This window comes from Brachionichthys hirsutus, chromosome 3 (genome assembly GCF_040956055.1).
Source record: "Brachionichthys hirsutus isolate HB-005 chromosome 3, CSIRO-AGI_Bhir_v1, whole genome shotgun sequence".
In the NCBI taxonomy this organism is placed as follows: domain Eukaryota; kingdom Metazoa; phylum Chordata; class Actinopteri; order Lophiiformes; family Brachionichthyidae; genus Brachionichthys; species Brachionichthys hirsutus.
Window position 1 is genome coordinate 8,021,495 of NC_090899.1, and position 72,089 is coordinate 8,093,583.

The window sequence follows — 72,089 nt, forward strand, 5'->3', positions numbered from 1 at the left end:
GGATCCTTACATGAGCTGCCAATCAACTTGTCATTATGTTAAAGATAAATATGTTGTAGGTACAGGTTTCATTACAATTGTTTAATCAAAGTAAGTTTTCTTTAAAATATATATGATTGTGTGCTACTATGTAAAGTGGAAAAAACCCATGTTGTGTTGGGTAATTATAAGTCAATTTCGATCACTGAACAGCAGCATGTGTAATTTGATGTAACCAAATAATATTATCTTTTCAGATTGGGCCAGGCAAAAAAGTGATAAGAACACAAGCATGACTTATCTCGAAAGTTACCCAACAGGCTCGAAGAAAAAAAGGCTAATTTGATAATAAAACATTTTGAGGAATGTAAAAACATATATATATAAAATGTTTGTCATATTGCTATCATTGTCGTTATTGTTATCACATGAATCTTTCAAGTCTTTTGGAACTCTTTACTGATGTACATTTTATAATTCACCGGTACTGAAAACAAAATGATGTAACAACAGTCAGTGGAATCCAAAATCATCAATCCCTTGTAGGCTGGATTCAAAATCAAGGTCATACATCCAAATCACATCCTGAGCCACAATTGTCTGGACACACTCCCGTTGAGCACCGGTGGGGATCTTCTCCCAGACCTGGATCACGGCATCAGTGAGGTCCTGGACAGCCTGGTCAGAAACCTGCACACCTCCTGTTCCTCATTGCACAAGTGGGAGCAGATACCAGTCATGCTGCTGAGTTGATGTACTTCTCTGGCCCGGTCCAGCTCTCCTCGTGTAACTCCTGGTGTTGTGTTGTGCCTCCATGCTCTGCTGGGAGTCACAACAAACAACAACCACACATAATGGATATACCATCCCAGAGGAGCTAGACTACCTGCACAAAATAAATTCACTGTATGTCTATCAGAAGGCACAACAAACAAGTAGTTTATTATTTTCTTGTTTGATTATGATTATAATGACTAATAGTATTTTGATTATGCTGTGAAAGTTTTTAATAAAATATGTTTCCGGCCAGTGAGAGGGAAGTCTGGGCTTCCCGGCTTAGGCTGCTGTCCCCGGATAAGCGGTTGAAGATGGATTGATGTATGTATGGGGCCTTTCTCTGAGAACTTCCATGTTCTCCCGGTGTCTGCATGGGTTGTATCCTGGTTAAACGGCTTCCTTCCACCTCCAAAAAACATGCAACTTGGGCTATTTGGTTATGCTAAATTGTCCGTAGGTGTGAGTGTGTGTGTGAATGATTGTCCCTCCGTGTGTGGTCCTGTGATGAACTGGCAGTTGGTCCAGGGTGTACCCCTCCTCTCACCTGTAGGCTGCTGGGAAAGGCTCCAGTATACATCTTGTGACCCGGATTTCGGATTAAACGGTTAAGAAAATGGATGAATGTTTTTTTTTTAAAGGGCATCATTGGACTTCCAACAGGAGGTTGTTAAGCCTCTCGTCACGCTTCTCTCTCATAGCAACCACATCCTTGGTATGGTGAGGCGATTGTGCTGTTTGTATTCCTTTGTTTTTGGAAAATCTTGAGTTGTTTTTGTTAATAATTAAATATTGGTTTGGCATCAAAGCATGGTTTGTCTCCCTTTCATTGTCACATGCCTTGTGCCGGGTTTGTGACAAGCGGGACCTCGTCTGGGAATCCAACAGAGAGGGAGGGTCGTAGCAATAGAGAGCATAATTCTGATCCTAATCCTTTCTTTTAAGTTATGTGTTGCAATATGTAAAGTATTAATGCTAAATAAATCTATTTTCTCTTGTAATAATTAGCATATTTGGTATTGAGTTAAGTCAATACCAAACATTGTGTCCTTTAAAATTGTAAAATTGTTGTAAAATTGATGCATCAAACATGTACAGTTTGTATAATGGGTGGGTGCTCACAATGGTGCTGAATGATCAGGTCCTAACTAAAATGACATTCTAACAATACTGACTGGCAGCTGTTTGGTTAAAAGGGTGGTTTCTTGGGTACACCCAAGTACAAATGTGTTGAAGCGCAGGGTTGCAGAAATCACTTGCGACAGAAAGTAAATACAACTTGACCCAGGTGTGTAATAATAATACAAAAAATAAAAAACAAATAAAAAATATTTAATAAGATTAATTTTCAAAGAGGCCAAAGGCATCTGGGCAGGGCAACAGTAAGCCTGGTGGAGTTACTCTAAGTACACCGCGGATCCAGATGAAAGGTGTCCTTATTTTTATCTGGAAATTTTCTCCTTCTTCAGATGAAGACAGGTTTTGTAAACATTCTTCTCGCCAGCAATATGTTTTTTGTCCAGAACAGAACAGTGTGAATTCCCGATGTCCGAACCATTTCAACGTGAAGGAGCGGGGACTCCATTTATTTAACACTTATTAGCAGAGTGTGCATTGCTTTAGACAATGCTGACATTGCATAGGTACAAGGCCATTACAGTTTGCTGGTTAGGACAGTCCAAGGCCACTGAGGTCTCCACTGGTCACAGTGGTTATTCTTAGCATATTAAATAGTTAAGAGGAGAAAGGGTAAACAAGTCTTACATAAGCTCAATAAACTACTTAATGTGTTTAGGATCATATCTGAAGCCATTACAAGAGGCTGGATTATTTGTTTATCACCTTGTCTGGGTAGAAAATTAGCTCTGATTTTCAAATCCAAAGTAAATATTTGACGCATGAAACAAACCAACAAATCTACCACAAATAAAAACTATAATATGACATACCTATCACACCCAAAATTAGTCTCTCTCTCAAGCATGATCACAAAGTGCAGAGGCAAAGAACGACTGGAGAGAGCGCGTCTTAAGCCGGCTGGCTCAATCAGCTGATCCAATACAGCTGCAAATAACAAATCTCAATTTCTTGTAAAAAAAATAAAAATAACCTGCATGCTGCACACCTTGTTTTCGAACCGAGGACCTTCTGGCTGGGCGTCAAGTGCGCTACACACCACACCACCTAGACCTATACGACAAACGGACAGTAGCATTGTTGACTTTAAGCCAGAGGCACTGGTTTCGATTCCAGTACGACATATGAAAAACACAAGCGGATTTAAACAAAATCCACTCCACATAACACATAAGGAAAAAGCACAACACAGTACACCATAGCAACATGCTAATGACTGTGGTCTGAGACCAACTTATTATTTGACAGGTATGACTTTGTTAATGCCTCAAGTTTCCTCACCAGCACGGTGGTGTGTTGGTAGCATCATACACTTTCAAGTTGTGTCGCTGGGATCAAGTCCCGCTGTAGGAGTGGGGTAGCAGGGGAAGCAGGGTGGGCCTGGGGCCTTACCTGGGCTGGACCGGTCCACTCCACTTTGCCCAGGTGTCCACCGAGCCCAAAACCACCACTGGGAGAAGGACAGAGATAGAGAGACATCAGTCTCATATGTGACAAGAATATTCTGTTAGGGTTGAGCAGTGATGCGTTAGTACCATCTAGTGGTCGAAGAACACTTGAAAGGTTACGGCTTCAACAACATCTTGGATGAGTCAGGTCACACTCCACTCAACGTGTTCTAACTCAGAATTTTATTTCAGTAAATACACAAGAGAACAAACCCAAAGGCACATATTAGATTTCTATGCAAATAATCTATTTTTCTCATATTACATGATCAATAGCAATTTGAACATGGAATGACATCTACAAACACTACATATTTCATTCGTGGCACAATGAGGCTTAACTCGAAAACAGAACAATAACGATTGCGGGAGATAATTATTTTTATTGACTCACACAACAGAGCTGGGAGCACATCAACACTCACCGCAGAAGATTCCACCAGCCATGAAGCGCAGTCTTGTGGGAAAGGCAGGTTGGAGTATAAAATGCCAGGAAAGTGACCCAGTGAGGGCTGGAGACCTCGATGAAGACACAGATCACTGATGCGATACTTGTTAAAGCTGGAGGGGTGCACTTTGCCATGACAGTGTCTGAATGGTCCATTAACTTCCAGAATCTTCATGCATGCCTTTGGGTCAGAGAAGTGGATGCTCAGAAGAACAATCTGGACATTTTCTTCCTAGACAACCCTTCACACACCAAAGTGTATATATGCCCACTTCTCCAGACCTTTTCAAAATTCACAGGTCTGAGGCGCTCACGAGTGTTACCTCCATCAAGGAGGCCATATTTTTGTCACCGTTTGTCTGTCTGTTAGCAACATAACTCAAAGTTACTGACGGATCTCGATGAATGTTTTTGGAAATGTTGGGAATGTTACCAGGAACAGATTATTACATTTTGCTAATGATCCTGGATTCGGGCTCACTTTGAAATTTTTGTTAACATTTCAGTCAATGGAGATTCAAAATATTTTCCTCAATATCTCAGTTGATTACTGACGGAAGTTTATGGAATTTGACACATTCATGCAGGGTGGGGACCTCTATCTGACCACCGAATTTCATATGGATCAGATCCGGATGGCTGATATCATTGAGACTTGAATCTTCTAACAAGCATCGTCTTATAGCTGAGTCAACGGATTTGTTCTACCTTTAAACAGATCCAGTTGAAATTGGAGTACATTTTCACAACAAAACAATTTTATTTTTGGACACTTTCAATAATATCTCTCTTATCACCTCCACAAATGAGGTTCTGTTTTTTGACACTGTGGAATTAGTAGTGGGAAAACAGATTTGTTCTATATTCAAAAGCTACGGATCTAGATCCAGAATAATCCACCATTACTGAAAATTTGCTTTTTGTGAATAAATTCTAAACTAATAATGATATCAATGTTAATCCAGATGTTTGTTTTCGTGGTTAAGGAATCTAAAAAGATAGCTAAAATAAACGTAGGAGCATTATTTTTGGTGTAAATTACAATCTAGGCCGGGGGACAAAGGTGCTTGGTGGAGGTCTGCATGTGCTCTCCGAGCGCTTTTTAGTTTGCAATGAGATCATCAGCAAGATCAGAGTTGAAGTTAACACAAAGATCCATAAGTAGCATAAGCATATTCAAAGGAAAGTCTGTTAATTTAACCGCTTGTCGTGAGTCCATGTCTGTGCAGACTGTGAGTGTGCAATATAAGATTGAAGTGTTCCTCCTGACATCATCAGCCTGTAGGGGGTGCCATAGTTATATCTGAAAGGCAGCGTGGGACCTTATATTTAAAAGTAATTTTGTAAAGTCTTGTCCATTTGTTAAATGAAAAGATGAAAATTACTGTCCAACGTCAAGTTTAGGTTACGGTATAAGAATCTAACTCACTCCTGGTCCATGGGTATGAGAGTCACAATCATATTGCTCAGGGAGAGAAGCTGTGGTTTCTATGGTAACAGCAGCCATTGTGAGTGTGGCCACACCGAAAGTGGCGGACACAGGTGCCACAACGGGAGAAATCCTAGGTCACACTGGCAGGTCTCCACATAACCAGTGTGCGTGATCACGGTGTGAACTGGCTGCTCCACAGGACCTGCAATGGCTATTTAGTGGGCGGGACATGGCTGTCAGCGAAGTGATCAATATTATAGAGAAACACTGCTCAAACGTACTTCATGCATCATACATTTCACTGGGAATGGGCTTATTTAAATGCTTTGAGATATTTAATGAGGGAATAGTCATGTGTACAAGCACATCTTCATCTAGCACTGAAAAAAAAAGTTTGTGTATCCAAATAATCATGCCTTTTTTGTAATTTAAATCAAAAGTATTCAGTTGATGAAATGTAAATGTCAGATTATCTGGATCTGGATTCATTCGTAATTGGGGTTTTCAATGTAAAATGTCATGGTGACTATATGCGCTCAAGCAGGGGATCCAGACTGGCTACACTGTTCTCCTGTGGCTCAGCAGAACCGCGTGGGCGACTGGGCGTGCATCTCAACAATGTGCTGTACATTGCGTCTCCTCATGAAGTATTCTCCCACAGAAGCAGGTGGAATCCGGAGGTCGACTCCTTTGAAGCCAATATTATTTCCATACATATCATTGCCTTCTGTTGTATGAGGGAGGAGGTTAGTGGCAATATCAGGCTAATCACTTAGCTTAGATGCCAAGATGAGTATCCACAACCATAAATGTGATATGATCCAAACTGTGGAGTTACACATTTTAAACTCTTTCTCATCTTTTATCTGTGAAGAGGGCACAATATTTTGTATAAATTAGTTTAAAACACATTATTAAGGGGTTTCTGTCAACCTCCAAGGTTAAATGCACTTACATTAAAAAAAGAAAGCGCTGTCTTTTTAAAAGCAAGACTAATCAGTTACAGCTGACAGACAATCCATCATATAATTACATTTAAATCGCACATTGAAAGTAAGGACAGGATGCATGACTGCTTCCATCTCCAAATTCTAACTGTTTGAAGGTCCTGCTGTTCTGTAACCTGACACTAAACATAGATTCTCTTTCAACGAGGCGAACGGTTCTCGGTAGATTCCTAAGTATTCAAACAGCTCATGAAGAAGTAGGTACCTCCAAATAACCCACCATCAGGTTGACTCTGGACACTGCAGGCCTCTCGATCCTCACAATTTATACAATCATTATCAGCTGAAAAATTAAAGGGCAGTTAAGATAGTACATGCAGACTTTCAATCAACTTTTATAATAAAACTGTGTAACATACATACAAAGATAACCCTCAGAAAAAAAACAACACCTTTTCTGTCTGGGTTGTATGTTGAAATCATGTACACCACAGAGTCAAATAAAATGTAACCATTGAGTGTTGGATGGTGCAGCTGAATGAATGACACCATATAAGCAAATGTTATCCAAACCAGCAAAACCAGCTAGACCTACCTTTCCTTGCTCAGCCCCAGGTATTGTTAAGGGTGCAGTCCACTCCTTCGGGCCAATATGCCGGCTCGCAGCACACGGTGGCAGCCGCAGAGCACTTTCACCGCTTGGAGAATTCTTCGGCTCACGATATCCCGCTAATATACAGAGAACAGTGAGTCACTGTTTGCACACATTTCCCAACTGCTCTCCAAGGAAAACAATACAGCAAAAACAGAAGGCTTATTTTCTGATTACTCATTTCACATGAGGCATATGTTTGTTTTTCAAAGACGTTAATGAGTCATGCAAATGGGACAATGAAGGTAGGTCACTAGTTGAGCTTGATTGTTGGGAGTACAGTTTAAGACCTGATCCTCCGGTGGGGTCGGATGTAAAGTTGTTGTCAAAATGAATGTCCAGAGTGACAGTGATTAAACCTGTGAGTCATTCAGAAACCAGACTGAGATACAATCGTTATGTCAGTTCAAATGCTCGGATCTCCCTAGACGAAGAAAAAAGCAAACATTTATTTCCACGATTAAAGGACAGTGTACACTCAATTAAACGTACTGTACATACTCAACTCGTATTAGCACCAATGGTATAAATATCCACCTTCCTCAGCTTTGACACAGCAATTTCCACTCTGCGTATATCCAGTCACATTCACTTCCTTCAGAACAGGCCCATGGGCAGCGGCTAGCTGATGAACTACCACAGAACTCAGGGTGTGCACTGATCCATATGGTACTAAAAGTGTTGAGAGCATAAGAGTGCTGAGGAGAGGGGGAAAAAAATTGTAAACTGTACAGAATCAAACTAGCTTTAGAAAAATGTGTGTACAGACCTGTGTGATATACATGCACCAGTACACCATATAATACTAATGAAACACGTCACCGCGAATAACAGAATTACTCAGATATCTCTTCCACCAAATGGCTAGTAGTATAAGTACCCTGTGCAGGGTGTATTTTATTTTACAGAGACCAGGTTGGTTTGATACTTTCATGAAAGCTGAAAATGAAACAGAACAAAATAATAATTATACGGTATATCCGTCCTTAATTTTGATATACTAGATATAGGCATTCACAGTGCCCGACCATTAATACAATCATTCTAATACATTTTCTCAAACATTGCTGGATACAGATGTTTAAAGGGCTCAGATAGTGTCACATTGTTTTATCGGGGCCACTGAGCAACTTGCTCACACCAACCAATTAAACATAGCCACAATCTAAAGGCCATCAACAGATAGCAGCCCTGTGTTTACCAATAGGGAGGGATAATGCATCAAAAACTTGTGAGACACTAGTTTCAATATAATGAATTTAACAAATTGTGTGTTCGGAGCACACAAAGCCAACCTCAACACCTACAGCTCCATTCGTGTTTCGCTCCAGATGGAGTTGCTCCAGTTTAAAAACACAACTTCTGGGGTTGATTTAACCTTTCAAGTAAATTTCCCCTGAGAGGATCTGATCTCAACTGATGCCATGTGGTTTGGAAATTTTGATCACCTCATTGCCGATGACAGTATAATTAAGGAAGTAAAGGTACAGCATTGGGACCCGTAGGAGGACACATCATGGAACAGCCTGTGGTTGCAAGCAGCACATGCACACAAAGAGGTGAGGACAGTAATAGGCCTTGTTGACTTCATACTCAGGAGGGAGGAGGCGTGTTCACCTTGACTTGCTTGGAGCGATGGTCTGTTGTATACAGATACTTACCAGAACCTCTACAGTGGCTGAGGTCCAAATAGCAGTGACTTCGATGGTGCACATTTTATGAGGGGGAAACCTCATCAGGCACTTCCTTCCAGAGCAGAATATAAAATTGTGTTCCCACGCCACAACTACAGGAAGTGCACATCAACAGTACACAAATGCACAATTTCCATAGCTAGACGGATTCCTCTGACAGCAGTTGATGACTTTACAAAATTATGACAGCAAATATCTCACTTGTAATGACGTGATAAGATCTATATTCACTGTGAGCACTGAGCAACATTCCCGGAGTGCACAGAAAGTCCACTTGTGCAACAGAGATATGGCCGTTGGTGTCAGGTTTCAGCAGGTTCAGCAGCCAATGAAGAGCATAGTTCCTAGTTCCTGACTGAGCACACCTGTATGAACGTGCACCTTCGCTCCGGCAGTTTCCATGAGAACAAGGATCTTGACGTGGGAGCAACAATATAACAGCGGCGTATAGAGGCAACCCTGAACAGCATCTTATTTAAAAGTAAGTTCCCCTTTCTGACATTGTCTTAAATGAATAATACAGCTTTGTTTGCAATGTGTTAATTACCTTCTAAAGCAAACTCTTGTATCAACTCTGTAGTAAAAGTTGATATGAAACAAAAGAGGTTGTATAAAAGTTGTGGTGTTATTAATTTTTACATATAGTGGAAACGTCTGATCACATTTCAGCAGCAAACTAATTACCGACCATAATTATGTTGAACAGCGGACATATTACTGTATTCTGCGGTGCCATAGGCAGGCACATCACCCCACCCGACGCACCACTGAGAACTAAACATAGACTCTCTCAAGGTACACAACGGAACTGTTCAGACATGCGTGTTGCAGGTTAAAGAGGAATGCCTTGATGAAGCTGTGCTGCAAATGAGCTGAGGAAGGGTGACAGTAAAATGGACCAAGGTGAACAGAATTTTAAGTTCAATACGACTCTGGTTGTACTTTGACTTTGACGCACATGACCTTGGAATAGTCATTTTAATTTCTTACAAATATAAAACATTCCACTTGAGAAGACAACAGGGATGAATGGAGCAGAGAAGTCCGTCCTGCTTTATCAGTAGCATTAAATAGTGATCACTTTTACAACTTTCTATCGTCAAAACAAGACTAAAATAGAATCAGCACCTTAAATCAAATTTGTGTCAAACTACCTTTATTTCAGCCATTACATGTGGGGTGAGTTACTCACGGTCAAAGACAATGTTAAACTAGATCTCTTGAAACTGTCGAAGCAGCGGTTCTGGCGCACCGTGTAATTTCCACAGTAGCAAAGACATGACATACGTGGAGCAGAAATGAGACACGCTGTGAATCCCCTTCCAGCACGTGGAAATCAAGTTGCAAATTCGGCGGCACAGCTGCAAACTGTTCTTCCTGTCAATGTGTCGGTTCGGCTGTTACTAAAAGTGAAGATATAATTTTAAAGCTTTAATTTCCCCAAACGCATGCTTGCTGTATATTTTTGCTTTAGAGCTGTCGTTCATCTGTAGTTTATTTTTTTTTCTCATTTGAAAGGTTCGTACTCTGATACTCCATGTAACGCGGAATGAGTTGAGTTAACTCTTTCGTATGCCTGTAGCACCTGCTTCTGCCCTGCTGTGTTGCTCTGCGTTTTTCACCCCTTCCCTGCTCTTCTCTTCATCAAATATCAGCAAACGACCGGTTTGCTGACACAGAAGTGTGAGGTGAATCAGGGCCACCAAATCAAATGCTTTTAAACCTGTTACATGTTTGTGAAAGTCAGTATATACTGAGTTTGTGCCTGCCTGGGGTAGATCTGTGAGAAAGTTACACTCGACGACCATCTGATCAAAGAAGAGCCTGAGATACACGAGAGCCTTGTCCTAAATCTGTTCTTTTATGTTTTGCAGAGGTTAAAACTTTGTAGAATCATATCTTGGTAATATGTATGTGTGTTCACAGATTTTGCACACACACACTGACACACACACACACACACACAGAGAGAGAGACAGGAAGGTGAATACAGGATATGCGTCTGCACGCTGCATAATTCGACACACTCTCATGTCTTCTTAGTTGTTTCACTATTAGCCTTGTTGACCCAATGCTCAGTATCAAGTCTATTGGAAATATCTGCTCATAGTTTAGACTCACTGTGGTTTGATGGTGCATCAACTGAGGTATTGTACATTCTGCTTAATTTATTTCTATGACTTCTGACAAGGAGGCAATGTTTTTTGCCATCCTTATCCAAAAAGTTTTAAATGGATTTGATTTAATCTTTGACCAGGAAGAAATGTATTTGATTGTGATGGTAATCTGGATCATCATATGAGTCCAGAATCCTAATTCCATCATTTCTTCATAATCAATGCTTGGGTAAGAATTACACACTGCCATCCACATTAGATCTGCAACATGGTAAATTTGAGTGGTATTCCAGATCTGGAGCTCCAGAGTGTTCACATAGTTAATGAAGCTATAGACTTGTAAAGTGTGTCTACAATGAGATTCATATTCAGGATTTCCTGAACTACATCATGAAGAAAACCACTAAAGGTGAAATCGTTGTTTTTCGCAAAAACTAACAATCGGTTCTTCAGGTAGTTTTTCATGATGGAGTACTCCTGTTCTGTGGGCCAAACTATGATGGGACTGTTCTCGTTGTAATGAAGAAGTAACTGGCAACCTGTGCTACCTGTCTTACTCGTTTCTTGTTTTGCAGCTCATTCTTTTCTTTTTGGTTTTCAGTTTTAGCTGTGATTCTTCTCTGTCTTCCCTGTTTTACGCCTTTAATTTTTCTTATTTGCATTTCTTTCTGCATGAACACTCTCAGCCACAGTCTCCGTATGACCTTTTGCGCATTGGTGATTATTATCTGTTGTGTTAGTGATGCATTACGGTCGAGAGTAGTTATCACCGAGAGCAGATAAGTAGCCTCTGCAGGGTCTGTTTGTGCACATGTAGTGCATGTGTGTGTTTTGTTGGTAATAGCGGGTAGGTTGGAAGGAAAGGGATCATCATTCAAAATTAAACCTGGTAAACAAAATGTGGGTATTCTTTAGACTGCCCTGGCTGGGCAGGTGTGAGAGTCAGGATTAATGCTGTCAGTGAAAAAATGTACTGAACACATTCAGCCTCCAGCAATGGGCCAGTATACCTGCGAATGCAGTCTGGGCTCCAAACCTGTACAGTTCTGCATTTAATATATATGATCCTTGCATAGCTAGCTTGACGACTGCTGAAGCATTCCTTTATAAGCTACTGGTTGTTCAAAATTGCTATTAAAGAGTAAATTTGTGCGGCATTCAAATACATACGAGAATAAATTGTCCGATCTGAAACATAATGCAGGCTTGCTGGAGCCATTTTGACACAGAGGCAGTGGACTGATAAATATTTCCAAATTGGATCATCTTCTTATTTCACCCAAAGCGACTCTGAAAAGTAAATTGGATACAGAGGGAGATTTTATTTGCAGCTTCTTGGCTTGTTTGTGTTCAGAGATTTACTGCAGCCATTCAGCAGGCCAGAACAGCCCACACAGCACTCCTTCTCAAATCACCCTCCGCTGTGTGATTAATATCTTTTTCCAGTATAGTCAACCGAAACGGTTGTTAATGCCGCTTTGCTAATGCATGAAGATGATCTTATTGTGAACTGGGCTGTACTTTTTCCTTGCAGCCCTACTGGGTGGATACAAGTCTCACATGATTTCTAGATATTAACTACTAAATTGAGAATATTTGGGCATACTATCTTGAGCTTTTTAATAAAGCTGTAGAAATTATTATCTGGTGTTTACAGGTCTATATATGCCTTTCCACTTCCATTTGCCATATATGGTCATGTGAATCCATTTGCCATATGGTGGACACAATCTACTTCCTTATATTGTAGTCATGAGGAGGATACAGTCAGTTGGTAACTCCTGTGTGTGTGTGTGCGTGTGTAGGTATGTGTGTGTGGGGAGGGCGGGGTTGAGGGTGTGTTTTTAAAAGGTTTACTCCTGTTCCTCAGAGTCCTGTCTTATAATTTAAACCTAACAACGCAGGTCATTCCAGTTCTTTCCACATAGTCATTGACCAAAAAGGAAACAAGCACACAACCGGCAGAGCTAACAATGAAGAGCCCTCTACAATAGAACGTGTGGCACAAAGGTCAGTGGGAGAGTTCCCTCTGTGTACAGTATCGCTCCTTTCGTAAATGACCATTAGTTCCTGATCTCAAGCCAACCTGAGGCTTCATCCGGGATTTCAACTGGAAAAGAGCCCATTGCTACGTGTTCCCACTTAAAAATAACCCCATTCATACTGTGCTGGATACAGCTGGGGCTTTGTTTGGAAGACGAGGCACATCTGCATTTCTCATCTACGGAGCGGTGGTAATGAGGAACGGAGGTGGCGTTTGTTTAGAGCGCCATGCCATGAGGAAGCTGTGAGATTTTTCCTTCAGATTTACAATGCACACGTACAAAAAAGGAATCGCAGCCAATTTGAGTCTATCACACGGAATAAGATCCAGTGCACGCTGGCTGAAATTTCGCTGATACTCTTTACTCTCGCAGGATGCAATAAGCATGAACATCATTGCTTCCAATCTGTCAGGGCCGTGGAAGTCACTGATCACTCCTTTTGCTGTTAAACACCTGGCATGGCACCCAGACTTTGCATCGGAAGGGGAAAATGTTGAATAGGCACTTGTTTGCCAGTTGACCCTGAGAGAATCCTTGGTATAGGTTTTCTGCTGAGCACTATGGGAAAAAAGGTTGTCATTCCCTGACCTTTTTGCTGCCCCCCCCTACCTCAGATTACAATCTCTATCTGCATGGATGCTTTTGAACGAGTCAAAACAGCACAAGAAAGTGTTTGCTTGGAGCTTTCCCACTGACTAGCAGGATGTGATTCTGAAACTCTAACTATACCTTTTCCCCAGTAATAGGCAAAATAGCAGATATATCAATAGCAGATTTGTAACTTTTCCTTCCCCCCCACAGCGTTTTACAATGATTCGATTGCTGCTCCTGTGCCTGCTGCTGCTTCCAGCCACCACTGGTATGTTCTCATCGCCGTGACACTTTCAGGTGATAAGCATCTAATCACGGTCTATGCATTGCAGAGGCAGCATGTTTCTCTCACAGACCTGTGCACGAACTCTCTCTGGCAGATTACGCTTCAGTTATACAAGCGTTAGCACTGAAGAGAAACTTGTTAGGATTCACGAGAACATTCCCATTGCTGTTCTTTGATTTTGTTTAGACATAATATACTAGAATAGATTATAGACGCCACTAAATAGCCATAGTACAAGTGCAGCTTTAATACACATACAGTGTGTATAGTGTGTGCCTTACGGTCCCTGTTAGCATCCTGTGTACATGATAATGCTTTTCACCAGGGATGTGTATACAATTATTGTTTTAGAACTGTGTTAATATGATCTAAGTCAAATCCTGTTTATTGCAGCTGTTTCAAAGGATATTGAAGGATCAGCTGATGGAGGTAAATATCAAAAGAACACAAACATGTTAAAAACGATGCTCAGTAAGACCCATTGCCACTTGATCCACCGTTATCGGATGAAGCGGCTGCATAGGAGACGATTGAGGTCGTATCGCATTGCAGAAGTTCAAAACAATGCCATATTCATTCATGTGTTTGCTCCCACTCTTTATTTACGGGTTATTTACTGGTGATTTATTCTGTGGTATTTTTTTTGTTTGATATTTGTTTGTTTTTGTTTGCACAGATCAGGACGATGAAGATTTAATCAAAGAAAAAGGTGACTTTATTAAACCAGTTCCCTCGTGTGAATTTGAGAGCACTAAGGTTTTATAGCTTCTCAATGCAAACACAAAACGCAGCGTCGGTGACTGTTTATTGGGGAGTATGGTTATGGCTTTTGTAATATAATTACCAGTAAGTCCGCATTGTGAATGGTGCTCGAGGCCAATGGGAAGTGTAAAGGCCTCTGTCTCCTCTTGGATCTCCCTCCTCCTGACCATTAAGCTTAAAATGAAATCAATTAGCTCCCCTGGAAAGGGCCCCGCGGATTCTGCCAAACGTCCAATGACCATGTCGACATCTCCGCCATCCGGCCGGTCAGCTAATCGACATTGGCATTCTCATTCTCGCGCTGCGCCGCTCTCTGTCACTCTTCATCTTCACTTTGATGGATATTTGATAGATTTACAGATCTGTTTAGAGCAGGGTCGTGACCAGTCAACGATCGGAGCAGCAGCGTTTATTCTCAGCATTTTATGTTATTTAAGTGTAGATGATATTTTGAAAAAAAAAGTTACGTCATGTTAATTATTACATATTATAATATAATCATTTGAAGTCACTGTTGAGCTCGTCAGTTCATCTTTTCACCGTTCATTAAGTGTAATTGTTGGTTAAAGTTAAGGATTCTGAGTATATGACAGTCCTTAACAAAAGTAAACAAAAGCAAAGAATGCCATCAAACAATTAGAGCTATAATTATTATTAATGTTCCTTCTGAGAGCTTGATGAGGAGATTGCGAAGATGGCATATGGCAAATATGAAACTACTAAGCCTACTAAGCTTAGTCTAACATCTTGTTGGTTTAATACATAAAATTAGATTTTCTTGGCCAGAAAAACTTTATATTCACATGCAAATGAAATAAGTATTTAATAAGCTGTGGTGGTGTTTGGTGGCTTTTATTATGAAATAAAATTGCCTGCACGGCTGCAGCTTCATATGCACGATGCAGATAGTAATATTGATCTCATCTCATTCTCAGCAAAACAGCAGGAAAATATATCTTCTCACTTTCAGAATGATTTGTAATAATGACTCCAATCATCTATTAAACTCGACAATCCTCTGATCCAATTCTTTTTGAATCTTCAGCCTGTAGGTTTTTGTTGTCCATGTTGTAGATGCACAGCAGTTGTGTGAAAGTTGAAAGTGAATCAAAATCTCAAATCAACATATCTTGTGTTGACTTCTCCGTAGTGAGTGCAGTTGTTCTGGGCAAGCAGGCTCCCGACACACTTCCAGATGTAGATGAAGAAGACAAGACAGGTGGGATGAATATATATATATTAGAATTTTTGCTTTCCAGCAAATCTATTAAAACTGCTCATACAGTCAAATGTTGGATCTTTTCTCTTGCAGATCAGTTCACCCTAATTGTGATCATTGTAGCTGTGACTGCTCTGACGCTTTCAGTTGCAGCAATAGTCAGTAAGTATGATGTGTTTTATTCACACATGAAAATGGAACAGTGCCTCTATCATTCACATGGTTAACAAATAATCTAAGCCTTTCAGTGCTTACCTGGAATCACTGTAGTCTCTGTGTGCCTTAATTTCTAAAGCAAATATGAACTTTTCTCTTGTGTAGTATTGACCTTTTTTTTGCATTTCTTTTTCTCTCAGCCATAATGTTAGTAAGACGACGCATGAATAATCGACAGCAAGGGTAAGATCAAATTCCCCCACTTCTGACAATTTATTGTGTTTTTTTTTGTATGTCAGATTTGAAGTATATAGTCTTATTTTCTGTGTTCTCCATTTTCACACTGAACAACATGGCCCTGCATATGCTGTCATAGTGTTGTACTGAGAAATACATGTTCCATTTTACGCTAAGTCAGCCTGAAGGGGAAAGAAACCAGCCTGGTGGATAACAGCTTTTCTGCTGCCTTGCCAATTTCCCGCAGTTCAATCAAATCATCAGAATCAAAAACCGAGACAAATACTCGGGTGCCAAACCAAAACAAGCATCCACCCACTTGAACCTGTCCGGACTTGTACAGCAATTATTGAACAGAAATTGGTATCACAGTGTTCGGCTGCTGCTGAACGCTCCTCACTGCTCAACTTTTCCTTCTTTTCCATCACACAATAGCTCTAAGACATCACCACTGGGCCTATGACTCATCACTGTGGACAAGATCTAACCTGTTCCAAAGCGTACCTCATGAACTGACGATTGAGTCAACTGCTCAGAAATAATTAAAAAAACATCGTAAACATAGTCCTGGCGCCATGACAACAATCTGCCAAAAGCAATCGGACAGCGGAACAGCCTGAACCAGTTATACGGAGAGATGCTCTCATTTTAGCTTTTTGCCTCATTTCCATGCTAATTTAACTGCAGTTGGCTGTAAGAAAACTTTCTGCAGAGTAATCAGGTTTCTTTTGTTCAGTAATATTTATGACCTGATGGTCGGGTCAGGATTTATGGGTCGGCTGTTAGGGGGGCTAAAATTAGTCCCTGGCGATCTGCAAGCGGCATGAGGACTGCCATTGTTGAGCAGACGCCCAGGATGATCTGCAAGGGTTAAATTCCTGTGCAGGATTATTTGCTGCCTCCTGAGGCTGCAGTCAGCTCTGGCAGCATTTGGTGCTGACTGATCGCTCTGCTGAAGAGGCTTAATAACACAGCAACCTCCAGCTTGTTGAATCAACAGTGCCTTGCCAGGTTTATAAGTCCCACCTGGGGATGAGCTGTGTTTCGGGTTTGGGGTGATGCAGTTGCCGTGCACCTGTCAGGACCTTGCAGCTTTGTGGCAGATGTGCTATTTCCTGAATTCCGACACACCGGAGCCTTTCTTCTGTCTTTCTGGTAACAAAATGGAAATTAACCCAAAAATGTCTGAAATATGTCCTAATTTCAGTTTTGCACAATCATAACCCCTCATCTCCCTTTCATTTCCTTCCTGTCTCTCTTCAGGATCTACTCGGTTCCTACAGAGCAGAACCACAAAAGCGTTTAGTCCCTGGTGGGAGAAGCAGTCCTATAACATGCAGACAAGGCAGGAGCGAAGCAGGGGACTAAGCAATTTCCTCCTCCTTTTCTCAGGACAGTTAACATTTCTTTTTTTTGCTTCTTAACGTTCAGTTCAAACATTTTTTTTTGCTCGACATGTAATGTAGCTCAGGACAGTTATAATGTGTTCAAACATTCTAATTGTGTTCTATTTGAGGAATTCAATTTAAACCCAGTGAATATGACACCAAGCGTCTTCTGTTAAAAGCAGTCATTTAGCACAGCCACAGCTCCCCAATTTTTCTTTCTACCTGAATTGTTCTCAGCAGTTCTGCAGGAAAAATCGGTGTGTTTGTGTTTGATTTGGTGTGGAAAAAGACCTGTCAGTTTGAAATGGTTGACAAGCGAGGAAAACCATGCTAATCCCACACTAAGCCAGCCTCACTTCATTCTCCTATTCACTTGTCTGACATCCTCTCGTTCTGGCCCATTAGGAATGACAGGAGGCGGTTCAATAGGAAGATAAGTGTACCCAATCCACCTGAACCTCAGTAAGAAAGAAACACGTGGAAATAGCCACTGAGAACATTTTGGAAGGCAACAAATTCATCAACAACCATGAGTGATGGTGTTTCCTTTTCCAAATAGCTTTTTGGTTTTCAAAGTCTTTTTCCTCAGTCTGGCAACTGTATATCACTTTTTGAATGCAGTAGAGATTTGGATTAATAACTCACTAGCAGAGCGAAGTTGTGTGTGTGTGTGTGTGTGGGGGGGGGGATCTCACATATCAAGGAAACTGTGGGATGATTATGAAACGTCTACAATACCTTTGTTTAATCCACAATGGATTCTCCATTTTAATTTAAATGGAAATCACTCATTTCATATGAAAGAGCTTTCTGTCAGAGACCTGGAGGGACTGGGGCTCTTATTTGCTTCATTATAGAGAAGAGAACTTTCTGCAGCAGAGGTTGAAGGAGGAGGGCATATGCTGCTGTTTGACGCGGCAGTCTGTCAGAGTAGTAAAAAACACAAAAGTGCTGCAAGAGGTTAAACACTGCATTTGTTGCAGCAGATTCTCACTTGGGTCTTTTCACTGATCCTTGTGTTTATTCTTGATGCTCGGGCAGGGCTTGGCTGCAGTGCAGGCAGATTTCAGAGCCCCCCCCCCCCCAAAGTGGCAAAGTGCAAAGTGTCTGTAGATCTGCTGAAGTGATGATCTATTTCACAGAAATAAATTAGCAAATGTGATTATTATGGATTACCATTACAGTTTGTGGAAGGATTGGGCTATAGCCAGAAAAATCCTTTTACATTTTGGGGCCGATTGAAATTAATGGACAGATACAGTTTCTTTTTTTTTTTCCCCCGCAATGCTAAATGGGTTGCTCTTGGACATATTCCCTAATTAAGCAAAAACCGCTGAACTGATTTCAAGAGCGCTTTGTGAAGGGGTGGGTGAGTGTTGCAGAGAGCCGTTTTAGTTGTTTGAGCATTTGTTCTATCGTTCACCTTGGTGTAAAGTACTTCTGAAAAGTGTAGCTTGGTCTCATTAGGTTCAATAGGCATCAGCATTTCAAAGGGAGGACAATTAGACAAACTTCAAGTACAAATCATTTCAGTATTTTTGTTCTTAATAACCTACATTTTTGCCCATGGGTGGACAGACAAACCCAAATTGTTAATTTCACCTGTAATTATCTCATCAAAGGTCATCAAATGCAGCTGTTTATAACTTTGTTTCTTCCTAAAATGTTATATATGTAAAATAAAATTGAATTGTTTCTGAATTTTTGTCCTGAAAACTCAAAGTTAGGAAAGCATCATCGTCCATCTGACAACACATGGGAAGAATTTAAATGTTTGAAGCTAGAAATCACAACCAAATACAGTAGAAGAAAAAACTCAGCCTTTCTGCATCTGGTTGTCTTTTCATGTTTTCTCACTCTACGTATATATATTTTTAGCTGCTCGGGTTTTGTCAAATTGGAGATGTTTGATGTATTTGCATGTGTTGTAGTTGCAGCACATTCAGCTGTCAGTGCCACTGTAGATTTTTATCTGAATTTTGTTAAGTTTTTAATATAAAGTATACTGTATGTATTTACAAATATACTGCACTATGCATTGTGTTGCTCAACATATCGAAGACATATAGAAGAGGTTGTCCTCACTGCTTAATTGGAAGTTATTTATATAAAATTTTGGTATGTGGGAGTCAGTTATTTGTCAAAATATTTCTTATAAAAATCTTTGTGTTTTATTACAGAAAAAAAAAAGATTGGACTTAATGTTGAGTGCTCATATTAATTTGCACTTGTGTATCCAGATTAACCCATCATACTGTATGTATTGTATTATATTATAGTATATTTCATAGGATTGCAGTAAGGAATGTTATATCATGAATTGATGGCATCTGCACAATTGCTGTGACCACCACATTGTTCTGAAAGCGGTTAGAACAGAGTATACTGCTGTATATTAGGTTGGTAAGCTGAACTGATTTGATTGATTTTGAATATTAAATCTGTTATAAAATTTGCTTGGTTTCTCCAAGTTTGTTGCCTGCATCATTTCACTGCCATATGGATGCAGAGATAATGCGCCAGTGGATCGAGTTTAATCTAGGGCTTTACTGATTTACAAGCACAGAGCCACTAAGAGGCTTAGACAGCCTTTACTAAACATCACATTTTGTCGAGACTGAAAGAGGAAAGAGGAAAACTACCCAGCTTCATGTTCAGATCCTGGCAGACCACAAGTGATGTGCGAGATTGTAAAATATGAGATGCTATTCTTCAGAACCTTTAATACAAATCCGGCCTGCATGATCAGATGCAAAGATGATTCGAAACAAGACTGCTTCATGCCTGCAGGTGTGATTAAAACATGAATCATTGCTTCGTTGTGTGTCAAGATAAAAAAAAAAAACACTTTTAGTGCAATGCCGAAATAACTTTTGACAAAGGCTATAGCAGTTCATGGTCACAGATTTTTCAGTTGTCCCTATGATGTGTGTTTTGACACTGTCACTAAGCAGCGTACAAGCAGTTAGTCCATATGCACACACACGCTGCCAGGTGTAGGTCGAGTGTTTTTCTGTTTCAATATGCACACATGCTTTGTCTCCTCATCCCTGGACCACACGATATGATCTGGAAAATAAACACACAGGACATTCAAAGACTCAACCACTTTTCAGGCAATCATTTATATTTCTGAAATACAAATAGACCACATAAGGGAAAAAAGTGCTTTACAATCGGCCTGTCGTGGCTGCAGCTAACAAATGGCTCCGTTATAATTGATCTTCTATTAATCACAGAGGCTTTAGTCAGCATTCTGCTGCGCTGTACGTCTGAAGTCACTCTTTGCTGTATATCATGCAGCTGTCTGTGATATAAATTACTTTCCTCACTCAACTGAAAATTTCCCAACAGCAGGTTGTGATCGCCTCCACCCTTTATGTGCGCAGACTGCAATATAGTCCAACCACAGCTTTCATTGTCATCATTATTCATCATTGTACTAATAATGAACCTCACAAATACTGTACAATAAGAAAATATAAATATTCAGTCACGTTAATTCGCTAGGATTCTAATAGTACTTACTTGGATGATCTTTTACAGCACTTGAGCAGACGGCAAAACCTGCCACCTACAGTCAGAGATGAGTAAAACTATGAGAAGGGCAGCTTAGAATAAAACAACTGGGAGGTTGTGAAGACAAATGAATTAATTTTAAAGTAATGTGCCATACAAGCGCTCCACATTAAAAATACAAAGTATATCATTTTTCTCAAAAGGACAAAAATGCAAATGTTAAAACCCTAAAATTCAGAAAGGGACTGCAATGGCATACACTACTAATCAAAGGTTTGGACATACCTTCTCTTCAGTGGGATTTCTTTATTTTTATTACTTTGTACATTATAGATTATTACTGTCCTCGAAATGAACACAAATAGAATTATTGTTAATGATTTTAGCCTCTATTTACTTGGCCTTCTCTCAGTGAGCTTCATGAAGCACTTCGTCTGAAACGGTTTCAGGTGAGCCGTGTCAAGGTTCATTTGTGGATTTGGTTGGTTACACAGTTGACCTGTGGCTGTTAGAAGGCATCAATGCCAAGAATCAATCAGCTCAGTAAAGAGAAACAACAGTTCACATTTACTTTATGAGCTGAAGGTCAGTCAGTCCGGAAAATGGCAAAAACATTGCATGTATCTCCCGAGTCCAGTAGCAAAAATCATCAAGTGTTACGACGGAATTGGCTCTCATGAGGATCGCCCCAGGAACAGACCAAGGGTCACCTCTGCTGCTGAGGATTAGTTCATCCGAGTCACCAGCCTTCAGGCCTCTATGGTCAAATAGCTGCTAAGAAACACCGCAATAAGGAAAAGCAACAAGCAGAAGAGATTTATTTGGGCCAAGAAACACAAGGGTTAGTTAGTGTAGTGCTAACCCTAACCCTGACCTCTGACCTAAACCCAATCAAGATGATTTAGGATGAGATGGTGCTCAGCACCTAGGAACTCCTTCAAGACTGTTGGAAACCCATTTCAGATGACTGCCTCATGAAGCTCATCGAGACAATGCCGAGTGTGGGAGAAGAATCTAAAATATAAAACACGGTTTGAGTTATTTCATATTTTTTTTTCTTTACTGCTAAGGTGAAGTGAAGATGAGACACACTTACAGCCAATGACCATGACTCCGATGAGGAAAAGACATGATGCAATTGGCAGTCCAATGTAACGGAGGGACTCATAATCTGAATGCATAAAACACAAATCAAACACTCAACCATGGACAGGACAGATGATACAAAAACACACAAAGAAATATGGGCTCTTACCGTAGCTGAAGCCTTCATCCCACTTAGATTCTACACAAAAGGAAGAAAAACGAGAGGAAGCAGCAGTCAGAGATAGAACGGCAGATCTACTGCCCCACTGATACGCTAGTGACGATGCACGGAACCACACCGAGGGTAAGACAGCACAGCATGAGGACTCAAAAGTCTTATCTCTTCTTACAAGAGGTACAAGCAAGCAATCTACAGGAAAGAGAGGAGAGGGGCTCTGTTCTGCCACAGCCTTTGTCATGGAAGTCAGGGAATTGAGACATGTTCAGTCTGCAATGAGATAACAATAAAACTGCAACGCCTGTGGCATTTAAAATAACTATGGTGTACGAAATGTTTACCCCAGACAACCGGTTCATAGTTCCCACTTTTGGTTTTCTCAGTTATGGATGTCACAGTGTATCCTGGAAAAAAAGAGACAGTAAAAGGCATTAGTTTCTGTGATGTTTTTGAATTTTGAATTTCCTTTTCCTGCATGTTTGGAAGTGGAACAGTGTACAGGGGAATATATTGACTCTTCATCTTTGCCATATGAGTCCATATTTAATCACCCTTCATAAAATTGCAGTTGCATTCTTATGTTTAACTCAATTTTTAATTGAATTTCCTAGCATTTCAGTGGAATGACTCTCAGAAGAAATTTGGGCTGACACTTCTCACCCGAGTCCTCTCTCATCACCCTCTCTTGCAGTGCTGCAGAAATACTTCTTCCTATATCTCAACAAGGACACAGACTTTAACGTTTCTTAATTACCTCATACATAATTCTAAAGCACACTGCATGCGTAATGAGAACATTCTGCTGTAAGCCTGTGCTGTTTGTGTGAAGGGACGTTATAGCGTAGGGGGGTGTTCCTGCTTTATCTGTCAGCCAAATTCACTGGCTCCACCAACTGCTCATATTTGTGAGGGTAAGCGTGGAGATTGTTACCTGCAGAGGAAACGGGGTTTATTTGTGGTTTCCTTGTTTCGACACTCTCAGCTGCGGGGACAGAAATGCGACAATGTATTAAAGTCAAACCAAAATATAGGTAATAGGAACAGTAAGAGACAGACAGACAGACAGACAGACAGACAGACAGACAGACAGACAGACAGACAGACAGACAGACAGATAGATAGATAGATAGATAGATAGATAGATAGATAGATAGATAGCTAGCTATATGAGTACCAGTGTGACTCTGAGCAGTGGTCATATTAAGAGTGTTTGCCATTCTGATGGTCGCTGGCTCTGTTCGATCTGTGATTGTGGCTCGCTCAGATCCTGACACTGCAGAGGAAAAACACACACACATTTGAATGACCAGCAACACAAATCAGAGGAAGATGCATGGAGAGCCCACAATGCAATGCAGTTTACACTAAACAAAGAACACTGTTCTTTCCTGTGACTAAAACAAAGCTGAGACAGAGGCCATATTTTGAGAATGCGCCCGACCTTGCAGGGGAGAGATGTCTGCATAAGCAGTGAGAACATGTCTCAGTATTAGTCCTATGAATGGGGCTGTGTGACACAGTTGCAAAGAAGTAGCTCTCACAAAACCTCTGGCTACAACAGAGCTGGACTGTTTTGTGAAGAACATTGAGGCCGTTGTCTGTTTACTCACTCAGCACCTTCAGATTAGAGCTGCAGCTGTACAAAATCACGACTTTCCTGGCCTAAGGCTGTTCTCACATGCACAATAAACCCACATCAGCATTTTAGCGTGCCGGATATATTATCTGTGGATTTTTGTAAACAAGTGTTCCTTAACTGGAAGCTTAAGTTGGACTTTTTAATCTTCCTTTTCTTTTTAATATTCCCTCTCTATAGGTCATAGGTATCAGTCACACCTGCAGCTATGTCCTCAGACTTATGATGATATCTTGCATAACATCTTCATCACAGCAAAATGGTCATGGGTTCAGATCCATGTGAAGACCTTTGACTTTTCTGGTGAGTTTATGTTATTGTGAACTTGTCCAGGGTGAACCCCGCTTCCCACACAAAGTCAGCTGAGATACTCTCTCCACAACAAGCAGTTACAGAAACTGAATTAATTTGCATCGTTAGTTTGATAGTTATTCAACAAAAGATATATTTCCCTATTTAGGATCCAGTTCAGCTAAGTTTTAATTCAGATTCTTATAAAGAATTTTCTTGTTGCAGAGGCTGTAGTAATAATGTAAAATCTGTCCATTTGAATATATGTTGGGTGGCATAGTGGGTAGCGCTGTCACCTCAGCGCAGCAGGAATGCACCGGGGTCAAATCCTAACAGGTGTGGAGTTTGCCCCGCGATGCGCTGGCGACACATCCAAGGTGTACCCAGTTTCTCGCCTAAAGCAAGCTGGGATAGGCTCCAGCAACTCCCGTGACCCGCAAAGCGGAAAAGTGGCAAGAAGATAGATGGCTGGATCCTGTTGTTTATGCTCGACACAGCAAATCAACTGCTTTTGAATGGGCTAAACATTGACATATAATATATATATTAGATATAATTCAGATGTAATTCTGCATCCTCGCCGTTATCCTGCATTTACGATGTGTGACCAGAGAGGTCGCTGTTCAACAAAGGTTGCAGAGACTCGCAAGTGAATCCTAAATTTTGCCCTCACCTTGTAATATGAAAAACAGGAAAGAGGTCATGGAAACCAAAGAGATCTGAAAGAAATAAACATGTTGTGATGAGAGGAGTTGAAACAATGACACAGACAGTGACAACCAGTATCCCAACTCCTGGTCAAAAGACGGAAATGAGCTCAAGCTCTTCATCTAAGATCTGAAAAGCCAACCACTGCCCCTCAGATATTACAGAGAGCTTTTTAAAATATCTGCTGTAAAGGGCAGAAGCAGACATTCAACATCCATAAGAAATGTTTGCTCATTAGCACACGGCGTATACAATGTGTCTTTAGTTATAGTTACAAATGTTTAATCAACACATGAGTGCAAGTTGACCACAACCACTCAATATGTGCCTGAATGATCTGCTCAGATTATTGATGCAAGAGAACATTTTGTACCGCACATTTCTACCAAGCAGGATGTTGAGTGCATGGCGAGGTTTTTGCACAACGTGACCATCTCTCCTTCCTCCTAAAGCGCACAGGCATGAGCACCCACACTCCGCACGGCATGGCAGAAAACAGACCATGACTTTAGATGTGAAACTTTATGGGAAACACACATCATAACCGCACGTCTTGTGTCTATTTGACAAACATGAGTGATGGAGGACACACATTATGTACGCGCTCCTCCCACACAAGTATGTGTTTGACTTCATGGCACCGTTGATCAGACTTCATCATATCTTTTAAGTTTGCTGCTGTCACCAATTAAAAAAAAAAGGCATTGGAGGATGTGTCAAAATGGCTTTTGTTTTTTACATAAAGGAAATCCTACACTGGTGTGTGGCGTTCTCTGAATCAGTGGGAAAACATACTCTTTCCTCCCCCTCACAACATATTGTCCCTAGCTTGGAACAAAACACGACAGAAAAACAGAAGTAGTCAAAAAAATTGTCCAATATTGCATGATTTTCCGAGCAGGTACAGCCGAGGCAGGTGGAGCGACTGATGGAGGTCTAGGCCAGTGGCTCATTCTGAATCCACCCCCCGCGGAAAATGAATCTCGATCCTCGACCTATTCTGGTGGCAGCCCGCCCTCCGGGCTTGGGACATTGTGACGGGTGAGTGTCTGTGGACATCATGAGCTGTGATAGCTCAGATTAGCAGGTCATGCCAATCTTCATTTCACTCCAGAGCATATGTCAAGATGGAGCCTGTGTCCCCTGGGCACTGTCGGTGTGTCCCCCCCCCCCCCACATCCCCCTTCGCTTGCCTGACCTGCAGGACTGTCATCACATCTAGCACTCTCACTCACTCTCCTCTGTCTGTTCATCCATTTGTCTGTCGTCCTCCATCAATCTCCTTTCAGTCTGCTTCATCAAAACAGCCCTCGGCCTTTTGATATGTGGTCATCCATCGCGGCTGTTATGCTTACCTTATTATCCATCCTGTGAGGTGCTGTAGTCCCGGGATTTATCCACTGCCTCATCATCCGCAGTGCCTTCCTCCGTGTGTCACTTCTGCTAGACTGATATGGCAACTCGTAACCAACCACACCCATGTGCAGTACTTCCTCATCCGACTGTCTGAACTCCAAGTCTCTCGCTCACCCACTCTGTCTCATGACATGGCCTCCTCCTTCCTGTTCTTTTGCTTCCAGTTTTTCAGCCATGCAAGCTCACCCTGTTTGCAGTTCAGTGATCGTTCTGCACGGTGGCTTGTATTCCTCCTTTATTTCTGTATTGCTGACAGACAGTACACTCCTTTCTACTGAATTGTTTGCCTGTCTGTCATTCTGTGCAGCTTGCTTTCTCTGACCGCAGATCCATCTGTCATCTCTGCACAAAAAGGAAATGCATGGCCGTGGTGGAAGAATTTGTTTGCATTTGAATTTGCAGGCAGTTAAATTTCATTTCTGAAGAATATTGCAATTATGTGGTTTAGTATTTATTGTTGAAGAGTATTTATTTATTCAGATTTCTCAGCATATTCAGTATTATGTAGGATTGGTGTACGCCATTGTGACCCAGAGCATTATTTAATTTGGTTGTTAGAGCAGACAAAGCCTTTATTTCATGCACACTAGCAGATGAATGTTTCTGTGATTGATGTAGGATCATATGATTTTATGTTACATTTACTTTCTCAATTATTTCTTCATTTTTGCATTCATTTATTTTAGAATTTACTGTGGGTTTTCATGCCACTGTGGGTACGACCCAAATTTTAGATGAAGCGGTTAAGAAAACGTATGAATGAATGAGGATTTCTATCTTTCCACACAACACATAATTTATTTTGTGCATGAATATGAGCCTTTAAACAGTATATTCATGGAGTATAGCATATGGCAATACATTCATTTAATCATATATATAGTCATATATACATAGTCTTTAAAAAGCAGTAACCTGTCTCATTAACAATCACTGTTTATGAAGTGATTTATGAATGCAGATCTATTCATCTTTTCGTGGGAGTCAGTGTGCATTTAAATAAGTGAGATGTTGAAGGATGTACGAATTCAAATGTGCTTACATATGAAAAATAAAAAAACATTGTGTGGGCTTCAGTGGGATTGAAAGTAAAAAGCTGCTGAAAATGTATTGTATACCTTTGGGGACAAATACCAGGAGAGTACTGTTTGTCAGATTTGTATTTTGTTTAATAAAGCCTTCACTCTCATAGAGGGAAACGTGTGGACCGTCAATGTGGGATGTTTTAGATAAGAATGAATATCTGCTTGTTTTACTTGCAATCCAGGCTATATATACTAATACTATGCAAGTGTAATCTTCTGTGGTATAATATTGTTTTAACTTATGACATCGTATGTGGACTGATTGAGTCCATACACGTACAGCCTATCTTCAAAAGATCTGTGATCAAAAAATATCACTAAATCCCTTATGCAATGCTTTTAGATGCATGGTGTTACATCATTAAAGTCTTAATAACTGGCGGTAAATTGTTGTTGAATTTGCAAAATGTTTTGTTTCGTTCGATGGGATTCTTGTTTAGATCATGTTGAAAACTCGGGAAAATGAAAACATGGCATGATTTGCCGATATTTAATTTGCCACTAACCGGGCACAATCTTTTTCAGCAATAAAAGAGCTTTATTCAGTTTCACATTTGTTTTTCAAAGAAATTAAGACATTCAGGTGAGACATAAAAAAAATAGATGCCAAAACACTCCTCGAGCTGAGGTAATTAAATTCCCTTATTAATTCCTCTTTTGACTTAAATGGGCACCCATGCAGCCTGCATGTCTCAAACTCTCTTGAGATTCCTCTGAGCACAATATATCAAAATGTTCTTGAGGCGAGTAAGGAAAAATGTGAGTTGACACACAGTGTTGAGCTGTCAAGGCTTCAGTTTAGGAGATTACCATTCCAGCCTGAGCTGGAAAGATGCATCATGTACAGGCTTTGGTTTAAACACAGCAGTCAGCTTGACAGGAACTTAAACAATTGTTCATTAATGAGACAAACACACCTTGACGGCTCGTGATGGAGAATAGCAAGCCTAATTGAGGGAACACAGCTCAGTGAAACGTTGAGATGTATTTCCTGGCAGTCGGGCAGGCTCTGTTTAACAGAACGTTGATGTTTGGACAAATGTGTCAACATCAACAACAACATCAGGATTAAATGATCACCGCTCTCATACCGGAAGTCAATAATTTCAGGGCTAATAATGCTTTGAAAATGATTAATTATGAATAATTCTTTTCAAAAACAGCGCAACAGCTCAGTAAACCATGAAGCAGACCACATGAATAATGTGAAAGAGGGCATTTCTACTGAGGAGGATGAAGAGTATACCTGTCTTTCTTTTTGTGCTGGAGGGAAAAGCAGAAGCTGGAAACAGGAACAGGGTGAAGGCAGAACTTCATGGATTGCTACGTGAATTTGTGCAAATATTCACGTCCCCCCAGGACGCATCTACTGACTTCAGTTCATGACATTATATCTGTAACACTTAACATTCCCATCAGACTCAGCTGTGCTTTGTTTTTTATGCAAATTAGCAAATGCTTCAAACAGGCCTTCCAAATATGGTAAATAAACCAAGACAGCAAGCTCAATAAATCAGCATGTTAGCATTGTCAGTGCTGGCATGCCAATGTTTAGCTCAAAGTGCTACAGTGCTAATGTAGAGCTTCACAGAGGTGATCATTTTATTTTAAACGGTTTGATTTTATCTTGAATTACAAGAAATAATCTTTGTTCTATTTTTTTTAATACATTTTACCTTTCATATTTTGTAATTTCAATTGTTCTGTGTGAATTTGGTTTTCAAAGTGATCTGTAAATCAAAATAAACGATGAAACGGATGGTAAAAGAAAACTATGTTACTGTCTTTTCCTCAAACTGCTGTGGTTGTTGTTGTTGTTGCAGTAGCCACGGAAGCCTCTGCAGCTCAGCATCTCTTCCTGTTCTGAGTTCTTGTTAACTCCCCACCCTCAGCGAGTCAAACCCACTGCATCGTTTTTTCTCCCCCACTGATGCTGTGAGCTGAACTTCAAGAGGAAACAGGATTAGAGTCTGGCTCTAGATATTGCATTAGCTCCTGAAGTCACAGCCATGGTAAATACAACTATTGCACTAAAGCCCTTGCAGGGTTTCCCGTTGTAGAGAGGACAGAGACTCTTTGTGTCGGACAGGGGAGGGACCAGCTCTCATTTGGATACGTGGAGGAATTTGGGTCAAAAAGGCTGCCATCTGCTTTGATGGCATCGTGAGTCTATGCTGCCTTCTGCCCCAGCACTGTCAGCCCTTTTTTTTTTAAAGTCTACTGAGTCTACATGTTCACCTGCAGGCCGAAGTAAGAAGGGGTTGTGGTAGTGACCTTTACCTGGCTTTAAGTGAAAGGGTAAAGGTTATACATCCATCGTTTCCCTTTATCAGAGCATTAAAAGAGAATAATGGAGCAAAGAGGAGAATAAATTAATTGTGGGGTATTTGGTGGTGGTAAGTAAAATATCCTGATGACCTTCTTGATTGCTTAAAATCTTTGAGGCATCGTGATTCTGTCTGGCCCTTGGTCACAAGTCATTTCAGTAAAATTATTGCAATAGAATGATAACGACAGCGGCAGTAAATTTCATTGACATTTACAATCACTCGAGGTCCATTGTACTCTAATGACTGGTGTATTCAATTTGGCTGAGTTTTCAAAAACAATCAAATAAAGGACTATGCATTCAGTATCTGGAAATGACTCCTGTTGGGTCACATGTTTTCCCCTCTGCTCTCATTCTAAACTAATTATCCTCGTAGTTCAAGAGGAAGATCTGAGTCTCTCCCTGGTTGTCGAACATCCATAAGCTCCCTCTCTCGTTGGGTGACCTGCTGAGAGACACATTTCATCTCAGCTGCACTTATGTAGACTTTCAGTGATATAACTCATGAGTTTATTCCAACAGCCCGCAGAACATGTCTGAGTTTAGGCTCCAGGCAGCTAGTCTCCGACCACATCACTCCCTACTGACATGTTTATATGAATACATGAGGAAGTGATGAAGACACTTTGCTGAGCCCCCTGGACAGAGCCTAGAGGTGGATGCTGGGGTGGTGGAAAGGGAGCTGCATCGACAAGCAGAGGGAGAGATTGGAAGTTGTTATAGAACGATAGAATAGAATGCCAAATTTGCTTTTGGTGATGAGACAGGTCAGGTGCATATGTGTGTACACTTCATGCTGTATATTGTCCACTTTTAGCAATGATTTATTTTGACAATTGTGAAAAATGTATTAAACAGGAGCACTCATCATCTCATCATTTGGAGTTTTGCTCACAGACCTGACGGTGTGAAGGTGGTTTCCATTCATCCCGGTGATGAGTCAGCCCCAGAGTGAAACAAGGGTAGAGGGGAGTAGGGAGAGGAAGTGAGAATGTCTTGGTGCAAAAAACCCCACCTCTTACATCTTCCTATAGGGTGTCCACATGGCGGTAGGTGAGATATATAAGGGCACACAAAACATAGACATGCAAAGATACATTATTTCAGATTAAATGTAGAAATGCTGACATCAAACATGAACATTAATTCCAAAAACAATCTTGCAGTTGTTTGCCACAATTTGCAAAAATGACAAATATACAGTAGGCCTTGATTGACTGAGAAAGCATTGTGTCTTTGGACAGGAGGTGAAAACTGTTGTTTGTTTATTTATTCACCGAGCCTGCGTATTTCCTCAGGGTGTGGGCCGAGAGGCAGGACGCAGTCAGCGGTTGGGTAATAATAATGGGCGCTTTCCTGAAATGAATGAGACATGAGGAGATAACATCGGATTAGCTCTGACCCCGAGTGACTTCAGATAAATTACTTTTCCACATGTGCTACAGTCAGGCAGAAGATGATGCAGTAAATTCAGGTTGCTGTACCCGGTTATCCTCCTATAGACCTTGAAAAGAATCGAACCATTCAGACAGGTTTAGTTAAATTTACCTTCGTAGATCTGTCTCTGAGTTTTCTGAGATTTTTATCTCCTGCTTTAACACAATGGATGGTAAGAGACTTGATGGTTTAATTAGAACTAAAGAGAAGATAGGATAAAATATAACACAGATGGAAATGAAGTCTGAGGAACAACAAGGTTGATGATTTCAATGCTGATTTCAATGCTGTGAGAATCAGCTTCATTGCACTGATGTGTGCGGGAAACTAAATATTGGCAAATAAAACTGAACCTATCTGCATTTAAGAGGACGTGACTACTGGTAAATGAAGAAGCAGATTATGTTAGACTGATTTGGCTGAAGCAACTCTTACAGCTGTGCACAAATTGACTGTGTGGATTTGAACACAGTGCTCTGTTTTCTCCCACCTAAAGTTTAAAATTGTTGTTAATGTTTTAAATACAAAATGATTATTTCTCCACTGCTGATGTGTATTTTGAATGTGAATTGTGAAGGTATCAATCTGTGCACAGCTAAAAGATTCATTTATTTAATTAATAAAAACAAATATTCACATTGGCTCTGTTCTCATACATTTTTCCTTATTATTTCTATTGCAGGGCCTCAAATCACAACTCCTTTTCATTCTTCTTTCCATCCAAAACATTGCTTTCTGTACCCCCTACAGGGCAAACAGAATGAGGAAAATAACTGCTCAGTGCTAGAACTTCAGAAAAGGAGGATCAACTCACGAGCACTGAAACTGATTGACTCCCCCCCCCCAAAAAAAACAATAAAAATGGCAAGAGAGGGAAAGTAAAGTAAATGTTGAAAATGCATGCAAAATAGAGGACAGGGGAAGGTGAGGAATGAAAAATAAAAGATAGAGAACAGAGAACTTCACAGTGAAGAACAAATAAAAAGAGAAGGACAAAAAAGGTAGCAGGGGAGATGAAAAGATATGGATAAAATACTGACATCTTTGAAGGATGAATATGGCAAGAGGTGGAAGCTCGGAGAAATAGAACAAGAAGAGGCGACGTGATAGATGGATAGAATGAGGGACATGAAGAAATGAGAAGAGAGAGGCTGAGCTGACAATTGCATCATGTTTTAGAATCGTGTCCTTCGGATTATGTTGAGAAATCAGAAATATAAAGACAGACAGTGATGGATGAAACATGTCCACGGATGGACATATATCATCGCCGTTACCTGCCTGGTCTAGCCTCTTTTTCCACCACACTCCAAAGAAGCATCCCAGTGAATTAAACACCAGCATGAATTTAAAACCCACTGGGAACACAACTGTCAAATAGGCTGGCAGTGCACTTGACCCCAGGTCATAAAACATTAGATGCATTATCTCAATGCATAACAATGGATGTTAAAGAGGGCTTAATATGGAAATTTGCAAAGATAAAAACTGACCCAATCTCTTTCCTTTATTGAACGAGCAGAGACGAGCAGGGCGAAGTGTGGGTGGGTGCTATGACAACTGCTACTCTCGTAGAGCAAACATTAACAGCCTTGGAGGTGCATACATTAACATGATTTAGCTAAATGAAGCTAGCTGCTCTCCAAACAGCAATTTCCCACAAGTCCTTCAGAGCTTTTCCAGGGGGCTCATGATAAAAGACTTACTCTGTACGACTGAGTCAGCATCTGACGGGATTTCTTCTATTTCTGGTCTTTCTGTAGAGAAAAAAGGAGAATTACAATAATTACCTAAACGTACATACATCAGATCGGTTGGAAAGTCCTGTCATATCAATATCAAGGTGTGTTTGCTCCAAACTGACCCTTGGTGGTGCCGGTCAGTACTACAGTCTTGCCAGCATAGTCACTTTGTCCCATTGCATTGAGGGCATTGCCGGAAGAGCTGCAGGAGGAGGCAGGCTGCAGGCCAGGGATGGTGAAAGTTGTTGTTCTGTAGAGGAAACTGGTCACATAAAGGTCTCTATGAGAGGGTGCCATTCTTCAACCAGCATCCTCCTTTGAACCCTCACCTTGTTCAAACCGTCTGCTGCAAACTGAAGCTGAAGCTGGGGATCCACTCCACAGCGGCCAAATTTTGGTCCACGCTAACTTGGTGAAATGGTGGAAGATGCTCTGTCTGGATGAATGAAGAGGAGTAATATCCTCTTGAGACCCAGCCAGTTAGAATGTCCTTTGTAGTGGACATTTGTCCATTACACAGGACATGCTAACTGGCGAGCAAGGTCTCAGGAGCATATATTCTTCATTTGGCAAGAGTCCTGACAACAAGAATGAATTCACTCGGCTATTTAAGTGTATGGCTATTCAGAAGAGGCTTTTGGAGAGAGTCAAATGATGTATGGGCAGAGATAACACATGCGGTACTGCCGGCCAATAGGATCATTCCTCCTCTCTGGCTTTCCTCTTAGTTTTTTTAATGGTTATAAACAGTCAATAATATTTATTTATAATAGTGAGGATAGAGGTTATGTCCTTCATCATAGAAAGAGAACGGGAAGAATTGTTTTTCCAATATAATATTTGGATGTTTTTGAGAGGTCTTGCTTACACAAATTAATTTGATAATGAGATGTCAGATGTTCATACCAGAAGGACCAGTACTAACTGGTTATTTCTGAAATCAACAACATTACGTGTCACAAATGCTTGTACCGTAAGTAATGAATTAATGAAGTACGGTCAAAATGGTAAAATCTTCTTAGTCAGACCTCAAAGCTTTTTTTTTTAAACAGTATGTTTTTTGTTTTCTGCATTCTCTTAACAGTGCATCATTCTTTGTCTGTTTTTCCTAAGGTGATGCCTTGTTCCATGAATGATGAGGAAACAATGGCAGGGTTATTGTGAAATTCCAAAAGGGCTGCTGATCCCTTTTGGAATGAAGTGTCTGATTTGTCCAATGTAAGTCATTCAATTTAGGATGAAACCTTGACATTACTATCTTGAGGGTAGATCAAAGGATGCTGACAATACCTTCAATCTGACATGAGGCACTGCCTCAGTTTGGGTAATGGAGGAAAAACTGATTATTTTATATTTGAAACATGAAAAAAAAAGGGGTAGCTTTTGGGGGCAAATGGAAAGATACCTTACCGTTATAGAATGAAGGAAGAGAGATAGAGCAGCAACATATGGGGACGCTCTTTTGTCTGCTTAACTTTAGGCTGCAGTTTGGAAAGAATATAATTTCCATGATCAGCTCCACTCATAACATTTCAGGGCAAAAGGGCAGCCTTATTTCGACCATGTTTCCTTCAAATCCAAAATGCCCCACGCAAGAAAAAAACAACAACAAAAAAACTATATTTTCCATTCGGGCTCTAAAATCATAAGGAAGCATATAAAATGAATTATCACTCAGCCATATTAATTATGAATATTCACAGCACAAGAAAAAAACAACAACTGGGGAAAAACACGGCCAATATTGAATCACTTTATGGGCTTTACAGTAAACATTAAATGTGTCCAATGACATCTGTGGGCCTTTGCTGAGCGCAGTATTATGGTGGTGATGAAGCTGGTGCAGGGATATAGTAGTAGCTTGAAGGCAGAAATTCTAAGCATGCCAGGAGAGCAAAAATATCTCTGCAGCATTATCTGAGGGAGAAGTGAAGAAGTGCTATTAGCTAAATGATAAGGTTGAGATAAAGCAATGGAATAAGTTTCTTACAGGGCACCACTCAGGACAGGAGTAACAAGTCTCTACGGTTTACAGAATGCTGCATGTTCAATGGCCCTCCCACGCAACATTGTCAAGTTGCTGGAAAAGGCAGAAAAAGCTTGGGAAGACAATTATTATAAGATGTTGCCTAATTAAAACCAAGGGAAAGTAGGAATGTAGATAAAGATATAATCCACACATGGTATGTACTCCAAACTCTGGCGTTCAGCATCCACCATTTACAGCTGCTTTAAGTGATTAGATTGAAGACAGACAAAAAACAAAAAACAAAGACTGCAACATGATACCTGACATATCATACTGAGGGTTCATTATCATCATTATGATGATGATGAATCAACAACTAGGACATCTGTTAAGGTCAGATAACATCACATATGCGGTTTATTTGTTGCTCTGGTTTTGTCCTCCTACTTTCTCAATGGTTGACATTCTCTGTTATGCACTTTTTTATATCATCCTTAACATTTCATATTTGGGAGGATGTGCTCTATCATCTTTTGGTGGTGTTCACAATTGTTTGATGGAGAGAGTGTCGACAAAAACCATGAGAATGCACCATAAGGACAAACAAACTAATGTTCTGTGGATTGGTATGATAATGATGATAATGTCGTTATATCATACTGAAAGTTCAACAGTTAATTATTTAGTTTTTTTTTAAAGAAGCCAAAAAAATTACTGAAGGAGGGAGGATATATGAAAATAAAGTGTAGATACGTGACATTAAAAGGAAAAAGGATATTGTGGAGAGACGTTCAGTCAGCCATACATTCAAATCCAAACGCACATGGAAGCCGTACTTGTGCTGACGAGCTGAACGTCTAGCTTGTCTCCTCCTAGACAGTCGAGAGCAGTTTAGCTGAAGACAGGATAGTCCAGAACAGCATTCACATTTACTACTTGAACTGTTCTGGTTTGGAAGGAGTCCTCCCTCATTGCCTGCTCCTCATATCACACACACACACACACACACACGCCCACCTACACACACACACACACACACACACACACACAGCAAGAGAGATAACTCCTAAGTAGGCAGACAGCAGTGACTGTAATGTCCTGCAGATTGCACTAAGTCACCCAATTTCACACATCACAGATGCATTAAACAGGTATTTGCTTAGTGAAAAGCCAAGTATGAAATCTGGATTTAGTGGTGAAATAGAAGGAAATAGAAAAATAATATATTATATTACTATCTTCATGTAATTGTGAAGATTGATCATTATGTAACCCAATACTGTACGTGGCTCTGAAGTTAGCGCAAACAGAATGAACAGGAGAAAACTCACACGGACACAGGGAGAACATAAAAACTCTGCACAGATAGGATTCAAACCCAGTACCTTCTTGCTGTGATGCGACAGTGCTAACCACTACGCCACTGTGCCACTCAGAGGGGAGGCTATCAATGCAAATTCAAGATATAAGAGTGGAGTAAATGCATACTTTTTTTAATTAGCCTCTGCTGGGAAACTGATGCCCCTAAGTAGCTTAAGAGTAAAAGTGAAGCATCTCAATTGAACAATAATTATAGGCTGCACACACACACACATGCAGTCATTCATGCACGTGCACACACACACACACACACACGCACACAATATAAGATTTAATGTAAATTCATATCTCTTTTTGAGTCATCATTGGTACTGCTTCCACTACTACAACAGTGTACAACTACATTATATTTCACCAATACGGCAGTTATTACTACTACTGACAGCTTTTACTTGAATGACTTCAGCGATTACTGCTGATAGAATATTACTGTCTATGCAGACCGTTCCATCTCATTTAACAGCACTCCTGGACCTGTACATCCTTCAAACCAGGACCTTCAAAGGTCCCTAAATTGAGACACAGCTTACATGTATGCTTCCCCCCCCCACTCTGACATTGTGAATATAACACTACAATGTTACACTGCCCTACTGGCTGCACATCTACCCTGGCAGGGGCTGCTCTGCCATTATTGGCTATGCAGTGGTAAGCCAGCATGAGCTCGGGTAACACCACTGATGGTGGGGAGGCCAGATTCATCTTCCTGAGTCTCTCTTTGGATGTACAAGTAATCTGGAATAAGCAGCAGACAGCAGCTATCCTTCAATACATGCTCTCTTCCCCCCTGGGGCAGGGCTGAAGTTGGTGTAATGGGGTTGTGAAGACATGTCAACAAGATTCGACAGCAAACGATCTGGGCTTGAGGTGGGATAAGACTTGAGATCATGCCAAGGGATGGAGAACCAAAGGGAAAGTGAAAAGGAGGGGCTGTGCAGGTTGAAAGCAGGACGCACAGTATTGCCAGGGGGTGGGTTAGACCAGAGGAGGTATCAGTAGATACAGAAACCATGCCACATTGACAAATGTGCCCTTTAGTCACGCAGCAGTAATGAAAGCTATTTTTCTGGATTTGGACTGAGGCTATAGCAGGAAGAGGAGGGGTGGAAGGATAGTTGCAGCCAGTGAAATATGGTGCGTCCGTGCATTCAGAAAGGCCAGTGAAATACGGAATGACTGGTTAAAATGATAGGAAGGAAGCCAGACGGAGGGAATATGATTCAGGGTATGGCTGTGCTGTTTGAGAGTGTATTGAAGACATTTCCAAGAAAACATGGGTAAAACGGTTGGCATCTGCCACACACATCAGGTCTGCTGTTTCTCCCAGGCTCACAAACACAGGGTCTCTCTCTTTCTGCCCCGACGCCAGGAGCATCCGAGAGAGAGAAAACTGGGCAAGGTTCATGCTGAGCCAAAGGTTAACTGGCCAACCAGGGAAACGCATTTGCCAAGCCATGCATTGCTATAACTACACTTACACTTGCTTACCTTTGAGCTTCTGCATGACTCTGTCTTAATTGGCCTCTTTCATAGATAAAATATCATACTCCCATATATAAATTGGTGGATTACAGATGCATCGGCAACAAAAGTAAGAAATGGTCTTGTGACCCGTGTGGCCCTCCAGACGGGCGAAAACAGACTGACCAATTCCTCCATAAAATCATCTCTCCTTCCTGACATACAGCACTCCTCTTTATTTGCCTCTACTTCACAAGCTTTTTATACTTCCCATGAGTGCCATGTACTTACACAATAGGACCATTAGTGCCTACTTGTCTAAACCTATGCTCACACTTGAAGAACAATGGTGGGAAACACTGCAGAGACACGGACCTCTGGGTTCTTTGGTATCCAACCGTGTTGGCCTGCTAACCAAGAGCGACATTGTTAAGTGGGCTACGCTGCCACCCATAAAAGCTACTACAATCCTCCATACATAATAAATATCTGCAACTGTCAAACCCAGTCAGATCAGAACGACAGAATCCATTAAGCGTGTGCCATGGGCTTTGGGGAAACACGCAGACCTACATTCTCAACAGTTCCATTATTAAATCATCAGTATCGGGGCAGTGGGCCTGGAGCTCAAGGCTGGGCCTGCGGGCGGCGGTGGAAGTGCAAGGCCTTGCATTGAGCCTTAATTAACGAGACGTGGTTCCCGTGCAGGATCCGAAAAATAATTGTCGTGTTGGTGTGTCAGCAAGCGTGCATGCACGGATGGTTGTGGTACTTTGCTGCTTTAGCAAAGTGATTCGGATCATAAGAACACAACCATAAGCAACGAAAAAAGCATTGGTCATAGACAGAAGGCAAGGCTTCCTGACAAAAAATGTGGAAGTAGTACACACACAAATACACGTACGTGCACACCAGTGGGAAATTAAACATTCATTATGCACTCATCAACCACATGTCCTCTGGCCACCGGTCTTTAAGTGACATCTAATTGTGCATTATTGATTGGCCTGGCTGCTTTCCCATATCAAGCCAACAATGACCTAAGTAAGAAACCCCAGCGATCAAAATGTAGTAAATATGTTCCTACATTCCACATACAGTGTTATGGTGGGGGCTGCATTTGATTTGAGTTTAGAAATGAGGAGCGATTGGGTACAGCATGGCCCCTGATGACACTGGCCTGGAGGAGAAACCGGGTTTAGAAACGTGTTGCATTCAGTGAGAAAGCAATCCTCATTTAGACTGCATACATTAGAGCTATAATGAGAAGCACATTTGGCTGGATTCCATGCTGCCTAACCCGCCATGTTTTATTCAGACCCTAAATAGCAGAGCTGAGTGCTTGCTCGCTGGCTCAGCTCAACTACGGCCTGCTTTAAAGAGCCATCAAACAGCCCCAGATCACCTTTGACCAGTTTCTCCCTGTGGTGCAACCAAATGCAGGAGGTCTCCTCTGGTTAAAGGTGAGACCAGCAGCTGGACGGTCACCGTGTCTTCCACCACCTGAATTAGCGTTGGCGGCTCTGGGCGGTGCAGCTCCAGTAAGGGATGGAAATGGGAAAATGCACAAGCAGCGGAAGAAATACAAACTCATGCCAAGAAAGTGACAACAACAAATGTGAAAAAATGTGAATATATATATATAAAACATGTTGAGCATGAAAGCAGCAAGAGACACTAATGAGAGTCAAACCAGTAGAAAGTCGACAGTCCACCAATAATTCCAGATCTAACAAACCTCACAGTCTTAGACAATGGGGGGAGTGAGGCTACACGGGAGGGAGAGGGACAAGCATTAAAACGGCGAGTGACAGTACTGTTGTCCAACTGCAGCTCTGCACAAACACACAGTGACATCCCTTCATGCTCATACACGGTACCGAGCTTTGAAGCAGAGGCTGGCTGCTGCCTGTGAAATAGCATCAAAGACAAACATGGCCATGCAGCAAAGCAAATGCACAATTAGGACACTCTGCTGCAGAGCTCAACAGACTCACAAATCACAACAAAGTTTTCCAATAAACAAAAAAATAAAATACACACATGCGCGTAAAATACAACAGTGAAGCATGCAGCATCGTAGATCACAATTATTCATCATTTGAATAGAATGCAAAACAAAATCTCTTGGATAGTTGCCAAAAAAGACAACATAACTAAGAAAGCAGCAAACAATTCACCCTCTGCTTACAAAGGACGCTGAGTTTAATGAGCGTGTCGGCTCCCTCTTCAAGCACAGGATTATAAGCCTGACAAATGACCCTCCGGTTGTGATGCTGTGAACTCAGATTCCCGGATAGAGAGCTGAGCGCCGATTCACCACCAAACGGAGCCTTCCTTGCTGACTGCTCCGCTCCCTGGAAGCTGGGATACAAATTCCTCCCAGCAAAATCCGTCAACAGGAGTATGAACGTGCAACTCATGCAGTGTCACGAATAACAAAATAGAAATCAGTTAGTTATTCAAAGAATTAAGCCACATATTTTTTTATTTATAAAGTGCATGACATTGTGCAACCCCCCCTGGTTTGAATCTCTACTGAAAATATTTCATCAGCACATAGATGAGCAAAACAGAACAGTATATTTGATGGGATATAGAAGACGGTGTCCAAAAGTGTACAGTCCTTTTTTGTCACTATCAATACAACGTTCTAAAATAAATGGAGCAACGCCTGTGAGCTAGTTCAGACTAGACGACTCTAGCTGCACTGCTGTAAACACACATAGACACACGACATGCCTCATTCGCCTCAATTGTCATCAACACACCCTCCTAATTTGGCAGTTTATTTAAGATTCAATTTCCCATCTCTCCTTCTGCCTGTCAATGAACACAACTGCTGTGAGAACAACATCTCCCAGTAGACTCCAGGATAAGTGGGTTCATCATTCCCCAACATCTTTATATTAGATATCCGAGATGTGCGAGTGATGTGCTCAGGGTCCAGACAGCAAACTCTGCAATCATAATAATAATTTCAGCCATGTGTTTGTCTGACTGCACTAAGCTGAGTTTCACTTACATTCAGTTGGGCGATTTAGGTTTTGGGGAAATGTGTGCCCTTTTTGAAAGCCTCACAGGTGAGTCTAAGCCCCACCCTCCTTGTGGCTCATGTTGGACATGGCAAACAGAGTATTTGTGTTGTCAGTTGCAGGGACAGAGTTGAGCCCTTGAATTGTCAGTCTTTTGACAGAAAAATAATAATAATATCAGAAATAAAAATAACCCAAGTAGTTTGTCAAATAGAGATGGCAAATTATCTGCCATCATGACTGATGGTTTGCATGGAATGCAGTAAATAAGCATATTAACTGGAATCTCTCTGCTTTACACTGCTGTAAATTGCGCAAAGAGCCATCTTGCACCTGCCTGATAGTGGGAATGTCTATCCAGCACATCTGGATATTAAGGCTATTATTGTGGTGCTCGCTGTAAAAGCCACAGTTAGAAAGACTAACAAAGACACTGGACGGGAGCATCCATCTTCATTAAACTCACACACTTTTTCAGAGGAATTAAACCTCACACACTGCTTCACTGAGTGCCGGATGTGAGATCAAATGGAAATGGTGCTTCCAGATGAATAAAGAGCTAGTTTAATAATACTCATCTTCTGTGTCAGCTTTTATTCACTTTGATCTTATTAACACACCACAAAGGAAGAGCGGAGCAGCAGAATGCGCTGTAGAATGGGCTGCTGATTCATTTATGGCGTTGCAGAAGGACTATTCTGGGACAGCTTGTGGTCATATTGTTTCCTTTCATCCGCGACGGTTCGCATGAGGTCACATTTCATTACTATGACTATTTTAATTCAACTGAAAATAATTTTGAGATTATTTTTTTTTTGCTGGTGCGTGAAGGCAAGCTCATTTTCATGTCGTTCAACTTATGCTCATAAAAAGAAGCATAAACAGTCAATATTTTCTTTATACTGAAGAGTATACTCTCTAGGATTACCAGTTGTAATTTACTGTGTGCTCTGTCTCTTGCCAGCATTGTTCTCGGCTCGTTGCTTTGACAGATATATCCAGGCGTGTTCCATTGTTACAGTCGACACATTGAGCTCCTTATGGCCCAGCCACCAGCCAATCTGGACAGGAGGATTACTGGAGGAGGTGTAGCAGCAGCACAGATTCAAGTCTTGTCCCTCCCGTGGCGGTGAGCGAACCCGGCACTGTCACCTCTGAAGGCGCAACTGATGTTCAAGAACACATACAAGAGACAATTCAGTAAAAAAAAAAAAATCATTCCGCGAACAAGAACATTCAACAGCTTTCCTATCCTGATCACAGTGACAGCGCAACTATTTTCGGATTTGAACCGTAGCGCGGTATCAAGGATGAGAATGAAATTCACTGTGAGTGGCAACTTGTTTTCTCTGGAGGTTTTCATAGTGATTTTGCAAGTCTGCTTTGTTTTAACCACAGGTGGAGACAAGGTAGAATAGCTGCAGGCAAAGAGATGCAGCAGCATGAAAGCCTTCGGGGGGGATACAGGCTGGGGAGTAAGGTGGCAGACATGGTGAAGGAGGGATCACGTATGTAAACCTTGTGCCTATTTGTGTCTATGCAGCATGACACAGACTAGGATGCATTTGTGCATGACACAAAGACTAATATTCACATTACTCCAGTGAGACATATTCTTTGCCCTCCAGCCATTACTGGTGCCTAAAGCTCAGTCAGGCAGTCGGCAGCTCATTTCCAACATCCCCGAATGAATGACTGGGAGGCATGGCACCGGCGCCGGGTGAGGGCTTGATGAGGAGAGCGCTATCTTCATCCATTTTTTCTCAGTATGAACAAGAGACTTCTGCAGGGACGGTTCCAAATTCATGTTTATATAAAGCACGTGCATCACTTACAGGTCTGATTTACATCATGCAGCTCCGTAGTGGAAATAAACCGCTGTTAAGGTCAATATACCCACACAGTTGAAAATTAATTCTTTATCTGCTTTATTGGTGCTGAAGCAAACATTTTGTATTCACAGGGAAAGGTAGAATCCATAACCATGGGCATTACCGCACGGTTTACTGCCCCAGGATTGCTCATTGAAGCGCCTCAGCTGAGTTACTCCAGCAGCTCTGGAAAAGTGTGCACTGATATGGAAATATGGGCTGCACTTGTAATAAAAAAAAAATAGTTTCATTAATGATATTAGATGAACAAGTTTTTGCTGCAACAGCAAAACAATTGCTGAGAATGAAGTCTTATTTTTCTCCTCTGCATCATGTCCATAGCCTTTTGCATCCATTGCTGTGAGGCCAGTCAGGGCTTTGAGCCTGTTAACAGACAGACAGAGGTGATCGGGACACCAGACTGACGCTCTCACAGGACGGCACGGCCTTGTCGTCCCTTGGAGGAGGACACTGCGGGACTTTTGAGCCACCATGTCCTCCTCCCACGTCATGGACAGAACTTCTCCAATAAAGTGATAAAATTAAACAAAGGTAAGATCAAGAATGCCTTTGAATTACACCGTCCCATATGGTGCAGTGAATGAATTACATCAGCTTCAAACAACAGGACACTTACACTGCAAGTTTACGTGAAAATAGCTCATTTAGTTCCTGTAGAATTGTGTTAGGAAGCCTCCTTAACAGATGGTGCAGAAGATTTACCTTGGTCCAGTGGAGAGTGGCCAGGGGGCTTTCCACCACGAGAGACAGATAATAACATGAGCCTTTCCATCGCTTTTATTTCCTCTCTCTATACCAGACCTGTGATAACTGGAGGCTGAGGAGGGACTGGCAGGAAACTGGAGACAAAGATAAAAATGGACTGGACAAAAGGCAAAGGAATTGAGGGAGATAGGAAACTGAAAAGGATAAGACACAAGAAGAGATAGAGCAGCTGGATTGAATGGCCATCAATAGAGAAACTGCTCTCTGATGAGAACACTCAGCAATCAGGTGGGGAGCGTTCCTGTTTTTGAGATGGGGCCAATAAAATGGGCACAATCAACATGACTGTGGGATAAGGGGTCCGCATCTGATGAAAGCATCAAGTATTAAGAGAGCAGCGAGCCGATCCAGCACATAAAGCAAAACAACAGATGTTCAAGCAGTAATAGGCAATGTGAAATATGAATATATTTACAGATACTCCTTGAGTAAAATGTATGCATATGTATACGGGAGGAGGATGGGCCTTTGTCACTGCTGCGATCGTTTTCAGAGAGCAGGCTGCAGACCGCGGGCTAGTATGACACAACAGCAAACAATCTGGCTGCCTGAAAATGGCCAACGTGCCGGCTTTGATGGGCTGGCATGCTGCGTAAGCTGCAGCATTGTTCCCAAGTTCAGTGTGATACTAGCACTTAACAAGGAGTCTGCGTTGCTTAATAATAAGCAGAGGGTGAAGAGGAAGAGAGGAGTGTTTGCAGCCATTGTTGGCCATTAAAACAGCAGCAATTGCTCCTGGTGTGGAGGAGTACAAGGAGAGACAACATAGAGGTGTCTGATCAGCCAGTAGGGAGAGCCGAAAGGTGTGAGCGCTGAGTTCCAGGTTAATCAACGGCTTTGATTCAGGCCTGGGAGCAGCAGCTGGATAAACTCACGCACATAAACAGTCTATTTTAAAATACCTGTTTACTGTAGTAAACAATTGCCATGACATCACGTTGTTTGTTCCTCCTGCAACAATGGGTTTTCATTGTGGCCATGCAACACAGAGAGACAAGGCAAATGTGCCAATAAGCCATCTTTGTGTGGCGCAGTAATAGTTTGTTATATAATGTCTCAGGGTTTGTGATTACATGAAAAGAAAGGCAACAGAATGTGTCTTCTTCCTTTGCGGCTCAGTGGATTCTAAAATTAATTGAAGATGATGAGCACAAGAATTGCTGGACTGGCGTTGCAGGATTCATCATTATTTACTGCGAAGGCTTTCCATATTAGTTATTATAACGCTTTTCAAAAGGTTTTGTAATTGAAGCCCCGCTGATATAATCCATCTTGTTTGCATAAAATATTTTTTATTAAAATTGAAAATAAACTAAGCGTGTACATTTGGAGATTTACCAAATGCAACAGTAAATTAAAACTAAGTTAATACAGATTGAATGCCGGTGTTGGTGCGTTACTTTTACGCTGCTAGTCATCACAACAAGAAAACAATGTAGACCTCCTGCTGTGGTCACATCAATCTCACTCACCACAATAAGTTCAAGAACTGGACGCAGTCACACTCATGCTGTCTTAAAGAAGTGAGGTGTGAGCCTGCCTTCAAGTCAAATGTCTCTCCTGAGACAGGAGGAACGCAGGAAGACGGCTGCTCCTGGGCCTCCCTGGGGTTGGGTTCCAGTGTGGTAGAGAGATTTGTACACAAATGTGTTTTTGTTAAACAGACAGTGAGGTCACACACAAGCTGAGACACTGACAGTATGATCGCACTCATAATGGTCATTATGGCGGGAAAGGGCGGGGCTATGGCGTTACGCACCGGCTGCCCCCCCGTAGCCAGAGCTCAGAGGAGGTGAACCTTTGAGACGCGACAGACAAAAGAAGAAGGACGGAAGACGGATTGAAATATGTAAGTGTATACTGAGCCAGTAAGAGTGTTTAAACTCAAAGCAGCTTAGCACACCTTTGTTTACAGCCGGCGGTGGAAGAAATACTCAGATACTTTACCAATTAGAATGAAAATAGTAAATTACTACTTAAGAGAAGTATTATCAGTAACTGTATCCAAAATAGTAAATTATAAATTTTTGCTACTTGCAGTAAAGTTCAAAACATGACTGCAATATAATTGGCTATTTCATTATCAGATAAGTATTAATGTTAAATACATGGACAGGTATCTTCTTACCTTTGTAGCTGGTGGAATTTAAGTTAGTTTCAATGTATTGTGTATTTTTTTCTTAGTAACTATGGTTAAATCCTCTGGTTCCCTAAATGGGTCACAGATTGTTTGCACGTTTGTTGTAGTTTGCTTGACTTTTTTAACCCCCTGTGATTGCTGCGGCCGGCGGCGTTATGTCCTTGGGTCGTCTGTCTGAACTTTCATTTTAATGGAAGTGATTGGCCATGAAGAAATTTCAGTACATCCAGCATCCACTTGAACTAAAGGAGACAATCGGAATTTAGTGGTTAAAAGACAACGGTCAAAGGTCTGTTGTGAGTTAAAGAAAAAGGTTTTTGGCCATAACTCAAGAACTGATGAATAAAATCGACAAATAGGGAGAAAAGAAGCAGTTCATTTTGAATAAAAAAAAGCTTCAGTTTATTCATTCTTCAAAAACACTTTTCTTACTTTTCATACTGACAGTAGCCTTAGAGGCCCACCTCTAACTGTAATTGCCGTTTAGTTGTTTCTGCTTCCAGTTGAATATATGAGTGAAGCATCCACATTTTAGAATGTATAGAATCAGTGTTAATGGCCAAGCTTGTCTCTGTCCTTATTTTGTTTCTATAATTAAACTAAATGCTGATGGACTAAAGGGAATGATCAGTCCACCAGACATGCGTTGGTTTTGATGACAGTAAACTGCATGTTTCTCACCATTTGATGAAGCTCTCTATTGTTCCTCTGTACGCTTCTTCCTGATCTAAGACAGCATTTTCTCGCTGTAACCTATTTAGAACTACCTTTATTTATTTGTTTTTGTGAATTCCTTCAAAGTCTGCATTATTTAAATTAGAGTCTGGAGAGACTTGACTGAGGATTGGAGGAATACAAGTAATAATTAATTCTAGTCCTCAAGAATTTTCTATTCGTAAATTATTTATTTATTTATTATTTAAATCTGAGAAATTGCGGGGGGAAACATCTCTGTGATGTAGCGGATAAATTGACAGTTATCTCGCTTCTTTTCTTTCTGACACCTGCAGTCTAACTTACTGTAGGGGTTGAAATGTGGATTAAGAGGAAACGATGAAGGGAAAGAGAGCATCACAATCTGAGGGTTTTATGAACACAAGATGCATCCTGACTGTAGCAGGAATGTAGAAGGGTGGCAACAAATGAAAATGCTCAATTAAAGCACTATTTGTACTCAACTAGAATACTTGATTAAATACTGTATAATGAATTACTCTTCATCACTGTCTGGTTGTTAAACTCATGAGATAAGCAGTTTTAAAAAATGTGCTTTGTGATGTGCGTTGAAGGTTGACTTTCTCCCCGCAATGCAGTGCATTTATTCTTAGCCTATTTTACAATCTCAATTTATGTCCTCAATAACAAATTACAGTCCATTACAATGTCAACTGGAACATGCATGAAACACTGCTGACTACACCTAGTGTGAAGCCTGCAGCTAATCAGTGCCAATGTTATTTTAGGATATGGCATGAGGTTATTATCTTTGACACAGAGGAGGCAAGCAAGGATTAAAACAATCCATGGCCCAGTTTTAACATATAGGCACCTGGCAAACTGGTGAGAATTGGGTCTGCCTCACTGATGGAATGTAATTTCCTGCATTTGACAGAAGCTAATTCAATCGCACAGTGCCAAGGAACAGTTTTCAGTGCACGGAAATCCATTTTCCTCACTTAGACAGACGGGGAAAATAACAGTGTGAAAACAAGGGGCAGGGGGGGGGGGGGGCAACTAAAGCAGACGGAGCGATAGAGCAGGTTGTTCAGGAGAGGGACTCTGGCAGGCGGGCAAACACATACGTTATTTGAGCATGCGCGTTCAGAAGCTTATCCTTTGACACGGTGAAAGACTCCGCTACCTGTCAGCTCGACTCCATCTGAAAGACACAACGGGGGGGGGGGGGTGGCACAGGAAAAAGGGCAGAACTGTGCGTGAACTTGTTCATGTGTGGCAAACAAATAAATGTTATTCTGCTCCATAATGGTAAAGAGTGGACTATTATAAACCCATTTGTGGTGCGCAAACAAACCAGTGTCTCGAAACCAAAGTCATCAAATCAGTGTTGACATGATAACAAAAACATACAAAAAACGTGTACAATTCAAAACAAAGGAAAGAATATTTGTGGGTAAACTGAAGAAAAAACCCAAATACTGCTCCTTCTCTGAGCATTCTTCAATATGATAGTCGGAAAGAGGCAACAAAAGTAAAAACACAAGCAAACAGATAGATAAAATGCAGTTTATGAACTTTGAACTTACACTCACTATCTGTAATTTTAAAGTCAGTGCAAATTAGAAATTCAAATGTTTGGGCTGCTTGTCCTTTACACTCTGCATTTTGAAGACTCTGAAGCCAGAACTCTTTACTGAACTTTTATTTTATCTACAGCAACGCTTGCATGTTTATGTATTCAGCTTGCGACCTATGGGCATCCACGCATGTGGAATATTGAAAAGGCTGTTGCTGTTTGTTCTAACCTGTCCGTCTCTCTCATATGAAATGCAGCTGAAAAGACGAGTGACCTTTCAAAAGTATAATTCCAGCGACAGGCTTCGCACCAGGGGTGAGACCAGTGACAGTGCACTTTCATCCTGCCACCCAAAGTGCTGCTATGCTGGACATACAGCTTGGAAGGAGGAGCTGAATGAGACAACAACACGCCAGGTTACAAGGTAATGTGTGACACTGTCGATGTTTGAGTGATTCCCGACAGCAAGGTTTGTTGCTCTGTTGAGTTAACACACAAATGAAAGTGATAAAATAGTGATGAAAAAATAAAAACATCCAGTGATAATCCATAGTAGCAAACACCAAACACTTCTCCTCTCAGATCACCCCTGAGCTAAATAAGCGATTTCCAGACTGATCAAAGCGGCCTTCACTTCCCCACTGTTCTACTTCACAATCCTTTCATCTGACCATAAATAGGAAATTCAGGAGAAAAAAAGCATAGCATTGAGCACAGTGGACAAAAAAATAGTTTACCAGTAAAATGAGGATTCTGTCTGCAAATAACCATCCGAGATATTTCTGCCACATTCAACCAAGACTCAATCACGCATAGACCAACAAAACATGATTGTGTACTCTGCTGGGCTTCACCATAGAATCATGCACCTTGACTTGGTTGTTTTTCTTTCAAAGATCAAGTGCAAAAGCGTCACAAAACAACGATTTGCAAAGGATTTATAGGATGGATACGTGAAGGACTGGCAGGGACACAGACGCATGGTAAGAGGTAAAAGTGACCAGCCAGAGGAGCAGCTCCCTTCCTCTCCTCTGACACGCTCTGTGACCACTAGGAGGAGCTGTTGTCGTATGAAGAGTCACCGCTTGGCTCTGGTCAGCTATTGAGACAAATGAGATGTGGCTGCAGCTTCAAACTGATTTAAAGGAAGCAATTGAATCTTCGCGGACTGTGATGGGTTACCTAGAGCACTGCAGAAGCCCTGTGCTGCAATAATGAGATGCATCTGTTTGTGTGTGACCCCCCCCCCCCCCCGCCCCACAACAGAGAAGATGACTTGGCCATGCATATTGACAGGCCATGCACTCTCAATCTACCCAGGGATGCACAATTCACGTAGGAGCGCCACTTGTTGTGCTTTACGAGTGTAAATCCTAAAATAATAATAACGATTTGTCCACAAATGAGGCAGGCAGGTATATAATTTTTTCCTTGCTTGCTCATGCTGGCCTGCTTCACTTATCTCACTTTCAATTAATCATCCTTCTCTAATCATCCTTCTCTTGGACACCCCCGCCCCGCCCCGCCCCCATCCAATGCTGTAAAAACTGCAGAAGTGCAAGTGAAGGTGTGTTTCGACTAGTGCTGGGGATTACAGTCAATCATCCATCACATCTGCAAACCAACCCAGTCAAGATGAGCTTCCAGGCACCCACGTATTAGTGCAAACATGACAAAAGAAAAGAAAAGCAGACATTCTATTCAATTTACCAGGCAGGGACTCGGAACTGAAGACACAAATGAACGCTTATTTTTCCATTTTCCAGTTAGGTTTTCATTATTTAGCCTGCCTAACTCCCCTTCTCTCCGCTTTATAGCCCAACTTCTCCTATTAAGGCATGAACACAAAAATAGTTGAGTATTCAAAGGCTTGCCACGGCCTTTCAGATGAGAAACAGTGAGTTGCAAAATTCAATTCAATAGACAAATACAGGCAGCTGGATGGATAAGGCAGATAAGAAGCAGATTAGCAGTCAGACATCAATATGCATAAGCAATTCTTCCCACTGATCATCCTCCTTCATGCACATATAGATGCAGACTTTGTTTTCCCTTGCATCAGACAACATCAAAGACAGGTGGATTCTGTCCTCACATGATCGAGACATGCACAATTTGTCCATAATAAAAATGTATAGATTGAACTCTTTCACTTTCGCTCCTATTTGTCACAACTTTGCCAGTAAGCAAATTATTTTTATTGTGTACCTACGAGGCTTGCCAAATTTCTCTCAATATTTCTTTTGGATTTTAAGCACAAATGTGTTAAAATATTTGCCAATCAGAATGTAAAAGTTGCCAAGATAATCCATGACAGGGGAAGCATGTGAAGAAGCTGATTCAGCAGTATGATTACTGTGCATGCACTAAAAAGCAGCTTTGTCTTGAGAAAGACATTTATGCAGCACTGAACAGTGGCCCTGATACAATTACCTGGTGCGGCCACCATTTGCCTCCTGGAGTGCAACGCGTGTCCCTCACATAGAGTTGATCAGAGTATTGATTTTGGGAGCCAGGCCAAGGCCCAGGTGATGATGAAGAGAATGACGATGAGCTAACTGAGACTTTTTCAGACAGGTTTTGTAGCAAGTCTGGTTGTGCAAACCAATTTTTGCATCAGCTCTGCTGGTGGGTGGTCTCAGGTAAAGAGACCACAGCAGATGTGCAGGATCTGGATTACTGTGTTTACATGTGGTTGTGAGGCCAATAGGAGGAGTTGCCAAATCCTTCCTCTTACATTGGAGATGCAAAAGAGAGCCCAATGCACATTCAGTAGGGTGTGGACATTCCTGCGACCTGCATGCCAAATGCATCCAAAACCTCATATTTTAGGTTTGATGATAAATCTACTAATTTTTAGAGTAGATTTGTACAACCATATTTTTCAACCAGCATATTCACATGCTGATTTAACATGATTATACATAAGATACGTGAGAAATGATTCTAATAGATTTTATGTATCTGTGTGAGAAACTAAGTTACAGTGAAATAAAAAGAAAAAGTAATATTTGTGTTGATGACTCAATCGACTCATGATTAACACGTAGAGATTTCTAATGCAATGGTAAAACAACGGTGAGTGGTGCAAAATGGAATCCACTTATTATGCACACTCACGCGCACAGACATTTCTTCTTCCAGAGGCCCTCTGACAAAAAATAGCTAAATTATTGCAGGAAATTGTTTTGACATAACCTGGAAACTATTTTCCAATTGTTCAGATTTGACCAATGTTAGCATATAGGCAGAGGAATTTGGCAGAAACGTATTTGATAATTGCTAAGACCCTGACGCATCAGTATGTCGCTGTAATACCGCCACACCGTCTGGACATACAGTATCTTGAACGGCTATCACCTTTTTGTGAATAAAGGTGCTATAGTCTTTGTCGCTTGTGTCACCATTAATAAACTGTTCCATCATTCATTATGGCTGATTATATACTCTCCAGGTACTAAACTCATTAGCTACCTGGAAACCTTATGGAACACTGCATGGTTCCTAAAATGTCCTCTAACCTACAACACCGATAATAAGCTTACACATACATTCGCAAACAGGCACATGCTCTACTCACACACACACACACATCTCGGTGAGACCCAACTATAGCAACTGAATGAGTAACGCACTCTAAAACTGGAACACATCAAATAATCGTTTTGAACGTTTGCAGGAGGCATGCAACGCAGTGAGGGAGAGTTGTTCATTAATGGGATTACATGCTAAGGCTAATGGCATAAACCGAGACACAGGATGTGTCAGGTATGTGACGGGCACAGAGCAGGGGATGATGTAGCCGAGGACGGGGTTTCAGTGGAGGGGGTATAGGTTGTTTTGTCATGGATTACTCACTGCCACTTGATCTGCCTATTGCAGTAATCCCCTATCTAAGCTCTGCAGGAATGCAAAAACACACAGGAGTTATGTTGCACCGATGGAAGTGCCTTAAAAACATCTCTCTGAAGGCTGATGGATGGGGTTTATTGACATTGTTCCCCTCTTTTGCACATTTTTCCACCATTCACTGCCTGTGGTGATCCATCTTGAATTAGTCAGTCATGATAGCACTCCCTCTGACCATATAATCCAATTATTTGACCGGCAATCTCTGTTTTGTTTTCACAATCCTCTCCTCTCCCCTCTGTATCGCCTCATAAAGAGTTTATAGCGTTTTGATTTGATGCAGGGCTGGATGGGATATGGCTACGGTTGACTGGCTAGGGGTGTGGGGCCTTGGGCACTGTAGTTCAGCGATGGAGAAGTCTGTGGGGAACTCGCGCTCTTCAAAAGGATGCACAGTTTCCAGTCCCAGTTCAGCACTAACAGCAGATTGAATTCATCGAGTCATTATACAGCCCCAGATTAGTCACGTATTTTGAATCAGTCCGGCTGGTGGTGTGGAACAAATGACCCTTTAGGATCGGGGCTGCAGAGTGCTTTTTAAGTCAGTCCCTTCACTCTATGCAACAGCTGCAAATGTCCATCTTGAATGCTCAACAATGTTCCCAAGATGCAGAACAGAAACACCATCTGAGATGTGTGGAGAAGATTCAGATTGCCGAATGTCAGATACACAGGTCAGCAGCAGGTTTCAGTCATTGGTAAAAAAAAAAAGAAAAACTACCAGCAGCCCCTGATGCAACACGCACATAATTCCCACACAATTTGATCTTTCCTAAAAAGACAAAAGCACGTGTTGACTTTGTGCATGTGGGTGCACGCGCCACAGCCTTTTCAGATGTAATAAATGTGGGAGTCGAACCTTCTGTGGCTGCAGGTGCAGGTCTGCTGTAGGACATGAAACTGCTGCAGTGTAGAACAGCACACAACCATTTAGAGGAATCGTCTGCCGTCTGCACCTCCTTCTATCCCACACCACCCGCACCCGTAATCCCTCCCACTGACTCACTGATGTCAGAAAAACCTGCTTTCTTCCCAGAGGAGAGTGAGGCCGCTAACATTACCCTAGCAACCCCCACCCCACCCTTCTATGGTCACCAAATAGATAGCCTGAACGTGAAGGAGAGAAGGAGAAATTGTGCACCGGAGAGAACTGGGAGGGGGACGTAAGTAAATGGACTCTGTCTGGAGAAGAAAGGTCCTTTTAGAGTCCTTTCCCTGCCACATATGGGCTTGTTCACAGAAGCAAGAGGGAAAGGGAGAACTATATCAGTTGCTATAGAGTGACAACAGGTGGTCCACTGTCATCACATAATTACATCTATTCCAGCCCATGTCTGAGTAGGACATGGGAGTAGGAGTAGGACAATCAATATAATTTATTCCTGTACAAGGGCGGGACATGGATCGCCCTGAGGCTGCCAGGGAATCCAAGTTCCACAGATGCTTTCTATTGTACAGCTGCTGGTTGAAGCCATAGACCTGCTGAAACACAGACAGATGACAGAGTGCTTGTTGAAGGAATAATTAATGTCTGGCATGTAATAAAAAAAAAGCAGCACAATAAACTGTTTGTGCATGCTTCAAATGTGATTTGAGCTTCCGGGATTTGATTGGTTCTGCTGTACCTATAGGACACTTACAGTAAAACGTAGCCCCTAAATTCATGTATGCACAGCTTCAAATGCAACTGCAATTTGTTAAGCAAATTAAAGCTCTTTTCATCAATAGAAATGAATATTTAAGAGCTCCTTGTATGCTGATTATTGGTGAAGAGGTTTTGTGTGATACTGGACTAATAAGGATGTTCACTGTGTCTTGTTGCATGCATCACTTTATTACTCTGACTGAAAATAAATGTTTTTGAGCCCCCAATCTCCCTGGTTCACACTGGCCGTGGGTTTACTCACTTAGCATGTTGACCCAGGCTGTGCTGTGCTGGAAATGATTGCTCCACTGCTCTCGGACTGACCCACCTGACATTCGAATGGTGCTTTGTCTTCCATTTGGGCTTTTTTTTCAATCTGAAAATGGAACTGCCCTGATAAAGTAGAGGAAGAGATTCATTCTGTTTGTGGTGCATCGTATTATGATAAGGATGCACTCTCTAAATACATGTAAATAATTACAAAGAAGAGGGCTTCATTTAATTTCCTTGTTCACAGCCCATTGAATATAATACTTGGTGTTCAGAGCTGTTGCTCGGATATCGATAAGTACCTCCTGCAGGCCCTCTTTCTTCTGTGTTGATTTCAAAGTGTCTGAATTATGTGCAATTTCAACTTGGGGAAACGGGAAAATTAACAATAAAAGCAATTTGCACTATGACAGTTTGGCATTCAACACAGCATACTCTGCGGAGATTTGATTATGAATAGACTATTTTCTTATTGCTGTAAAGTGGAAGCATCAAACATCATTGAGAACCACCTGCTGTAGGCATTTATTGTATATAGAATAAGCAGAGGGACGTTGTTTCAGAATGAACTTCCCAGATTCACAACGCTGCCTGAATAAACTTTATTAATTGATGCCAGTTTTTTTCTGTTTGTCTCTCTTGTGATAGTCTGGTGTGCCAACAGTCCTTGATTTGTTTGATGCTTTTCCATAGCCTGTGGAGATTATATGATGTTCAGTGTTGGTTTTCCAGCTCCTGATATCCTACTAAGAAGTGCAAAATAGTATCTTGGTCTGACAACCACCCAGGCCTAAAAATGCTTGTGTCAAGTAAGTTGGCAAGATAATTAACACCAACCAGAAGCAATTTTCACATCTCAGTTATCTTTGCATGCAGACAGAAAGACATGTTGAGTTATTAATCATATTCCTCTTTCCTGAAATTACTCACAAATACTGCAATCAAGTTGCAGAGGGTGTGTATTTATGATAGGGGGGATGGCAGATGGCTGGAACATGATTTGCTAATTTTCCATTACCCTGCACTTATTCAGAAAGAGCTTTTACAATTTTGAGATACAGAATATCTTCATAGTCATTATGCATGCAGTACATAATATACTGCCACGTATTCTCCCCTCTGTAAATCTTCATTTGTGTATAGACCCTGGAATTGGATACACATATTGTTGTGTAATAGGTTAGTCTGCATAATTCAGAAAAACCTTTTGAATCGTTTAACCGGGTGAATGTAAACTGTGGGTCCTGCTTATTCGGTTTTTGTAAAAAATAAAAAATTAAAATGATAAGATCAGACAATATTTTAGAGAATATATTCCACATTTTTGCACATAATGTGTGTATTGTTACTGTTTTGTATCTGGTACAGATGGTATCACTTTAAAGTACGTACCCTACTTTAGTACAAATGCTTCATTATTTTGAATTTGAGCCAAAAGGGCCATTTACAACTATTTCACTCTAAACCTTGGTTGCATATGGCCATTCATTTCCACAAGAATGTTTTGAAGGACAAAGTGTCATCTTTTGAAAAAATGTTACCATGCAAAACACCAAAACAAAAAACATCCACATTTTCAGCAGAAATATTTTAGTATTCATCATTAAGTATCCACACAACAAGGAAGAGTCTTCCTTGCAACCTTCTGTCGCTCTGGTCAGTATTTTTTATTTTTTTATGCTTCCAAGGTTTAACAATTCTTTCAGTTTGACAACTACATTTGCAAACGCTGAGTTGTTAACAACATGACAAAAGGAAAAAAGATAAAAATTCAAACAAGTGCTCAATCACATGCAGCTATGGTTTATTAGTGAATTAAATTTTATATTAGATTATTTATGGAAACAATGCAACACTTTATGTATATGTGGTGTCATTTGTACTGTATTTTGCTTCACTGACTTGCTGCATGCCAAATGCAACAATTAAACGGCACCATGTGGACCAGCCATTAAAATAAATTCTCACTTATTGCTTTGGTGCATTTTACAAGCTGTTTTTCTTTACACTAGGATTTACTTCACCCATATGTACATTGAATCCTAATAATTAGTGTCATGTTTTCACATCAATGCCTCAGCTTGATGACACAAAGTGTGCGACAGCTACTGTAAGAATATGAGTAAGTCCTAGCTAGTTCTATTTGTGAGTGAAAGTGGGTGATTTCAAGCTTTTTTTTTTAGCATATATAATCATCACTGATTGTGACAATCAGTGAAAACATGTGGAGTATCAAGTGCTGTCAAGTGTCATTAGGAATGATTTTGCTCTGTCTGAGCAGTGTAAACTGATTGCCTACATCACTGCAGTTTCTGTTCTTGGTAAAGTCTACCTGCACTGAGTATTTTATTAATGAATGTTTTGCAGCTTGTGAAAGTTCATTTTATTATTTATATTTTCATATGTTCCATATGCGCAGCCCACTTTCTTCATTACATAAATTAAAAAAATAAGATATTTTTTGTACCTGAATCTGTAGCCTCTGATTTTTTTTTTTTTTTTTTTTGTAATGCAACCTTTAAGTATTAACGATTGTGGAAAATGTGTGGCTCGGCATCTATGCATCTCTGAGTGTTTATGTGTCAGTGGCCGTCTCCCACTCGGAGCAACAGTGAAGTGCGGCTTGTCGAGTTGCTGGCTGATCAGGAACAGATGCTCTTCTCTTGCTAGGGATTGCCTTATAATTGGCTATTACTTTTTATAGACTGTGTTGCATATTCTGCAACACACTTTATTTCCTGCCACATTTCACTGATTTGCTGACACTCTGTTGGTTTAATTTTATTTTTTTTGCCCTTTACAAGTGAGTGACAGTGCGGGGGATTGGTGAGAGGATGTTAACAATCACATCACCTCCTCAGTCCCAGATGCTCCAAGTAGAGAGAGCTGGTGTCCCAGAAGGTTCCTGTGCTGCTTTAATACAGCACATTGAAGGCAAAACAACACCATAATCTTATTTAGTACAACAGTAGCCATCATCAAACTGGACTGGACTCTGTTTCCTGAGCTGACAGCAGCACAGTTTTAAAACCATTTGACATGCACATTACAAGAAAATGAGTATGCATGTTGGAAAAATACACTGAAATGCATTATTATTTGTATTTATTTCCCTTCTTCAAACATTTATTTGAATTTTATTCCAAATTCTGGTGTCTTTTGGGATGCCCTTATCAAAAAAGTTGTTTTTATTTTTGGATGGGTCCCTCAAAGTCCAACAGGCCTTACCCTTAATGAGTATCCTTGTCTTGGGGGGTTTGAAGCATGGAAAAGCCTGGCAGGCGTCTCTGAGGTCCCAGGAGGAGGCCATCTTTTACCCACTGCAGTCCCTGAGGCCTCTAGCACCTCACACCTCAACACAGCTGTGGCTCTCATCCTCACCGTGAGGTTCCCGGGCTCGGGCCTGACGGCCTGCTGGGCATGTGTGCCTGGAGACATGAAAGGAAGAAGAGGAAAGGAGTTGGAGGAGTATGATGTGGTTTAATGGACAGGGGTGGAGAAGAACAAAGGCTGAGTATGTCTGAGGAGTGATAAAATGAGGACAGGGAGCATGACACAGGGAGGGAGGGTGACACAAACATGCACCACAGGGATGTGGTCTTGTGGTCTTTTGTCTTAGAAGGCCCCCCCCACTGTGTCTGACTATATTATTCATCTTGGCATGTCTTATTGATGGGAACCTGCAGTGATACGGTCCTGAAAATGAGTCAATAAAGTAATTACCGTGAATTAAATACCCCCTTGGTCATGTAGATATGGTATTGGGAGGAGGCAAAAAGCATGGCTATCAGAGACCTTGTTCACCCATGGTTTTTTGTCAATGTCAATGTTCCAGCAGTTAATTCCTCCTGGGAAGAGTAATGATTATCACCTTAATCCCCCTTGTTTGCCATAGGTGGGATTGTCCATCCTTCTACCAGGCTCTGATTTTCTGTGGCGCACTGCATCAAAGTCAGGAAGGCGACCTTATCGCAGACTATCCACAAGCCTCCAACAGTCAGGCTAGGCTTAAAATTGTTATACAGGGGGTCCTCGACCTGTGTGACCTGCGACCGCACTGGTCTGTTGTTTTTTTGTCTGTTTCCGAGCTGTTTTTACGACATACTGGAAAGCGAGCGAGCTAGAGAATCGAGTGTATGACAGTTTCTACGGTCTCACCCCTCTCTACCGAGAGGAAATGGTCTCTTTCTGCTCCTCATTTACAGAATCATGCCACAGCATAAAATATTTACAGTAATGTAACATGGGCCGACTTATGACAAGACCCTCGGAACCAATTGTGGACGTAAGTCGATGACCACCTGTGCATAGAGTTTTATGAATAATTACAGTTCAGGATTAATGCCAAGATCCAAGCTCAAATCTAGTTTAAAGAATGCCCCACGCAGACGCCAGCCCGATTCTGCCAGGGTACTTGAATCGTGAGCTTCATTGGCGCAATGACCGAGTTGTTTGTGAAGTGCATGCTCTGTTGCATCTGACAGCATGAGTGAGAAGCAGCGCTCATAGATCAAGGCGAAACCAGTCACCTCACGTCAAATGTGAAGGGCAAATTGGCCATTACAGAGGATGCATACAAACAGCCAACAACACTGGAGCTCATTAGCATACAGTTTACATAAATTAATATGTGACAGTCGTCTGCAGTAACTGCTGTAAAAGTTCCATTATGTTAGAAATGCTAATAGTATGTCAAAATTTAGTGATTGGCTCAGTGAGAGTTTGTGTTTACACAATCATCCTTATAATATTGATTCAGCTGACTTTTTGTACAACCAAGAGCTTCTAAATGCTGCAGATTTAATTTATCACCAAGACACATGTTTGTTGTATCCAGCTTGTGTTCCTATTCCACTGCAGTTAGGCAGTAACAGTAATCCCACATTATCACCAATGGTCTTTTGTTTTTTAGCTCTTGAGTCTAGGATGTTCATTTTATTTATATATTAACTCATTGCATGCCAGCCATTTTCAGCTCAGCTGTATGCTGATTGCCCCAGTTTTCGTGCATTTTTCCCAATTTTCCAAGCCCCACAGAATATTCTTTACTATGACTATGCAAACACCCACCTAGCATAACATATCAAAAGAAAGATTAAAGTCTCTTCTTTCATCAGAAAAGGAAAGTGTGTTCCTATAATTTTGCGTTCTGGAGGCAGATTCCAATGTCAGGGTTGGTAGTGAATGTTTGGGTTTCAAAAAACGTCTTTAGAGTTAATTGCTGGAGCTTTTAGGGTGTTGCTGTAAAACATGGAACTGTTTTTGTTTTTTGAGCATTTGAGATGCACTGAATCTGACCAGTCTAGCAGTAAAAGGCATTGGTTCATGAATTTTGTTGGTTCACACACACACACACATGCACACACAGACACAAGATCAAACTCTGAGCACAAGGGCCACACATGACCATAGAAGTGAAGACTCAGGGTACAGGCTGTGCAGTGATGCCCCTGGAACAGCCCGGCACAGCAGCTGGGTGTAAGAAGCAAGCTGGAATGGCACACATGGACAGACACAACCAAATCGCTGGGAGAGATTGCAGAAACATAAATGTGTCCCTATGGGTTAGAAGTACCCAAATGTTAACAACAGGGGCAAGCGGCAGCCCCTGTGGGACTTCAGCTTCCAGCCTGAATGACAGCTGCTCCCTAACCAACAGGACATAGTGGGGGTGGACCAACAACAGAAAAGGGCAGTAGTGATAGATGTGGTGATAACACCTAACAGCAAAGTCATAAAGAAAGAGCATGAAAAGTCTGAAAGAACAGCAGGAAAAATTAAGAAAGGTCAAACCAATGGGTTCCCCATGGTGGCAGGAGGATTAGATCAGAGGGCAAGGCCAGAAGACTCCGGAAGTGTACATATACTACTGTATATATATACTGTATACTAAAAAGGTTATCACATTGATTTGACATTTACTGTTCAGATTTACATACTAGCATAAAACAGCAATACTCAAATGCTATTATCTTAAATGTTATCATGAATAAATCAGTTATGGTCATGTTGCCATGAAAAATTATCCTGCAGAAAAGCTTGACTATTTAACTATGAAAAACCGGAAGGTAACATTGATTGCATTAATAGTTGGTCCCTTTCATAATCTGGATCGACAATTGATGTGTTCATAAATTTAGAAAAAGTGAGAGGAGGGACTTTTTAAACTACCCTAAACAAGAGTCTCCTAATTTAAGATTAAGCCATAAGTATGACACTGACCTGCTTCCTGTTTACAGTACAGACACCATCCTAAACTGGTATGGCTTCATACAGTTATAGCTTCATTAAAGTCAAGGTTCACACCGCTCAGCTGAAAAGCCTGAACACAGATGGGACTTGAAAAGGCCACGGCTACTGTGATGACGTGACCATTATAATAACTCCACAATGACATTTGATTCTCTTACCCCAGATGAGACAGACAAAGGGTAGAGCAGAAGGAGGCACAAGCCATTATGACACGAAGTCCATTTCAGCGCTGACCCTTGACCTTCGATAAACCTGCGACAACCATGAAAAGACACTGTATGAGCTACGCAGACACACAAACTCAATGTCCCATGCAAGGTGACTATGTAGGAGACATATGCTACCTTAAAATGCATTTATAACGTGCAGCAGTTCTGATTGAAGAGCGAACAAACTGAAATTAGTCTTTTCATGCTTACTCAAAAGGGAATTAGTCATTAGAAATTTGTGATCAGTCGGTTTGAAGGCTTTGTGGATGCGTTCAGCAGTCCCTGCAGCTTTTTCTTGCTCTAACACAGAAATTCAGATCAGCTGATGAAGCAAGAAACAGAGTCGTAGGACTTCTTAGAAGTCTTGAAATGGGGCAAATAAACAATGGCGTCAACAAAAACAAGGTTATATAAGGAAGAAGCAAAAGTCTTTGCAAGTTGATTTTCAAACGGTAATTAAATGAATGAAAGTTAATTACAACATGAAAAACTGTCAAACAGATATTAGATATTTCAACAATGTTGAAACTATATGGCATGAAAAATGAAAATTATTTACATTACATAACATATGCAGTGTGTAGTTTCCATTTAAGAAAGTAAAATTTTATGTTATTTCTACATTTCTACGTAATGACAGTGCTACAGGTATTATACTTACTGGTGCTAATTAATTTTTATTATTATAACCACTTTCTGACATTTGTCATGTGTTTTAGTTGCCTGGACCTTTAGTACCACCACAGGCTTACATTTACTAGGTGGCTAATTTAGAGCTTCACATTACAAATGGCAGCTTAGCAAAAGCATAATTTGCTCTTTACCCACCATGCTTTGTTTGGCAAATGGTAAATATTCCGCCAGAGTGGCATCACCATTTAAAAGAGGTGTGTTTGTATTTTGAAGGTAATATTCCACTAGAGAATATCAGGGTCATCCACTGTGAGGCTCCTGCTGTGCTATTATTGCAAATGAATCAAAGAGACCATTTTAAATGAAGTCTGTCAGCTATGCTGTATCATTGCAGCCAATACCGCTCTTTTTTTTACCCTGAAAGGGACCTCAGTGGATTTTAAGTCAGCTTGTAATCGCTTCAATTTATCTGCTGCAGGAGTGGAACAAATAATAGCGATTTCCTTAATTGAAAATGAAATATTTTCTCATCTGAATAGACAAAATGAACTGAAGGCAACAGCTCTTTGGAGCATCTTCCCTCAGTCGATTAGCTGCACTCCAACAGGCTTTGATAAGAATTAACTCACATGCAATTATTTTTTTCACTCCTAAAACATTTGTGTATTTCAGAGCCCCTGTATACTTCTTGAACACAAAATGGCAATTATTTCCTCTTCAATGAGCAGGAATTTTTTTCCGAGGTTAAAAGTACCTTCTCTATCTGTCTCCATTGTGCCTCGTGTAGGTAAACACGGTAATTGTATCCTGCATAATGTTGACACTTTTTTCTCATAGATTTTGGAATTTACTGAATTTAATCTTTCAAACAGGGGTTGTTTTCTGCCAGAAAGAGATCAATCCAGCACAGAGAGGAGGCCGCTGGTCTCACGAGTCAACAATCTCATTGGGGCCCAGGAGAAAAGCCTACCTGACCTTCCGACACATTCATTACATAGCAAAAACAACAACCTTCATTCGTTCAAAGAAAAACAGAGTGAGCCAAAAGAATGTTGATTTGAAAGTGCTTATTGCCCTTGTATTGAAAAACTGAAGATGTATTTCTAGAATAACTATGACATGTCATTAAGCACTTTCTCAAAATGAAAATTAATAGCAGACTTAAAGGCAGTTTAATTTGTCCTTATCTACAAGAAAATTCCGGACTGCGCCACAGCAGCTCTCAATGGTTTTTGGGCCTTCTTCTTCATGAGTTTCTTACAAATGCAAATGAGAAATTTTGATTTGAAACACGATTCTCTTTCAGAGACAGGTGTGCCATTCTCTTCGCAAGGGCGTTAGAGGTTGCTGATCAATTTAGTGCGACCCCGACAGGTAGATTTCTTTTAATGGTGCCTTTCATAAAATCATCCAACGACTCAATGCATTCAATCCTAAAAAATGTTTCATGTGAAAACACTAGGAATCATTTCAGCTGTAGAAAATGACATTCCAATCGCATGCAGCCTTTAATTTCAGACGTGGTCCTACATCTTAATTCCAAGTCAACTCACCAGCTGCAAATTATTGTCGCTTATAGAAGCTGAGTGAGCTATTACTCCTTTAATGCTGCTAGATAGAATGCTGATACAGGATTTCTAAAACATGCAGATTAGTTTATCAGCAATAACCTAATCGCATCCAAATCAATAATTGTCCATTAAAACATCACCAATCTATAAGCCATTTGATTAAGACTTGATTGCTACACACTGACAGCACAGATCTCGGGGAGTTTTGCCCATTGGTTTGGCAGCTTGACGTTGTCCAGTGCAAATTGAATGAGCCGCCATTTCTTAGGTTGCTGGGACTCTGAACCATTCAGCTCAAAGTGCTCAAGTTTACTGGATTACTCTAACTTCACTGAGAATTGTTCTCATCAGGAAAAAAAAGTTGAGCGACTGAGAGGCAAAACTGCTGGTGGTTACAAGGGGGTCAACGGAATAAGAAATACATTTCAACAACAACAACAAATGTCAGGGCTTCCCAAGCAGGAAGTTTTAATATTTGTAATGCCAAGCGATTTAAAAGCAATCACCTAGAAAGTCACTGGACCTTGTGTTTCAGTTTCAGCAGAATTAATGAACTGCAAAAGCTTAATAAAAGTTTCAGTCAGCGGCGTAAAACAGTGGAGACACATACAGTAGCTGTAGTTTGTTTCAATTCCTCCTTCCTGGGGAGTATTCCCATTATTTAGCATTTTACAGTACTGAGTTGGAAGGACCGGTGCACCCCTAAAAGATACGGATGCAACATGGATATCTTCAGAGCCCCTAGTTTGTAACATTTACGCTCATACATAATGAATGGAATAGTGAGGTTCCACATAAATGTATATCCAATACTGAATACTCCTGGGGTGATCTGCTCTGCTGCAGAGATGGAGACAGGCAAGCCAAAGAATTCCCTTTCAGCACCGGAATGTTAGATTTTTTTTTCTGCATATGACTTTACCATCACCCCCCCCCCCCACACCCTTTTTTGTGTCAATTATATACTTCCAACTGAACGGTGGCTGGAGAATACAACCATTTGCTCACTGAGACATACTGAAACCTCTTCTAGCAAGACAACTTAAAGGTCATGTTTATTTTCCAAGCGTATGTGTTTTTCATTTGATGCGCTGATATTCCACACTTTCCTCACTATATGCCACGTTCAGGCTATTTGCTCAGAATAGTAATAATAAAAAAAGAAGTAGTTATACTGCTGTATCTGTTCCACCAAGGATCAGCCATGCGCTAATGATAGAAGAAGCAGTGTCTACAACAGGCAATAAACAAAGAATAATAAAAGAGACACACAAATTATGGTGACACAAAGTCAAGGACTATAACCTTCTGTTGTGTATCTGGTGGGTGGATGTCCTTTGTGTATGTGTGTACAGTCGGTAGTGTGAGTGGGTGTGTGTGGCCCAGATGTTAGCAGGTAGGTTGTGCAGTCAGGGCCGACCCCACAGACAGTCATTAAGCCCAGCAGCCCGGGGCTGGAAGGTTAATTCCCCCGCCTGGAGGGGTATGTAGTAGGTGGGGGGGGGGAGGAAGGGAGGGTGGAGGATGAGGAAGAAAGGCGGCAGTGGAAGACGGTGGGGGGAGCAATGGTAGGCGAGGGGGCTGTGAAGCTCAGCACTCAGTTCACACAAACAGCACTGTCAGCAAGAGTGGAGCTGCGCCACTGCCAGACAAAGAAGAGGAGAGAGAGAGAGTTGGGGCCTGACAGAGAGGTGATGAGGGAGGGAGGAAGATGGACAGAGGGCCTGAAGATGAATGATAAAGGGAGAAATAGGAGAGAGGAGGGGAAATACAGTAAAAGGGTAAAAAGAATTCCTGCCAGGAGGTTGGACGGGCAGAGGCTGAGATGAAGGGGACATGAACGCGTAAGGTAATGGAGCGAGAGAAACAGATGGAGGAAGGAGACAGAGAGCTACTGCAAAATGGGCTGCAGAGTGATGAATAGAAGACGAGGGAGGATCACGGACGGGGGAGATGGGAGGAAGGAAGGCCGACATGAGGAGTTGTTTTGAAAACCAACAGGAAGTCTACTGACTGACCACGGCAGCAAGGAATGCGAAGCGGAAGATTCGTCAAAGAAAGCAACACGCACTAATAATGGAAAGGAACACAATAGGTGGAAGAGGGAGAGACACATCCAGGAGATGATTCAGGAAGCTGCTGCCGGGGTGACACTGGATGGGATATTGTTGTGTGTTTGAGTTCCGTTTCATGTCTTTGGGTGGGTGCAGCGTTTGCAGAGAAGGGGCGCAGTGTCGGGGACAGCGTGAGGAGTGTGAAAGCTCATTTAGTATCACTTTTAAAATAAAGGAAATATTCTCAATCACAGAAGGGAGTCAGATGACAATAGTCGAGAAAGCCAGCGACTTCCAATGACTGATATGTGATCCACATGGGGAGAAGGATTGAACTATTGCAGCACCCACAGTTCTAAAGAGGTGGTTAATTTAACGGGGGGGAAAAACGGGGGATTTGGAACCCTTCTGAGGGCTTCAACAAATGCCTGTAAAATTGCCTCTGTGCAAGCATATCACATCCACACTGCACGCCACGGCATTAACGACGGCCATCTGACCTAATGATCTGTCTGGAGCCCCGGCTTTTGTAGCATGCCACACCGCAGCTGCCATATCAGTGCTGTTGCTGCGGTCTAAATCTGTAGACAAGGTCAACACGTTATTTTATCCTCAGCCAATCTGGATCCCAGTCGACCACATATGACAGAGATTTAATTAAGAGGCAGCCGCATGACTGTGAGCAGGCATCACCAGAAAACTGAAGTCGCAACTATAGGGATCTCTAAATTAATATTAGCAAATTGGGATAAGCGGACCTTTAAAACTCCCCAAACATGCTGCACTCTTTGCTACGTTTGCTATAATGATGATTTCTGAATTGAGAAGTGAGCATTGTGCCAGTGGTGATGAATTTACAAGAGCGGATCATCAAATTGACAAATCTGGCATGTATGTGCAAGGCATGTAGAAGGCCATGCATTAGGATTAAGACAGATCAGGAAAAACTCAATTAAACACACTGACGCACTCTTTGCATCTTTGCACAGTTGCACGCCGGGAGTGCAACTGTGTGTGCGTCTGCGTGAGTTTCAGGATAGATGGGGAGGCTTGAGACAACCAGCTGTGGTGTCCAGATTGGGGAGGGATTATTTCACAAATCTCCGACATTTACCCAAGCCGCCTAACAAGCTTCTACGTAACCATGTTAATTCACTGCAACAATTTGATTCTGCTACTGATGGCATTCAAATGAGAGCGTATTGATGATGTGTTGAAGGACAACGTGAGAAGGTGTAATGAGCATGTGTTAAATCATCGTCAGAAGAAAGCACATTAATGTGGTCCGAACTCCATCGCAGTGAAATGTATTTATTTAAAAGTGAAAATAAATCATTGCTGCAAGAGATTTTGAGTTCGCCAGGGCGAGAAGTAAAAGCTAGAAGGATCCAGGCTTCTTAGGGAAAGTGAAACTTTTCATCGAGCAGATTTCCGTGCGTCATAAGTCAGGTCAGAGGTCAGAGGCCGGACAGGATCGCTGAAACAATATTATTAGGTCAGTCAGGGAAGAGGAGCAGGGTCGCATAATAAGACTCAATCTGGCTGAGTGAAAATGGATGGAAGAGAAAGTGCTGACGCCTCCCTCACTCTCAGCTATCCAATTCCCAGCGCTTACTTTGCGCCGCTGATATTCATGCCGAGCTGTCCGTCCACGGACCACAAAGTTTAACGTTTACTATCTCCACTGCCACATCTATCACCCCACAACACTGATGGAGGGATGTAGAGCAAAAAGGAAGCCATGGTGGATGGGTAGGGGCCAGGGCAGAGACGGTATTCAAATTTGAGGTCAGAAAAGACAATTGTTTCCAAATCCCTTATTAAGTGGCATGTCATCGATGTTAAATAAATACGTGCACAAACATATGGCATAAATACGTGCAAAAACACACACGTACACACACACACACACACGCACACACAGAAACAACTCCAAAACTTTCTATCACAGGCAATTCAATATAAGGTTATGCAGAGCTCAGGCAATACCCAGATCCCAGAGCGAGATGTTATAGGCTCTGACAGTCAGGATGAGCCACACAGCCAAGGCTGTTCTCCCAGTGTCACTGACAAAACAAAAGGCTTAGAGGATGAAACTGAGCTAAATATGGGCACACAAAAAATGAGGGCAAAAATAAGGCCCGGAAATCAAGCCTTTAACAAAAGCTATTAAGCAATAAAAGGCCACTTTAATAACAAAACCCTTGTGTTCCATTATTTATGTGCTGCCACCCACATAAATTGAAGACACACACACACACACAAACACATTTCTACCTCAATATCTTCTTTGAAAGGACCTCCACTGACTGGATCCATTCTTTTGCAAGCCTCTCACCACTATATTCTCTAACTACTACAGGAAGCCGAGGTCAGCAGTAATTTTACTCTTCACCTCTCCCTGACAGCATTAGCGTTACCAGGGAGACGAAGATTTTGAAATGTTTCCGCAAGAGAAATACATTTTTCTTTTTTTTAATGACAGAAGCCCAGGTAATACCATTTTCAAAAGGAGTTATTGAATTATTTAAATTTAGTTTACCTTGTTTCGGGACCATTCGTGAGTGGAGGTTCCTACTGGGGGAATTTTGCCACCTCAGTCTGATATCCAAGGCAAAGCTTTTGTTAAGATGGGCTCTTGGCTCAGTTCACAATGTGTATGGAACGGACAATAAACGTTTAAAGGAAATTCTACATTCTACATTCCTCTCAGGCTCAGTGGCGTGAGCGTTAGCTTTGTGCTTCCTTCATAGGGCAGTGCTGCAGTTTCCAAAGTAAGACTGAATATGCTGTTAATCACGTGTGGCTGTTTTTTGTTTTATTTTGTTTTTTATCATCTGCTTACATGAGTCTATGTACTTTCTCATCCAGCCTGGTGCCATGGTTAACGAAAGAATGCATACTAATAATAATTATTATTAGTATTGTTGTTTTTGTTGTCATTACTGCAATTCATATATAAACAGCCACAGTATGCTGTGGCTCTTATTACTTACAGGGGTGCTTACTTTGAATTCTAAGTCATCCTTTAAAAAAAAATCAATAAACCATATTCTGCAAAAATCTCTGTCGCTGTAGCTGCAAGAGGAAACGCCTGCTTGTGTACCTCATATATTATTCACTTTAACCGTGACATGGAACTGACTTTTATTTCAGCTGCACTGGCTTGCAGAATGACCCAAGATGACACCAGAAGCCCAGCATTGTGCCCGTAACTAGTTGTGTGACTGCAGTTTTTCTTCCGTGCACGCTCTGTATTTTCGGGCAACAAACACTTTCATCCAGGATGTCATCATTATTTTTGAGCATAGAAAATACATTTGCGTTTTCATATATATTTTTAATCCTTTTATATTGCAAAATTATTAGAGTTGAAAATGACCTCAATTCACAAAAAATGTCCCCATTTTGAAGGCTCAAACTGGTTCTCACAGGGATAGTAGCACTGGAGCATATGGAAACATACATTGGAAAATCAGGCCCAAATACACATCTGCCAACAGATGGGGTTATGGATTTGTTGACGTGGAGTTTCTATCCTGCCGATCCCATTTTCACAAAAGCCACTTTAATTAACATATCAGAGCATAAAGCTCCTCTCTGCAAACTGTAATCTGCCCAGTTTGAACTGACCAGCCATAGAGCCAACGCGATAAGACTTGCCAACGGAAACACAAGGAATAATCCAGTTATACCTGCTTATGCAGCAGATAGCAAAAACACGCAGCTGTGTTCCATGCAGTCCAACAAGTTCTGATTTGCTTGTAACGTGTGACTGATAAAAAAAAAGCCAAAGTTCTATGTGACTTCATACAGCATAAAACATATCAATTTAGAGTATTATATTTTTTAACCATATTTAAAATTATACCTCTCTGTCCCTCTTCTGCCCTTCTTTTTAGCATCAGTTGTGATGTGAAGGTTTCACAGGAGTAACAGACTACGGACAGTCATGTAGGCCCTACATGACTGTCCGTGACACACCCTACATTGTAGGGGGGTGGGGGCCCTATCTCACCACCGAATTTCATCCAGATCGGATCCAGAATGGAGTACCGGTAAGTAAAAAATATTACATGTTAACATTGAAAACCCTATTTACGGATTCTAAAATCAGTTAAAAATACACATCAACTCTGATTCACTTTTACTTTTCATGGTTGTTGTATAAAGATACCAAGAACAATTTATAACCTTTTGATGATGATCCAGATCACCATGTGGACAGTGTAAATCCAATTATGAGGGGAATGAGCTGCTCGGCTGAGGTCAGTGCTCTCTGAGTGCTTTTCTAGTTTTTGAGTGTATTTTGTTTGGAAGTGTGCCTTTGTGTGTTGGATGGGATGTGGGTAGGTGTAAGAGGGAAGAGACAAAGGGGCTTGGCGATGCAACACAAGATGTTTGAAATCTGTTGGCAGCATGTCACAAGACTGCTTGGTTAATATTGTCTCCTGGAATGTCCTCTCTAGCAGTTTGAATGAACTCTGAGCCTAAAGGCCTAATGAAGCGTGCTCCGTTTGCCAAAACAGTCCCATGGCTTGACCTTCCATGACCTGTACCACTCCCACGCCACTTGAGGTCGAGTCTCCATGGCGACCAGTCTAAATAGTCGAGTGGGTCACAGTTGTCAACACGGACAAAGGAGGGAATTATGTTTTTTAAAAAGGAAGCAGTTCAGAAGCAGTTGTCAGTACATGTGTCTTCCTGTGTTTAGAGATGGAGGTGGTTTGAAAAGTTGAAGGTTTTAACTGTTGCGTATTTTCTATTCTCTTTGTTATCCTGCCAAAAAGCCAGTTAGCAAAAAGCTTCTCTTTTCTGGCCAAGAAAAAAAATTCTTAACAAGTTAACCTTTAAAAAAGACACACACGCACACACACGCACACAGTTCCTCAATGCAGTTTAACTATTCTTTGTTCAAGCCAAGCCAGAGCCTCATTATTCAATAAGTTAAGACTATAATGCAGACACGGCTGTGTATTCAAGAGGGTTGCTGTAAAATGTGTATGTGTGCGTGAGTGTGTGCCAGTGCATGTGTGCGTGTGTGTGTGTGTGTGTGTTAAGTATGAGTTAAGGACTAATAAAGTGCAAGGCACCTAATTAAACAGTCTTTGTTTATGCTCCATAGAAGTGGTATAAACTCAGCAGGCATAATGCAGGCTGGTATGCCAGGTCGCTATGCTCTCATTTGAATAACTACAGATAACAGCAATGAGCGCGAAGGGGGCACTCAACTTCAAAAGAATTTCCTGCTTAATTGCAAAAGTGTGAGAAAGCTAGCAAAGACAAAAGAGGAGGAACTGATTAAAATTACATTGGGCGGAAACTGCCTGGTCTGACTTAATGTGAATAAAAGTGCATTGATATTGGGATGAAGATGTTGTAAATAACAAACACTTTGATTAAAAATGTCACATTCTGTTTCCAACTTGGCAGGTTTGTAACAGGAAAAGAGAATGATTCCAAGGCTGCAAATGGACCAAAGCAAACAGTTTCCAGACTAAATAACTTTTGATAGATCTTATTGTTTTTTTTTTGTTTTCCATATTGCTGTGAATCGAAGCGTAGCACTATGAAGTTATAACAAGCACAAACATGGAATGGTTCCCTTATTGCACAAAGTATATAGAGAAACGAACTGCACATGGATGGTTGGGCTATTTTTAATTAGAATGTGACTAAGTCCTGACACCCGTCCACCACTTCTCCATGTGCACTCCTTTATGAAAACAAGGTGGGAAAACCTGAAGGGGCAGTCAATGTCGACGCACCAGTGCACATTCCTGTATTCAGGACTCAGTGCTGTTTATTATAAGCCTTCTTAAAATAAAAAAAAGGCTTTATGATAAAATAAGAAATAAGCAAGGCTGCACGTATTTTCAGAGTCGACAGATTTAAAGTGCCAAGCGAGGCTATTTTACCAGTGTAACCATCTCCTCCTCTGTCTTCTCTCCCACACACAAACACATGCTATGCATTGCTGTTCTCCCAGGGTGCTTCGAAGAGGTGTGATGGGTGTGGGTGGTTAGGGTTCATTTACAGGCTGCTGTTACCGCAAGTGGAGGTAAAGTATATAATTGTTAACCTACACATGGTAAGAAATGTGCAGATTTGTACACTGTATCAGCAAAGAATACTTGCATGCCTTTGTCTTCCTCTGCTTTCATCTGCAGAACACCGTTTATTTTATTTTTGTGTCGCCAGATTAGAGCCGATGAAATTATGCTCAGAGACAGCATCCAGAGACGGGGTGTCAGAGGATGTTGGTGGGGCAGGAGTGGAAATTTAGTGTGATGCATCTGTGTTTGTTTTTGTGTGAGCGAGACAAGAACGGAAGGGGCGCCTGAGTGCTACCAGCTGACATTCCCATGCAATCCAAATACAAATTGATTAAAGGGTTATGAACATGTGCATGGAAATGCCATTGAGCGTGCCTGTCTGCATCGAAATATGTACCATATGGAGGAGGCTTTGCACCACAATTACTGTGAATGGGCTTTCAGCCAGGCTTAAGATATTGTAGTTTCAAAAAGGCATAGCAAATACTAAAACATAAATCATAACAGTGAGAGGTGATGGTTTCCTCATGTTTGGGGGTCTCTAGATGACCCAGGGACACATATTTCTTCTGGTGATTTACCTCGACCTGGATGACTGAGAAGCTACACAGACAGACGCAAGTTATGAGTTGAAGCTCAACAAATGTCTTTACAGGTAACACCAGACAGGAAAAAGGTATATTTGACTGTAAAAAAACAACAACTGAAAACCCAGGGATTAAAAAGTTAATTAAAATATCAAATGAAAAAACAAAATCGATAACCATGGAGACCAATGTTAGGCATAAAGCTGAAAAAACATGAATACACAAGAATGAGAAGAGGAAACAAGGAACCAGGGGAGTATCCATGTATAGCTTGACCATCAACCTGATTTAAAGTATATTTTGGTGATCAATACATTATATTAGGGTTTTTTTTTAACTAAAACATCTCAGGGAAATCTCCTTCATTTTTTTTTAATCTAATCTAATTTTAGTTGGACAGTTCACATTTGCAGGACTCCGGTGCCAAAGTGAGATTTTTACAGGGCTGTGTTTTATAGTAGCGAGAATGTGCATTTGGGGCTTGTGCTGGATGAATCAGTGCTAACAAATTAAACTAATTGTGCCATTGCCCAATGGACCACAGCGAAGACAGAGGAGAACCAAGAGCTGAGGAGTACATTACTGAGTCCGACTGATTTCTCACACCTGTGTATGCCCAGTTGACTCTACACATGGGAACACTAAAGGAGAAGTGCTGTAAACCTGTGAAGCCAATATTTATATCGCTATACATCAATACATTCATGATGATAAACCAGCCTGAGGAAGCTTTAGTCAGTCTTGTAGTGTATAGTGTCAGGAGGCTGACTTCAGGAGTGCATTATGATAATTTGCGCAAGGGCATGTGCAGGCCTGCTTTATCACCACCTCAAATACCCAACCCCAGCTATCGGGTCAAAGAGAATAAAAAGTCCAAATAAGCTGCATAACTAAATTATGAAGTGGGCTGTTTCCAAATTCGGCATTTTCTGCATTTAGTTTCATAGGAACAATATCATATGGAGACTACAGCACATAAATAACAAAGCAGGTGAGATGCAATGATAGAATGGTCTTCTCTGATTTAAGGCTGCAAAGTTTACTTTTTGAAAAAATCTTTGAAACCACTGTGTATTTCTGGTTTCACAAGTGTTAAGGTTTTTTGGTGCTGAATGTGTTATTTGCATTTATGTTACAAATAAATGTTAGGAGCCGAGCAAAGTGAGGAAGGGAAAGGAAAGTGAACAGAAAAAAAACATAGAAGCAAGGAGCGTACTGAGATAGTTGTTGTCTGGCCAGAGGCTTCCTGGGCAGAGAAGAGATGATCC

At 41.2% G+C, this 72,089-nt stretch overlaps 3 protein-coding genes across 3 annotated transcripts; 1 reads left to right on the plus strand and 2 right to left on the minus strand.

Moving 5' to 3' along the window:
• The first annotated feature begins 8,918 nt into the window (after positions 1 to 8,918).
• Positions 8,919 to 19,768, plus strand: si:dkey-262k9.2 (uncharacterized). Its single transcript, XM_068758742.1, has 8 exons — positions 8,919 to 8,992; positions 13,475 to 13,532; positions 13,944 to 13,979; positions 14,227 to 14,259; positions 15,463 to 15,531; positions 15,625 to 15,693; positions 15,888 to 15,930; positions 17,188 to 19,768. Exons 2-8 carry the CDS (start codon positions 13,484 to 13,486, stop codon positions 17,228 to 17,230), a joined length of 342 nt encoding a protein of 113 aa, XP_068614843.1. The 5' UTR covers positions 8,919 to 8,992; positions 13,475 to 13,483; the 3' UTR covers positions 17,231 to 19,768.
• Positions 19,769 to 20,028: 260 nt separating this feature from the next.
• On the minus strand, positions 20,029 to 26,167 carry fxyd5 (FXYD domain containing ion transport regulator 5). Its single transcript, XM_068760407.1, has 9 exons — positions 26,086 to 26,167; positions 24,696 to 24,741; positions 23,270 to 23,368; positions 23,027 to 23,077; positions 22,437 to 22,499; positions 22,087 to 22,116; positions 21,928 to 22,002; positions 20,841 to 20,886; positions 20,029 to 20,381 (listed from the first exon to the last, which is right to left on the minus strand). The coding sequence occupies exons 1-9, from the start codon at positions 26,140 to 26,142 to the stop codon at positions 20,357 to 20,359; spliced, it is 492 nt and encodes a 163-aa protein (XP_068616508.1). The 5' UTR covers positions 26,143 to 26,167; the 3' UTR covers positions 20,029 to 20,356.
• A 3,748-nt stretch (positions 26,168 to 29,915) lies between these two features.
• On the minus strand, positions 29,916 to 59,933 carry nphs1 (NPHS1 adhesion molecule, nephrin). The gene is given in 28 exon segments (XM_068758334.1): positions 29,916 to 30,005; positions 30,838 to 30,916; positions 31,109 to 31,196; positions 32,275 to 32,379; positions 32,704 to 32,754; positions 32,862 to 32,989; positions 35,532 to 35,689; positions 36,698 to 36,740; positions 36,742 to 36,834; positions 37,347 to 37,373; positions 37,375 to 37,510; positions 38,955 to 39,006; positions 39,008 to 39,085; positions 39,730 to 39,906; positions 40,575 to 40,653; positions 41,527 to 41,705; positions 41,707 to 41,750; positions 42,848 to 42,919; positions 42,922 to 42,985; positions 43,179 to 43,208; positions 43,210 to 43,315; positions 47,184 to 47,239; positions 47,241 to 47,260; positions 52,933 to 53,026; positions 53,476 to 53,584; positions 56,706 to 56,783; positions 56,785 to 56,887; positions 59,870 to 59,933. Coding segments are annotated over 28 exon segments (2,403 nt in total).
• Between the last annotated feature and the right edge of the window lie 12,156 nt (positions 59,934 to 72,089).

Excerpts from the sequence above, each read along its gene's own strand:
- si:dkey-262k9.2 (XM_068758742.1), top strand. The coding sequence starts at position 13,484 with ATGATTCGATTGCTGCTCCTGTGCCTGCTGCTGCTTCCAGCCACCACT. Across the intron at positions 13,980-14,226 it reads TGAAGGATCAGCTGATGGAG|ATCAGGACGATGAAGATTTA; the intron begins GTAAATATCAAA and ends TTGTTTGCACAG. Across the intron at positions 15,532-15,624 it reads AGATGAAGAAGACAAGACAG|ATCAGTTCACCCTAATTGTG; the intron begins GTGGGATGAATA and ends TTTCTCTTGCAG.
- fxyd5 (XM_068760407.1), bottom strand. The coding sequence starts at position 26,142 with ATGATGAGGCAGTGGATAAATCCCGGGACTACAGCACCTCACAGGATG. Across the intron at positions 22,003-22,086 it reads GGATGAAGGCTTCAGCTACG|ATTATGAGTCCCTCCGTTAC; the intron begins GTAAGAGCCCAT and ends TTATGCATTCAG. Across the intron at positions 20,382-20,840 it reads TGCTGTAAAAGATCATCCAA|ATCATATCGTGTGGTCCAGG; the intron begins GTAAGTACTATT and ends TTTATTTTCCAG.